Raw genomic sequence first — 72089 nt, forward strand, 5'->3', positions numbered from 1 at the left:
ATGAACTTAAATACTGAAACAAAGAGTAAATGAAGATAGGAAGAAAAACTGGATAAAAGCAAGACGTATTTACCAAAGGAAGCCCATGGTACCTTTTGTAGAAGGAAAATGCAAAATGTAGAAGACCTTTTAGAGAAGGAAAATGCAAAATATCTAATTCTGTAATTGTTAGCAAAACATTAAGCCCCAGTGGCAAATGGAGAATTATCCATTAAATTTCAGGAAATGAAGACTGCTACATGAGCTGGACTTTTGAATGAAGAGTCATCCCGGTTGGCAGATAAGTAGCTAAAAAACTGCCTTGGCCAGGACTTTTTCTGAAGGTTGATATTGAGCTGGTTTCTGGATGGTTTTTGGATGGATTTTTATAAATATGCAAGTGGTTAGATCTGTGAGTGGGGGCAGAAAAATGAGGAATAACAGTAAGCACAATTCAAATTAAATGAATAATTGGCTTGTTTGCTATTTTATTTTTAAGAAAAATGTATTAAATTCAAATTAAAGGCAAATTAAAGGTTTTCTGCTGTATTTGAACAAAGGGTGCTGATGACAGGATTAACGCATAGAATATATTTAACCAAAACAAAGAGAAGTAAAGCTACATATTTTTACCCAAGCTGGGGCTGAACTTCAGTGGCTTCAATCTAGCATAACACAGGCAGTTTACAGGGATAATGCAACGAAGGACTCACCTTTGAGCAGTCACATACTTACGCTTTCACAAAAGCAGTAACAGAACACCATGCAAACCTCACCAACATGTTGGATTCCACCACCAGCGACATGCACACAGGCTCATCCCCACCCCTGCAAAAACATTCATACAATTGCAAAAATGCCACAATCATCAGCTCCTTTTCTTTTCCTTAATGTTATGAACCACGTAAATTGCCGTGCAAATTTAAAATGTAGTATGTGGTTAGTTGAGAGAAAAATTAGAAGCTTTATGCTCAGCAGAGCTTTTCTTGAACTAAAACCAGCTTTGTTCTTTGTGGTTTCATAGAAGTGAACATTATCACAACATAAAATACTAAAATACTAAATAACTAAATAAATGCAAGACAATAATGAATACTAATGTCTCTCTTCATTTGGCTGAGTATCAGTCCATTCCCTTGTGCCTGTGTCCAACACATCATACAAGCATTCATGGAAAGGAAAGTGATGTAATTTTAAGAAAGTAGTGTTGCAGGAGAAATGCAGTTAATTCCTGTCAGGTAAGTAAACAAGTAAAAATACTAAAATCAGTAAACCATGCATAGGTTGAATTTTATCACTCTTGTTTAGCTTGTCATTTTTTGTTACCAGAGAAAAAACATAAAAAGAGGAATAAATGTCTTGAAGGGGAGTAAACTGCAGTTTTCTTATAGTCTAGTCACTGATGTGAAGCCAATTACTTCTTGAATAGAGGAAAACATAGAGCTAATTACAAATTAATGAATAAATTAAAGGCAAGAAGTAGCAAGTCACTGTGTGGAGATAAATGGCTTTGTTTCTGGTGCATGCTGTAATAAATATTTTTCCAGCATTTCATTATATGACTTTACCAAATTGAGTAGTCTACGGTTATCATCAGGGCAAATTTCTCTCTTTTCACTTTGCAAGAGAACTAGTGGAACAGAGAATATAGCAGCAAAACTGATTTTCCTCACCTTTGAACTATGTCAGAGGAGAGGTTGAAATTACTTAGTTCTATGTGAATGATGTCTTACAGAGCCATTTCAGAGCAAAATGGATGCTTATAAGCACAAGTACCATAAAAGGCCCCACTTTTAATACATATGGCCAAATATTTGTTTGGAAGTGATGGTGTGCTAACTGTGGAGCTGAAATGGTGCCATCTGAGTCCTCTGAGCATTCATAGATAAGCAAGATGATTTGGATTTTAAATGTTCATCAACAATGCAAGTAATAGTTATATGAGCACACCCAAATAATTAATGTGCTAGGAGAAGCTGTGGTCTGAGTGTGGATGTTCTTATGAGGGGAAAAAGAGACAAAACATATATTAAATTTAAAAAAAATAATATAGGAATTATTTGTTCAGCTTTATTCTTCATAATTATTATCAGGCCACAGCTCAGTGACACTCCTTCTCCCAGTGAGAGACACATAGCCAGCTGTAGTAGTTTCATGAATTGCCTTTTTTCATCTCTTCACTTCATCCTGTGGGACTCATGACTCCATCTGTGGGAGTTTTGAACATATGGAGAGATATCAAACCCCCAGACTGTTCTCTCTGGCCTTTCAAGTTTTTGCAATCAATTTCAATTCTTTTGAGTTTGTTTTTTTCTTGGCCTGTTGGAACCTTCATTCATTCAGTTTCTCTGCCCAGTTGTGCCTCCTGATCTCTTCAAACTCCATGAATCCCACATTTCAGAGACACATTACCTGGTGAGTCCATACTTTGCTGTCAGCTAGAGACCCTGCTGTACCTACAGAAAAATGGGGGTCAAGGTGAAGGGTTCAGATGCCCAGGGCCCTTGCTGGGAGGGGGGAAGAAAGCATAGCAAAGGCATCACTGTCACGCATGGGACTGCATGTCAGCCAAGGAAAGGGACTCCTGTCCTGTGTTTGCACCTAAAGTCTCATCAGAATGGGCCCCCTCAGCAGTAAACACATGCAACAGTGGAAATAACCCACATTTCACATGTCAGTTGTTCAGGGAAGGCAGGGACCCATCATGATACTGGTGAAACAAAAATGAGGGTCTCATTGCAATAAAAAAATTCTTTTTTAGGCTGAAATCATTCAAACATTTGGTATAACTTGTTAAGCTCTCAGTAAGCATTTACTACTTTATTTCACCTGACTAAATAAAACCAAATTAGGCCCAAGCCTTAAAAAGTAGTTTGGCTCTACCTTCTTCTGAAATGAATGGTATCTTGTACCCTGAACAACTTTTAGAATCCAGCAGGATTACTCAAGTTACAATTTTAGTTGTATTCATTTGCACCTCTGCTAAAAACACCATCTATTTCAGTATATTTTCCTTGTAAATAAGGATTGAATCCCATTCATCTAAAAGCTTTGAGATTTGAGTTGCCTTTGAACATATATAAATACAACCGACCAAATCCCATTTGACAGACAAAAAGCACAGTACTGCAAATAAATAAAAATTACAGTATTACAGCCTCAACAATAAGGATAGCCTTTGTTATTTAAAAGTCAGCGCTGTATTCTTTTATAAGTGAAAATATCAATACTTCTGTAATAGAATGTGAAACGATGTAAAAATGTCATTATAAAAGCAGGTCTTTGGGTAATAAATCTGTTCTGAATCTGGTAAAAGGGTTTTTTTGGAATCCAGAGCAACAATGTGGGATTTACTGAACATTTTCAGTGCTCATTTGCATTGCACTTGGTAGGGGAATGTTCCTTTTTGGAGGCTGAAACTACTTGGCAGTCCTAATATATTCAGCAGCTCACATGTGGGGAAAAAATACAAAAATTCTATAAAATGGTTAAGGACAAAGTCAACTCTTTGTAGATGGATATTTGCTTTGTCATATGTACTGTAAGAACAGGGAACAAAAGTTTCCAGATTAAAGTTTCCAGCCATGAGTTGGAAGCCTTGAGTTCCAACTTAGGGCTCTTTCCATGAGTTACTGTGTGACACCAGTTAAATCATGTAGGAACCAATTTACCAAAACACTTAAACATGCCCTTACCTTTAAATTCAATGTTGTCCTGCTGAAACCACTGCACAAGCTTTTGTACACAGCACTTTGTTGAGTAAAGATGAAGTTTGTAAATGGGTGGTAGCAAGACTTCCCTCTTTGACAAGTTTGTTGCAAAAGTACAGCAATTGTGCTTGTGCAGCCTGTGGCCATTTGTTCTGATAGAATGTGTTGGCATTTTGGATATATTTTATACCTGGGATCTGGATATATTTTATACACGGAAATTACTTTAGGAAGGTTTAAAAAAACCCCAACAAACCAAAGTACTTCTCCCTCTGAATCAAAGAGCAGAAAACTAAGTACCTGATTATGATGCACATTTTTAACTAGCACCAGAACTTAAACTAAAGCATACATAAAGCTTTGTCAAAAATAATTTTCTTCTTTATCATAGATGAATTCACTCTCTCTTGTGTATTCTATACCAGGACTTAAAATCTGCATTTAGCTGGAGTACTTACAACATGATGTCTGAGGAAACACCCAGCTCTCTCCCTGTCCCTACTAGCTCATTCAAAAAAACTGAATGACTGGGTCACGTGCTCATCTCAAGTCATCGGTTTCAGTTTTGGATCCTCGCTATAGTGAATTATGAGAATCAAACTTCACCACAGGAAGAAGAAAATGAAAAAGTCTTCAGGACTATGGGACGGCATTTCAGAAAGAATGTTTATCAGCATCAGGTGAACATCCAGGACTGAAGGATAAAACCTGATGGACTCCTCATCATGTTCATGCAATTAGATCCATTTCAATTAGTAGGGATACTTTTGTGGGAAAAAAGAAAAAAAAAATTGATAAGAATTTCACTCAGGTAAAGTCACTGTCTTTTGGATCGTGCCAAAAGCATGAAGCTTCAATTTTATCAGAAAAGCAGTAAAACAAAATTTTTAGCATGTATAGCATATTCGACTTTATTGGAATTTCTTCTAATGCAGGAGAGTTCAAGCCTTGCCTGAAGTCAAGCTAAGTCAGAATGTCAGTGATAACTCCTAGGCAAAACTATGGAATATTTCGTGGAGATCCATCAAATCGCAGTTCTTTCTGAGATAGTGCCATACCAGAGTCATGACATTCCCCATACTGATTTTCAGTAATGCATGTCACCTCGCATGATGCTCACCTGATCCAACACGGAGGGCCCCTAGGGCTGGTGCAGAAGGAAAATAGTAGAATGAAAAAGGCAAAGGGAGGTGCATGAAGAAATGAGAACTTAAGGAACTCTGCTCATGCCTGATGTGCCAGTCTGAAGCAAAATACAATGGAAGGTAAAACACTACAGAAAAACATTACTATGAGATCTACTGTTACCTCAATTGTGTTCCTAGGTGTTAGTATATCTGACTTTATAAAAATCTCTCTAATTATCATTGTTCGCTTTCACCTTGTACTGAAAAATCAGGTAGACTGAGAAATGTGAACGTAATTCCAATGTTTGCATGTGCACATTGGCTAGCTGAGGAAAGCAAAGTGCATATTTGTTTCCTTGAGACTTTCCATCAGGAATCTTGGAAAGAAGATTATTACCTCTTCTGAGGTGGCCAGAGGAAAGTGAGCAGTGAGCATTTTCACAGTCGTGGAAAGAACACAACCAAATCTGTCCTCTCAAAAGGTCATTGTCCTATACATAAGCAACTAAGCTTGAAACAATATGCTATCAATCCTTCATTCCTGTAACACCCACAGAGATGGAAACAAGAGTTTTGCTATGAGGTAGCTGGTTAAAAGCAGTCACAATAAAATGTCTCTTTATTGTCATTTTACTGACTTAAAAATGTAAAAATGCTTCACATATGCATGTACAAATAATGCACCACATTATCTCAAAGATACTTTCCTGGTCTCTTAAACACTTTGCTGCACTCTCTTCTCCAACTATAATCCCAGAGCAGCTTCCTGATGAGAGTTGTGGCAGTGCTGTTCAAAGTCTTGTGGAAAACAAACCATACAGCTACATATATAGCTATAAAGACTCTTACTATAGCAGGGAGAATGAGCGAACTTAGTAGAATTTGAGGTTTTGTGAACATCATTAGCTATTTTTTAAAATTCTTGAGGTTTTGCAAAACTGAAAACCAAATGTCTTGGGAAGACAAAATGCCCTCTCCCTCCTAGCTTGGCTCATTCCCCTGGACCTTGTGAGAAAGGGGAAGGCTCCTTGGCTCTTGCTCCCCTGCAGGGCCAAGGCCAGCCAAGTTGGAAGGAGATTCCATGGCAAAAGGAAAGGGAGCAGTGCTTGCGTTGGCATTTTCTGCTCCAGTGACAGATTGAAACTTTTGAAGTCTTCTGAGTTTTGAAACTTCAACAACTTTTCCTACTGGAATTTCAAATTGTGATGAGCAAAGTTAGTGACTTCCTATGCTCTTTCTTCTTTCCTTTTTTTTTTTTTGTGTCAACATTAGTGAAATTTGTGCACCTATACATTTGGCAGGGCTCCATTTCTTGGATTCTGAGGGCAAATGAGCCAAATTTTAAATTGGCTGAAGGATCCTTCCATGGATATTCTGCAATCCCAGTTCAGGACTCAGCAGATGGGATCCTGGTCTTCTCGTTCGACTTCTGAAATGTTTCCACATGTCAGGGCAGGTTCTGTGGACCCATGACAGGGATCCATTCTCCTGTTCCACGCAGAGCATAGTGCTGACAGCTGTGCTGGCTACTCCTCAGTATGGTGACCATTTAATTCAAGAGTTGTTACTGAAGTCCTTGCCTTTGGAGATACTTCCAGTCCTCCCAATGTAAGTGGGATCAGCCTAACAGTGAGGTTTCTTGTGTGCCACTTGCATTACACCAAAGCAAGATTCCCTCCAAGAGGAGCATGCTTCAGTAAGCCCAGAACACCTTCCTCGGAATCAAAGGCTTCTTGTGGAGAATAGCAGGACCAAGGTGCTGGGCTCACTTGAGGAGCTGCTGATTGACCTCCACTGAGCACTTTACCAATGGAGTGGGGGGGCTGACTGGGGCAAGTCTCGCCTTTCACAGAATCATAGAATCAGCCAGGTTGGAAAAGACCTCTGAGATCATCAAGTCCAACCCTTGATCCACTACCACCGTGGTTGCTAGACCATGGCACTAAGTGCCACATCCAGTCTCATCTTAAAAATCTCCAGGGACAGAGAATCCACCACTTCCCTGGACAGCCCATTCCAATACCTGATTACCCTTTCTGCAAGGAATTTCTTCTTAATATCTAACCTAGATGACCCCTGGCACAGCTTAAGACCATGTCCTCTTGTCTTACTGATAGCAGCCTGGGAGAAGAGACCAACCCCCACTTGGTGACAGCCTTCTTTCAGGGAGTTGCAGAGAGTGATGAGGTCTCCCCTGAGCCTCCTCTTCTCCAGGCTGAACAACCCCAGCTCCCTCAGCCTCTCCTCATAGGACTTGTGCTCAAGTCCCTTCACCAGCCTCGTTGCTCTTCTCTGGACTTGCTCCAGCACCTCAATATCCTTCCTGAGCTGAGGGGCCCAGAACTGGACACAGTACTCGAGGTGTAGCCTCACCAGCACTGAGTACAGGGGCAGAATCACTTCCCTGGACCTGTTGGCCACACTGTTCCTGATCCAGGCCAGGATGCCATTGGCCTTCTTGGCCACCTGGGCACACTGCTGGCTCATGTTCAGCTTCCTGTCAATTCAAACTCCCAGGTCCTTTCTGCCTGGCTGCTCTCCAGCCACTCTGTGCCCAGCCTGTAGTGCTGCATGGGGTTGTGTTTATTCCAGCAGCCGTGCAATTTACAAATAAAAAGGATAAAAGTGATAGGGAATTGAGCCCTCGGGAAGGCTGGGTTATGTTGCGGTGGCGGCAGGAGCACTGAGCTCTCAGCCGTCAGGGTGCCGCTAAGTCCCAGGGGGAGCCAGGACAGACGAGAGGGGCCGAGGACGCGCTTCCCGCCCGCGGGAACCGGGATCGGACGCTCCGACGGCGGGTCCCGGCCGCGCTCAAGTCCCCGCTGCCGGGGCCTGGCGCCGCCTCCCGGGGGCTGCTCCGCGCCGGGGCGGCCGCGCTCGGGCCCCCGCCACACCGACTCGGGCCACTCCCGCCCCTCCGCGCCGCTCCGCTCCCCGGGGGGAGGCCACGGCCGCTCTGCCGGCCTCCCGCACCGCCCCTGCACCGCCCGCCGAGGGCGGGCCCGGGCCCGCGATGGCCCCGCAGGTAGCCGAGGTGGGGAGGGGGCGGTGGGGGGTTATGTCACCGCCGCGGAGGGGCGAGCCTGGGGCGCGCCCCGGCGCCGCTGATTGACAGCGGGGCCCAGCCCGCAGCCCATAAAGGCAGCGGCGCGGGGCGCGGGGCCGCGGAGGGACTTGCGAGGGCGGCAGCGGTAGCATCAGCATCGCATCGCGCTCCACTCCCCAGCGGCCTCACCCCGGCAGAGCCCCAGCGCACCGTCGGCTCCCCCATGCCAGGTGAGGCGCAAGGCGGGGAGGTCCCGTGCCCCGCCGCGAAGGTCCCGGGGAGGGCCAGGGAAGGCGGCGGGGACTGCTCCGCCCGCCGCCCGGTCGGAGCTCGCCGTGGGCTGCCGCCCGCGCTGCCGCCCCCGCGGGTGTTTGGGGAGCGGGATGAAGGGAGCGGCCGCGGGCAAGGGGCCGGGGGGCGGTGTGCGGCACCCTCGCTGCCCGCAGCAGCCCTGCCCGCCTCCGTGCCCCCCGTCCGGGCAGGGACCGACGGGGAGCCGCTGAGTGCGAGAGGGGAGGCAGGCGTCCTGGCGCCTGACGGTAGTTGGGTGTAGCGGTGGTACCCTGGGGATGACAGGTAATAAGGATTCCCCGTGGGACAAAGAGAATGCAGACAGTAAGAGGTGGCGGTATCCCTCAGTCCTTATAAAAATTTGTGGAGTTGGCAGTGCTGAAGTGATTTGGCTGTATCTGGAGGACTAGATGCCTGTGCATTCCGGGGAATGCTTCTGCTCCATTCATTGCGAGTGCAGACACATATGGAAATGCAATTATGTGGCTTATAACTGCATAGTGCCAGACGGCAAAACCAGCATCACATTAAAAGTCACTTTATGGATGGGTATGGAGAATTGCATGAATGAATAAGTTATATATAGACATATATACACACACACACAAGAAAGAAAAGTTTTTATGCTGGTACTGAAAAGTACCCCTATTACTCAGAACCAACGTCTAGTGAGATCCCATTATCCTACAAGGATTTTTACCTGAATGTTGTGCTCCAAAGTAAAGGTATAGCTAGCAATATGCTGTATCTCCTGTAGTATCATCTGGTCTCTGCCAGCTACTGAAATTTTGTGGAGAAAATAATAATGTGTATTTCTGTACTTCTTTCCTTTTTTTTAATTAAAGGCATTTAGATAAAATGGAGCTTTACCATCTATAATTCCTCTTCACTTGATGTCGTTTTATTTCTAACATCAAAAATAGTCCCAAAATTAGTATTAAAAGAATCAGACAAGATAAAAATTATGACTTTATATGTATAGTTGCTGTTTATGGCATTTCATGAGGTAAATTAAAATATTTGAAGTTGATAAATATTATTTCTCTAATGCGTACTACATTTTGGTTTATTCATAGGAGTAATGCTGCAGAGGAGAGGGCTGTTGTGGCTTGCTGTCTTGATAACCCTGTGGGTTTCCTCAAATGCTCAGGGTAAGTTCTGACACTTCTTAACTAGATATAGAGTAACTTTCAAAGCTAAAAGTTGGTGTAAAATGTTGGCTTACCTGAGCTAGAATGGGCAAAGTAATCATAAAAGATTTTTTTAGAAGTGCCTGGATTAGTTTTGGTAGGCGTATCCTACCAGTGAAGGTTCTGCAATAAATATCCAAAAATTGCTGTCTTTAAAAATTATTGATCAAAATATATATAATCTCAGAAATAATTGCTATTATACTTTTCTGTGCAGTGGAACTGTATGGTGAAAGCAACATAAACAGAATCACTGAGTAGGATGGACATTTTAAAAAGACAAAGGTAGAGAAATAGACGTCTACAGACCAAATATAAGTAGAATGCAAATTGGCAGAGTGCCAGACCCTCATTTATGTCTGACTTCTTGGTTGGAATCTTTAAAAAACAAATTCCTTGCTTCCTGTTGTCACATAGCCACATGGATTCCCATAATTTGATTTTTATTAGCTGATAGGCAAAACATAGAAATTGCCTCAGCTTCCTTATCCATTCATATATATTAAAAATATTTAATGAATAAGTTGCTGCACACATCCATGTGTAGGCATATACATGGTATGCAGCATATATATACATATATCTACAAGTGTGTACTATATAGTGCTATAAAATATAAAGCCACGTTTGATTATATAATCAAAAGTATTTTTATCTGTACTTATAGAAGGAGAGAATTGTCATGTAGATGAAAATGACAGATAGAAAATATGATTCACTTGCATGCTAGTAGAAAAAGTTCTGTTTGTGGAAGTAGGAAAGTACTGTGTTTACTCTGCTGGTCCTTTCATCTGTCATATGATTGCAGTTACTGAGTATAATGTGCAGAGTTGTTTCTTGTAAAACTTTTTGTAGCCACATTGTCACATGCTGTTAACTTTTTTCAGATGGTGACAAGGAAGAGGAGACTACCTTTGATTTACTTCAAGTCAGTAACATAAACCGAAAGACAGTCGGAGCAAAAGTGTTTCGGGGTCCCGACCCCACTGTCCCAGCATATCGTTTCATTCGGTTTGACCATATACCTCCATGTAAACCAGAGAAATTAAAAAAGATTGTCAGACTAATACGACAGAATGAGGGCTTTATCCTCTCAGCCACCCTGAGGCAGGACAGGCAATCCAGAGGCACTATCCTTGCTTTAGAGGGTCCTGGCATCAGTGAGAGGCAATTTGAGATAATTTCCAATGGCCGGGCCAACACCCTGGACCTTATCTATTGGGTGGATGGCTTCCAGAATGTGATTTCCCTGGAAGACGTGGACCTTGCTGACTCACAGTGGAAGAACCTCACCATGCAAATAACAGGGGAGAACTACAACCTCTATGTTGGCTGTGACCTTATTGACAGCTTCATCCTGGAGGAGCCTTTCTATGAACAGCTGAAAGCAGAGAACAGCAGACTGTACGTGGCAAAAGGATCCATTCGGGAGAATCATTTCAGGGTAGGTGACCTGCAGAAGCTTAGGTCTCTAGTGAGGTAAGAAGGTAACTGCAAGTAGTTTGAGAAGATGCAATAGGCGCAGTTTTTTTCCAGCACCTCTTGGATTTGGTGGGGTCACAGGTGTTCTCAAGCAGACTTTCTTCAGAGTGTGTTTTCATTAGTTCCTGGGTCTGTATTCTGCGAATTTGGGGTTCCTGAAAGCAAAGGACTGGTAAAGCAAAGTCAAAGTCCAGGAAAAGTGTACAAAACCAATTTTTGGGCTTTCCTATGCAACCTTCCATTTTCTTTTCCAGATGTAAGACTCCTAGACATATTGCATTTTTGTGATGATTTATAGAATTCTTTGGAAATTTTTTGAAGAATTGTTTTTCCATTGAAATCTATCTATTCTAATCATAAAAGCACATCAATATTTTTATGTCTTATTTGAAAGAAGAAGAAAAAAATGAATTTTTAATGGAGCTGAAGTATGTGGTGTTGGTCCATTCCCTAACAGAACATCCTGGTTTGCCATTTTGAACATTTAATTTCAATTTAAATTGAAAAAAAAATTTAAAAGAAGACAAAATAAATAGAATAAAATGTTTTGATCAGCCCTGTGAATGAGGATGTTTTTCCTTTTGTGGAAAGCATTTAAAATGAAGCAATTATAAACTTTCTGGTTTTCCTGTCAAATGAAAGTTACCTTCTGCCTCATATAGTGATGTGATCTGGTGCAAGTGCTTTAAGGATGACATCTTTTTGCTGACAGCTGAAATCAAACTTGAACTCATGGCTTCAAAAATGTCAAAAAGGCTTTCTTTCTCATCATGTTGTGCCCTCTAGTTTTCAGCCAGAGCATGACATGCTGAAGTGGTTCCATGGGGTGACCAGTTCTGGCAAGGACATCAGAAGTTGTTGCCACAGCTTCTGTGACTAAATTTCTCCATCAGTTGTGCTTATAGAGTTGATTCTGAAGCTGTACTGTTAAGTTGGTTGCTGAAACAATCTGTTTTTCAGTTGTGTTTTTTTTTTGAGTTTTTTTTAAGTGAAATGGATACAGTCTGGTTTTATAGTGTTGTCTCCAGGCAGTGTCAGCACAATTGAGGAAGCAGTGAACTATGGTGCCTGGGAATAACTGGCTAAGGATGGAAGTGCAGTGGTGAAGGAAAGTTGGCTCTGACCTTATGATTAATGTCTTGTAGAACTACAGTCTAAAATTCACTGTGAAAATGGAGATTTGAGCTCATAGCAGATGATTACTTTTATAAGAACTTATTTCAGAACATACCTAGTTTTGTTGCTTTTAGTTCTGAAATTGTATATAACAGAACCATAAACACTTTTTTCTGTGTGTGTGAGGTTTAATGCCTTGTAGACTGTTAATATATTTACTTATAACTGAATCCAGTTAGTAGCATGGGAGTGAGACAGGTCAGTTATCAGTTACTCCCAAATTGATCCTACTGTTTTTAATTGATTTTTAAATTATTATTACAGGGTCTTTTGCAAAATATTCAGTTAATCTTTGATACTTCAATAGAGGATGTTCTGCATAAAAGAGGATGCCAGAGAAGCCAGTCAAGTAAGGCTTTTTTTTATCTTATTATACTGTTCAGTTGACTGAAAATTTGAAATGTCAGTGATGATGTATTATCCTAAAACAGATCCCTTTGAAATGAAAAAGAGAATGAATTGCTTTGTGGCGGTAATAGAAGCATATTTTTAGCTATCTTGAGATACCATTTCTACTCTCTAGACTACTGTTTTAGTTCATGTTGCTTAGGTTTACAACTTTGAGCCTCTTGTTTTTGAGAGAAAAGCTGTCGAACAAGAAATTAACAGAAATAGAAGGAAAAAAAGTGTATGTGTAAAAATATCTACATTCTTCAATGAGTTTTCAGTGATTCTTTGAGCACGAGACAAGTAATGTTGCTTCTGAATTCTGCTTCTGACTGTCAGTGGGCACATGAACTAGTCTGTCAGTTTTAGAGACACTGAATTCCTTGGCAGTAACTTCATTGACTGGAAAAGGCTTTGGGTTTGAATCCCAAAGTATTGTTAATCAAAACAACCTCAGGAAAATAAGAAATAAAAGGAAGAGATATAGGAAGCATGTATATGACAAGCTGACATGTTCTTTTTAGTCCAATTCATGCTGACCTCGCCAGGAGGGGAGGAGTGTATTGGAGTGTACACTCCTCTGTGTGTAGGAGTGTTTGGATTCCTCATGAAAGAATTGTGATTAATTGTCAAGTATGCGCTAAGTTTTGTACTGGAGCTCATGGAAGGTTCTGTCTGTTTTACTTCCCATTATCTGTAACTGACAAGAATCAGAGCTAACTCAATCTATCAGAGGAATGTGGTGGGTGCACAAGCCACTCAGGACTTCAGGGTTTTGTTTGAAGCTCTTGCCATCTGAAATGCCATGATTTTTGTCACTTTGCTAAAACATGTGACATAAAGCCAATCAGTTAAGCAGACTGAGCTCAATTTTTTTCATTGTTTGTGCAAAACCCAGAAATTAATCCATAGCAGGTCTTGACTCCTTTAAAGGGGGACAGAGTATTGAGATTTTGTAATAAAAACACTCTAGAAGGTATATAAATGTGTGTATGTGTGTATATATATATATATATATGTATGTATCTATAGGAGTGTGTATGCCTAGAAAAATTAACTGAGCTCTCTAGTCAGTTTTTAAATGTTGATAAAGAATCTTGATTATTTCGTGTGTTTCAGAGGTGTGTCCTGGTGCAGGATCTTAGTCACAAGTGTGATGGTGTGTTAGAAATGAGTCAAGTGGGCTAGAATGGAAGTGGCCTTAAATGGCACAGGCAAGAAGACGTGGCCTGATATTGGTGGCTGTCATCTTTCTCAGCCAAGCTGCTTTCTGTACTCAGAAATTACTTGGAACTACTGATTACTAGTTTTCAACTTTGTTAGTGGAAGTAAATGCTTAAGAAGCAGAACTGCTGTGGGAAAATTTAGGTCTAATTGTAGTCTGAATAAAAGGGTGGTTTCACAAAGGATACAGTTAGATAAGATATCCTTTGACATTTATCAGAGGAAACAAAAATCCTAGAAGTCAAGGCAGAACTTTGAGGACACATCCAGCAGTCAGAGGCAGAACAGTCTCATAAGTGGATGGGATCCCTAAGTGTAGGTGGATTGCAACAGGAAAGCCAGTGAAAGTCAATGTCTGGAAATCTTTTATATTATTATTGGTTGATTACCGCAAAGGGAAACAGTGTGACCAATGTTTTGAAATATCACTAAGCAGAAATGAGATATCACTATACTTCTACTATGAAGAGGAAGACTATGGGAGCCTAAAAGAATAATTTGAGTTCTGATACATACCTTAGGAGGAATTCTTATACTATTTAGCTGTTGCAGCTATAACCAACAGATAATATTTTCTTAATGTACTTTTTATCACATTTGTCAACTACCGAATTTTCAGACCCTATAAATGATACAGATTTGGATTTTTTGTTTTATCCTTCCTTGAAAGTATTTAGCAAATAGTTCAATTCACAGTATTTTTATTTTTGCTTTGCAACACGAAGAGAACATTACAAGATGGAAATTTCTTGTGCAGCAACAAAAAGAAAGCACACTGGCTTGAGGCCATCAAAATTACTTGAGAGGATTGTTATGTGCTTGTCTGATTTTCTGACATTTCCTATCCAGCTTAATTACGGAATCAAGAATGGGTAAGTTTGGAAGGCACCACAGTGGGTCTTCTGGTCCAATGTCCTTGCTCCATCAGAGTCATTCTAAAGCACATGGAGTATCTCCAGTGAGGGAGACACCACAACCTCTCTGGGCAATCTATTCCAGTTCACAGTCACCCGCACAGTAAAGTTCTTCCTCATATCCCAGTGGAACTTCCTGTGCATCCGTTTCTGCCTGCTGCCTCTTGTCCTATTGCTTGGCACTGCCGAGAAGAGCCTGGCTCCATCCTATTGACACTCACCTTTTAGATATTGACACTCACCTTTTAGATACTTACAGACTTTGGTGAGATCCCTCTCAGCCATGTCTTCACAAGATGGACAGGCTCAGATCCCTCAGCCTGTCCTTGTAAGGGAGATGCTTGAGTCCCTTAATTATCTTTGTAGCCCTCTGCTGGAACTGCTCCAGGAGCTCCGTGTCTCTCTTGTACTGAGGAGCCCAGAACTGGACACAGCACTCCAGATGTGGCCTCACCATGGCTGGGTAGGTGGGCAGAACAGTTCTTGTCTGTCCATCTCTCCAACCTGTTGATGTCCCTCTGAAGGGCTGCACAACTCTCTGGGGTATCAACCGCTTGTCCCAGCTTTGTGTCATCAGCACACTTGGTGAGGAGGCATCTACCTCTTCATCCAAGTCATTGATGAATGAGTTAAATGATACTGTGCCCAGTTTTGAACCTTGGGGGACACTGCTTGTGACAATTAGCACAGGTGAAAAACCATGGGTGCTGTGTTATTGACCACAAGGTACATATTTCCCCATTTTGATGGCCCACTCGTTGAGCTGAGGTATGGGCACAAAGATGCCATATTTATGTGTGAATGTCCTGTAACAGCAAGGCAGATGTTACCAATGAAGTGCTCTCAGCTTCGAGGACACAAAAAAGGGACAGGACTGTGTTTTTCCAATGTATCTTTCATCCTAATATGAGAATGTGAGGTATGGTGAAATGGTAGCTTGGGATTGCTGTTGGGTTGAGGGTAGGAAAGTATGTCTGTAGTGTGGTGGCAGCAAATCCTTTAGGCAGGATTTGTGTGCAGCACTGGATAGGAGAGATGACAAAAACATGCCTAAAAACATCAATAAAATCCCTTCTTGAGCTATATCAACAGAATGTCATTTGCATATGTGAAAGGATTCACATTTTGCTCTTCTGGTTTCTCATTTTAAAGATAATCATGTGGTCCTTAGGAAATTAGCAGGAAGCCAGCAGCAGAGAACTGATTTCCCAGTGTTCCTCAGGCATCTTATTTCAGTCACTGCCAAGTACCAGTAGGAAGTGTGGATTTAGTTCTTCTAACATAGTTTTGGTTTATGTTTCCTGCTGAGATTGCAGCTTTATTAATGTCCTCAGAATGTTCCGGTCAAGGCACACTCCATGTTGGCTTGAAAAATATGAAACTAATGACCTGAGAAGTGCTATGGGAGGATCTGAGAAATCTAGTGTTTCAATGTGGTAGGAAAATTACATTCTTTCCAGGGAATCAAAAAGCAGCTGAAGTAAACTGTTATGACACAGAATTCTGGTCTGCTGTGTGGTTTTCTCCCATCCTGTAAATGAAGCTGGACAATTATTTCAACTTTGGAAAACTGTGAATAATTTTTTGTAGACCTTGGCTAGTGGTAGATGCTTCATAGCTAGTTTAAAAGCACATCAAGCCAATAATTTTAACTATGGTTGAGAAGTAATCATTTAATGTCATATTATGGGTTAGTCCTTTGTTCTTTTATTTCTAGCCTTCTAAATGGATGAAGAGTACTTTGCTCCCATTTTCATTTCCTTTTGTATTTAAATATACACTTTACATTGCATGGTAAAGCGCCAAATCAAGCCCTTAAAATTTTGAAGCCTTGCCACCTTCTGTGACTTGTCAACACAGAATGGTATTGGGGTGTTTTGAATCATGTGCTTTATGACACACATTCCTATGCTGATTCTTTCTTTTTAAATTGCTATATCTTTGCTTGCCTTTTCTAGTTGGTAACCTCGAGCCATTCCAACATCACTAAATCTGGTAAATGTCTTTACTGAGAGACAGAGCAGTGTGGATTTCAGTATAGCTGATACCAAATTTGAGTGTACAACAGAGCACAGACTGTTTTATTTAGTTATCTATGTGATTTTTTTATTAATTAAAAATTATGCTTTCTGTTATACTATTTTTCAGAAATTTGCTGTAGACAAGGATGTCTTCTAAAATAGTATTAGAATATGTCCAGTTCTCCCTATATAATGCATGCAAGGTCCTGTTTTAATTACAGTTTGCCTGTTGGAAGACTGTTTGGAGTGACAGATCAAATATTCTGTCTGATTATTATAAGAGCACCAAGGCAGTGCAATATAGAGCAGCCCAAAGTCTGGTATAAATTGGACAGTGGCCCAAATGTCATCCGGGCCACTATGGAGTTTATGGACGGAACAAGGACAATACCTTTCTGCAAGAAGACTTTCTCCTGTGTTTTTGCATCAAGAAAATGTGATAGGTCATGAAAAAGTCCGAAACCTTTCACGTCTCTTGAGTAGATAAAATGGTTTTGCTTTTTTGATACTGTGTTCTTTCGTTAGCCTTCTTCTTAAATGAATGTGTTGCAGTGCCAACAGTTTTAAAGTGAAGGCCATGTGAGACACAGCTTGGCTCTTAATTTTGAAAAGAGAAAGCCTGTAATTGGAACCAGCTGACATCTAACCCCTCTCTTTTATTCATGGGTATAATAAGCATGAAGCTGTGCCAAAATAGATGTGTTTAAATCCTACCCATGGGTGCCAATCTGTGATTTCAGCAGGAATCTATAATCTGTGGAAGAACTTTGTATATGCTGCTCTTCCCTTTCCTTCTCTTGCTACCAGCTGAAGTGAACACCATCAATGAGAGCACTGAAATCCTTCACTTGAGCCCTGAGATCACAACGGAGTATGTGGGTGAGAAACCAGGAAAGGCTGAGTTCTGTGACCGCTCTTGTGAGGAGCTGGGATCAATGTTCACGGAGCTCACTGGCCTGCGCATTGTGGTGAACAACTTAGCTGATAATCTCCAAAAAGTGGTAGGTACCTGTAAGTCTGAAAAACTGAAAGAAGCCTGCTGTGAAGTGCTCTTTCCTCTTGCTTTTATGCCAGAGACAGTTAATAGAGATCTCTGTATTACGTGTTGGTATACCTACATGATGTAGAGGAGTCCTGTTTTCATTGTGACTAGTTATGCAGTTCTTGAGTATAGCACTTTAATGAAGGCTTGGTTTTCGTGGACTGGATTTAAAAGAGCACACACACATGCACTCGTACACAGGGGAAATCAATCCTCTTAAAGGTTACTGCAGGTTTGGAAATTGAAAGCTAGCAATCCCAGCCTTGCCTTTGTAGTGTTAAGGCATTGTTACCATGCTTATACCATTTATGATTACATCAGTAAGTGGCTACACAGGGTACTTAAACTGTAAGTAAATGCATGGGATTTTCATAGTTGAAGTAGATGGCAACATTTTACATAAGTCCACCCCTCTTCTTATTCTGAATCGGTTAATTATTTCTGAAGGAATTTTATTACTGTGCCATATGTCTCAGGACTAAAATCTTCTCATCTAAAAATGAGATATACTAGAGGAAAGCAAAACTTCTAAGAACAGATTTCCCTTAATATTGTGTGACTGTGTTTGTACCATTACTAGAGGAATTGCTATGCAGTATTATGATACTTGAGATCACCTTCTTCATGTACAGAAATATGTGAAAATATACATTTTTAATGGAAGAATTAAATCCAGTGGTGTCTCAATTTGTTTAGTTAAAACAATTTACTTACAAAATACTCAATTTGTTTTCATTTACTTCATCTTCTAGTCTGAAGAGAACCAAATTATGTGGGAATTGATTGGGCCTAACAAAACACTGAAGAACCAGTCAGTTTGCTGGCAAGATGGTCGTGTCTTTGCAGATAATGAAAGCTGGATTGTAGATAGCTGCACCAAGTGTACCTGCCAGGTAAGGTTTTGGAAACAGTCATCTTCTCTGTAGAAATGGATAGCAGATTTAATCCAGCTCAGCTGTGCAGGTCAGGTCATATTTACTCAGATCTTGTCCTGGACTTACTGATATTTATAAGAAGTAGTCTCCATGTCCACGACAGTTAAAACAAATCAAAGAATTTCCACACATGAAACTTTCCCAGATGCCACTTTCATTTGCCTCTTTATGTAAGCATAAGTCAGTAAGTTGATTTCTTTACCTGTAGGATTCTAAAATTGTGTGCCATCAAATCACCTGCCCAGCAGTCTCCTGTGCTGATCCATCTTTTGTTGAAGGTGAATGCTGCCCAGTCTGCTCTCACTGTGAGTATTTAGCCAAAGACAAAAAAAGTCTTTGACAATATTTAAAATCATTACTAGTGTTTTGGAAAAGTCAAAACGAGAAAGAGGCCAAGGCAGGTAAGATCAAATATAAAACATTTATATAAACAAAGATCAGATGAAGTAACCTGGCTTCCTGAAGTTACCTTCTGGAAGAGTTACTCTCTCTTCAGTGATTATATTGGTTGCTTAGAATTAAGCTGATAGCCTGCTTAGCTACTTTGGACACAAAACAGTAAAAGCATCCTTCTCCCCATTTGTGTTTTCCAAGGCTGGACATTCTGGTTTTTGTTGGTTTGTAGTAGCACTGTCTCCTACTGTTTCTTTTCCATACTACCTAATGAAAACAGACTAACATGTTAGGATGTCTTCTTAACTCCTTATGGAGGATGTTTAAGTTTCAGACCAGAAGTTTTATGCAGTTTGATGCAATATTTATTGAGTGCAAATTATTTTTTCTCTCTACTGTCATTCTGTTACTCTGTTTTATTTCTTCTCTGTCATATATTCTCTTTTTGGTGTATTGCTTTATGTATAAATCTAGACTACCTGGACAGTGTGCTCCACATTTGTGACAGCATCACAGACCATGAATTAGACTTTGGACTGACAGTAGTTTTAAGAACTTCACTAATTAATTGACTTCAGTGTGGGTTTATTATGTTTCACTTTGTGCCAGACAGGTCTGTTACAGAAGAAAATGGTTACTTAGAAGTTCTAAATAAAAATGCATCGTAATATACTTGGAAGGTTTTTTCCCCATTCAGAGCATAAGGTATATTCTTACAATGAGCTCTTAATCATGTTCACTGTTATCTAGTGTTCAAAGGTGAGACCACATCTGATCATACTGACCTATCTTCTGAAGTCAAAGGCAGCTGGGATTCGAGTTTTTGGCTCAGTCCATTCTAGAGATCAAATATTCTTCCTCTGGAGATCAGTGCCTTGTGCAAACAAACTGCATGCAAGTTCATAAAGATTCAGGATTCTTATCTGAACTAACCTCTCATATTAAATCATAGTTCCCTAACTTCAGTGGCAACTTGGGAAAACAAAAGTGGAAAAGGAGAGATCTAAATGATAAAGTCCATATTCTACAGAAAAAGAGAAGTGAAAATCTTCTGAATAGAGCAACTTTTGAAACTAGGCACTTTTTCTTACCTTTTGCTCTGCAGCTGATGACAGTGAGGAAGGCTGGTCACCGTGGTCAGATTGGACAAAGTGCTCGGTTACCTGTGGCTCTGGGACTCAGATGCGAGGAAGGTCATGTGATGTCACCAGGAGTGCATGTACAGGTCCGCACATCCAGACAAGGATGTGCAGCTTTAAGAAATGTGACCATCGAAGTAAGTAATAAAATTTCTCCCTTTTTAAAAGCTTTTTTGGACAAGCAAAACCAAGCTTAGACAGGACAGTACGTACTTAAACACTCATATATGCATAAAGTAGCTATGCTTAGATTCTGTGTCATCTTCCCCCTTTCATATAATCATCCTTTTTCCTGACAATTTAATGGGTATGTTCATTTTGGGCTCAACTCTGTTAAACAAAAAGATGGTGAGTGATCCTTTCTTCAGCATTATGAACTGGAGTCTCTTGTTCAAATTCAGTTTAGAAACAAAAATCATGATATACGGGGCCACATTTAGATCTGCCATTCATTCATGGTTATTGGCCCATTCCATTAGCTTAGTTGTGTTTAGGAATGCAATAATCATGGAAAAGTTTTGCAAAATATCAAACTGCTTTTATATTTAAGGCACTTAGAGGGATCATACTCCAGAAGTGTAGTTAATGCTGTTGCAGGTACCTGCTATATTGAGGCTAATATAGTATCCATGACAGTATCTAACAGCTGAAGCTGCTAGATGTCCAAATGTGCATTTTAAACAAGTATTTGTTTCATTGAAATGAGTTATTTTTTAAGTTAAATATCTAACATCAATTTTAGTCATATGTTGGTCACTGAAATTCCTAAGAAAGCTTTACTTGAATGCCTGAGCTGGCATGCTGGGCTTTGTAAATGACAGTGATGGAAAAGGGATTGGACATACATCAAATGTAGTGAGAGGCTCATTAGAAGGTTAACTTCACAAGTGAGTTTTTATTAGAGCTGCAAGTGGGCTATTTCCTTGAGTTTTGCACTTTTCTCTGACAGTACGTCAAGATGGTGGCTGGAGTCACTGGTCTCCCTGGTCTTCCTGTTCAGTTACCTGTGGAGTAGGAAATATCACCCGCATCCGCCTCTGCAATTCTCCTATTCCCCAGATGGGTGGGAAAAACTGTGTAGGAAATGGGCGTGAAACAGAGAAGTGTGAGAAGGTTCCGTGTCCAGGTATGTCTGTGGTCTTGAATCAAAAATGATACAATAATATTCCAGCTGAATTTCTTCTTTATTCAGATCTAAATTACAGTGATTTTCTGTAGCAGAAAATTTAATTCTGGCTTATGAGTTAAATAGTACAAAAAGGTGCTTTGAAAATGAAGACAACAGTGCAGTCAGAGATTTTGTAAATGTTCCAAGCTATAATTTGGCTTTAAATAGTAAGAGTTTGAGAAATTTTCATTTTAGCAATTTATCTCTGCATATCCAAAAAACCCCCACTTTCTATCTAAAAGGAAGCTGTCACTGTACTTGTTAAGAACAGATACAGAGTCCCCCAGTAGTCAGGCTTCTTTGGAAGTATGCATACATAATTTACACATAGTCACCACATTCAGTTGTTATTATAATTCTTTCTTACTCATCTACACTTTTAAACCTTTTTAGAGACCATTCATTCCACTCACTGTCGCTTTCCTTTCATGTCATTTTCCCTCACTTTTTTCTCTTTGTATATCTACCTTCAGTCCTTCCTTTCTTCAGCCTTTCCTTTCTACTAACAGGGTATGAGCTTGAAACTGATGTCAGGCTTCAAACCCAATAGTACTTGGGTTTTTGAATAGCTAAAGTACAAGTGTTTTTGAATAGCTAAAAACACTTCATCTATTTTTTGATCTATCTATGCATGTGAAGTTAGTGAAAGTTTGTTTAGTTAAGGACGCATACCATTGTCTTTATGTTTGGATTTTTTTTCAGTACCAAGCACAAACAATTTGATTCAAAGATGTTTGTATTTCAAGAAAATTCAGAATTGATGACAACAGGATCAGTAGAATTTTACCAATATAAAACATGCAGAAGCATCATTGAAATTAATTATTTATACTGAACCAAGAAGTACTATTGAAGATATACTGACGACTGTATTACAAAACAAGAATAATAGTTGCAACCTTACTGAGCAAAACCCTATTGTTGCCTTAAAAAAAAAAGCCATAGATCTCATATTTGACTTGGAAGAAGTTTTATCCTGTGGTCACACCTTGCTTTCTGTACAAAGTGAAAACTTAGCAGGGAGCTTTGAAGGCATCATACTGGTTCTGATCAACTTAAATAGAAATACACCATGCCAGTTGGCATGGCATGCTGTCTTTATTTATTGGCCAAAAAATGCCTATAAAGCAGTTGGGTATTTTTCATTTGTTTGTTTGTTTCTGAAATACTGCTATCTCAGTGCAAAGCTCTGCCAGCATCTTTCTATGTACATGGTGAGAAACTGTCTCCAGTTTCTCCAGGGATCTGAAGAAAGAGTTGTTGTCATTGGCACCAAATGTTGTCCCTGCTGTACTGCCTGTGATGCTCTTCTCTTCTGCATCTCTTAGTGAATGGCCAGTGGGGTCCTTGGTCTCCGTGGTCTGCCTGCACTGTTACCTGTGGAGGAGGAATTCGGGAGAGGTCTCGCCTCTGTAACAGTCCAGAGCCACAGTATGGAGGAAAACCATGTGTGGGAGATACCAAGCAACATGATATGTGCAATAAGAAGGATTGCCCAATTGGTTGGTATTTAGTCATTCGTTATTCAGTCTGAATAGTTATTGATGCTGTTATTTCTATAACAGGCAATTATGAACTGACACTACAGAAATCCACTAATTATACCTTTGTTTCAGTAAAGGATATTTAACTATTTTGGGTGCTGTTTAGTGGAATTTTATATATATTCTTGATACTGACTTTTCCTGAACAAGTGTTCATTTCTGAAATAGGAATTCAATATGCTCTAATGTATTCAGCTGGATGTAGCAATCTGTAGTCTTTTCATATTAAATCAATAGTATATTAAATGCACTTAATAACCCTAATTCTAAGGGTTTTTGTAAGAGTCTGTTGCATCAGGTGTCATTTAAGCTAGTGAACAGAGAATATCTGTTTCTTAAATGAAGTTTTAAATGCCTTCTATGCTCCTTACTTAATTTACACTTTTGTGTGTCTTTGCCAGATGGGTGTTTGTCAAATCCTTGTTTTCCTGGAGCAGAATGCAGCAGTTACCCAGATGGGTCTTGGTCATGTGGGCCATGCCCAGCAGGATACCTTGGCAATGGTACTGTCTGTGAGGATCTTGATGAGGTATGGACTTGTTTCCATTAACATTAGGAAATCACCGTGAAATTTTCATTATCTAGGAATTACGCAGACATCTAATTGTTTTCCTCTTTGTTTCTTTACCTGCAGTGTATAGCTGTGTCAGATGTCTGCTTTAAAGTGAATCAGGTCCATCGCTGTGTTAACACAAATCCAGGTTTCCACTGTTTGCCATGTCCTCCACGCTATAAAGGAAGTCAGCCTTATGGAGTAGGGCTGGAAGTTGCCAAGACGGAGAAGCAAGTAAGTGATGTTGAAGAGAATTTAATGGCTTTGAAACTGAGTAATTCTCAACTGAATATATCTGTTAATGACAGCATATGATAGACTTGAATACCAGACAAAAAGAACCTGAGATAGATAACTGCTGTTCCAGAGTATTTTTGATTTGAGTAACAAAACACTGAATTTGGGGTTGGACTTTGTAAGGATTTTGTTTTCTCTAGACATCTGCGCAGTTTCACCAAATGAGTTTAAAATTCCAGGAGCAAACATTTCCCTGCTTTCACTGGGGTGTGTATACCTATTCTGGAGATTGGAAACTGAAGAATTGGGATTGTCTTCATAACTGTACCACTGTTAATGTCGATGTCATCAGACCTATATGTCTGACATTCTTGATCCCTCAATTCCATTGGGCCAAAGCCTGTCAGTGGTGAAAGACAGTAAGAAGAGGAAGTGACACTGAAGACTGCAGTTAGATAGACAAAACAAAAACATTAAAATGGATATGATGGGATGCCTTCTCTTTGTTGCTGTTGAATCAGTCTGTGGTTCGCTCAACGTATGAAGTCTACATGTGAAACATCTGCGTAAGATTCACAGATACTGTCAAGAAAATAAGCAAAGTGATAGGAAAGAGGTAACAAAAACTTAGTGGAGGTGAACATGAGAATTCCTTAGGGTCTCTTTGATTTAAGAAAAATAAGAGTCCTTGCATACTGTCAGGCAGAACACTGAAGGAAAGAGGTGAGAACTGTCTACTTTCTGTTGCAGTTCATTTCTGGGGATTAACAACATCTGGAAGAAGGCAGATAGAGTTCTGAAAGTGTTAATCACTTTAATTGCTTTTTTAATAATGTCCACATTTTCCTGTGGTTTTTTTTAAATTATTTTCATTGTACACATTTGCTGGAGTTGTGAACTGACAGAACAGTATGATTTACTAATCACAATTAAAACAAAATTGCTGTCATCAGGCCTCTAAATAACTGGCTTGATTTTGATGAAGGTGAGGCACACACAGCTGGCTGTGAATATCAAACTTCAGTGAATATGCTCTATCTTTTATAGGTCTGTGAACCTGAGAATCCATGCAAGGACGAGACACACAGCTGCCATAAGTCTGCTGAGTGCATCTATCTGGGCCATTTCAGTGATCCAATGTACAAATGTGAATGTAGGACAGGTTATGCTGGCGATGGACGCATCTGTGGTGAGGATTCGGATTTGGATGGCTGGCCTAATAATAACTTGGTCTGTGCTGCTAATGCAACATACCACTGTGTGAAGGTAAGTGAAAAAGGTTGATAAAATGCCATGTGATAACAATATTTTCTTTTTCCTAAACAATTGTGAGTAATGCTTTTAATTCATGAAGCCGGTGGTTGCTTTCGTTGACTTTTGACTGTTACAGCATGCTCATTTTCTAGGAGATGCTGTGAAATGTGTATTCACTTAATCCAGTGAGATCTAGTAAGGGATTCTCAGAATTAAATCCAGAGTCCTCTGCTTTGGATTTCTTCCTACTCAGAATACACGGAAGACTGGGATCCTTGTGAATAGAGTTAGCACACCCAGCAGGAGCTGCCTAAAGCATGGGCGTGGAGCACACAGCTAGTGAACACCAAACAGGAATCTCTGGGCCCCAGGTTGTTGTGAAATCCCACCTGCAAGGCTTTTAACAAGACACAGCCACGTAAGGGCTACACTTCAAAATACTTTCTTGAACTACCCCTTCCTTTTAAAAGAGTTAAGCAGACCACACTCTGTGAAAACTGGATTCAGAGCGTGAGGTAATTTTTGACAATAGGACCCTAAGAGAGGAATGAATATGAATAGTTGGACAGAAGAGTTCTCCTTATTGCAAAAGCTCAGGGGGAGAGGATGGGAGATTCAGCCTCTTTCACCCTTCAGAGATGTGAAGTCCTAACTCTCACCCTCCCCTAGAGAATGACCTGCCTGACACCACTGGCTCTACACCTAGATCTTGTTGTGCAGCTGTGCAACTGTAGTGAAAAATGAAATATTACTACACCAAGGAGAAAATAAGCAGCAGGGAGCCTAAAAATGGTGGCATGTAGGTTTAGCAATGCGTGCCCATTGTGGTACGTTCCCTGGTTCCTCTTTCTCCATGTTAAAGTGATCTATCTCTAAACCCTCACGGAGTTCTAGCACAATAACTTTTGCTTTGAAAATGAGGAAAGGAATGCAAAATGAATGTGTTCTAGCCCACTACAGTGGTTAAAACAAATACAGATCAAGAGACTAGGAAATTTTGAAATTGGGATGTTTGAGAGAATATGTTACTCGTGTAATCCACTTGAAGGTGTGAATCTGGACTTTATCAACCGAAGAGTTTCAGATATGGATGGAAATTTGAGCCCAAAATGTTGATCTTCCGCACTGTAACTGGTGTCTGTTTATTGTGGATTCAGCCAATTTGGCTATTGCAGTTCATATATCCTTTTTTGGTTCCTGTCATCAGAATCTGCAACATGTTGACCCATGATGTAACACAAAGGATTAGCTTTTATTAAATCCAGCATGCTGAACCCATTCAGAAAAAAACCTGTTTCCAAATATTGATTCATGTTTTCTATATTATGTGTGTTGATCTCATAGACACAAGTACTTCATTTAAGGGGACACCTCCAACCTCCCCAAAAATACCACATATTTTCAGGTTCTTATATATCCTTAAATATAAGGATATATAAATATCCTAGTTGAGTACTTTGATTTTAAAAAAGCTATTTTCCTTTAGCTGATGATGATTGAAAATTAACTTACCATCTTGATTAATTTGTTTCATAATTTCAGATTTTTTTTTTCACTGGTAAGCAGTGTTGAGCTGAACAGTTAAGACTGTTCACAGATATTTGGTAAAAATTTTTGGGTTTTGGTAATTATCACAGATTTTCCAGTTCTCTTTTTCTTAAATTATCTATTCTTCTAGAACCACTGAGACTGAAAACAGGACTAGCAATCTTCCTATAATATTCATTTTTTAGAGTATGTGTTACAAAGAAGATATTTCTGCAATTTATTGGCAGATTCAATTTTGGGCTGAGGTATATCTGGAATGTGAGTAAAAATGAGAATAATGGTGTGTTTTTCTAAGTGTATTTATTCATAGCAAGCGGTAGAATTGCAATCCATTTTAACTGATTTCATTATTTTAAAAAGAAATGCGTTTTAAAAGTTGAGCAAGCTATTTTACTTAGTTTTTTCAGTATATCATAAGACTTGCTCATTTAAAATAGTCATTCTTTACAAAGCTGATAAAAATAAAGAGATTTTGGTTTCAAAGCCATGGGAGTGCAAAGTTACTGTTTTGCAGAACAGTATAAAGACACTTTTTTCAAAACCCTTTCTTATAGTGTTCCCCTTCATTGCTGTGTACTACTCCATTCCAGTAACTTTCCATATGAACAGCTATTTCTGAAGACCTTCTCCTGGCTTTTATCTTTATTTTTCTGGCAACCAAACCTGCACATTTTTTATGTAATCTTCAAGCATATTTCAGGAATTATCTATAAATAGTTGATGTAAGAGTGCATGTCTCTGCATGCAGTGTGTATGTTCTCTGTTAGTTTCTTTGAAAATTTACTGGAAACATCATTTTAATAGGAGCTGAGAAATAGAATGATTTGCAGATGTATATCAATTACTTTACAATATGAAAACAGCAAATGAACTACTATCTCTGGCAGCAAACAAACAGGCACTTTAAAAAGTGTTTGTGACTGATTACTTTTGTTTTATAGTCTCTAGTGTACCATATCTACTCTTCTGCCCAGGCAAGTTATTCTGACATAATGTAAACATAATTTATTGATTATTTATCTGGCTAGGATAACTGCCCCCTTCTGCCTAACTCTGGCCAAGAAGACTTTGATAAAGATGGTAAAGGAGATGCCTGTGATGAGGATGACGACAATGATGGTGTTGAAGATGACAAAGTAAGATGTGTGTCTGTCTGTAATACATTTGACCTAAACATCTGGTTTTAAGGAAAACCATTACAATAGATGTGAACTTTACTGTTCAGAGCTTCAGCTGAGTTATTCTGCACTGAAAGATATGTAGTGCAGAGTAAATCTGTGTTCTGTCAAAGGAGAGGAGCATTGCGCAGGGCAAAGCAGCCTGGGGAACCTAGGGATGAATTATGTTCTCTGTATCAGATTTGAGTTCAGTTATGTACATGAAAACAGTTTAATGGAAAGTGGCATTGAATTTTTTATGTTGTAATGGGAGAATGACAGATCTATTGTATTTGAAAAGCTGATGAGTGTTATATATGAGATGTGTTAGAAACATGTTATGATGAATAAAAATAAACACAGCCAGCATCAAGGGGAAATGACAGGAGGAAAATACCTAGCCTGGTTCATACTTTCCTTCAGATTTTCCCAGAAGACTAAAATTCAGTTTCCTACAGAGCCTAAAAGATAACCAGTTAATCTAAAACTGTTGTTCTTGTATATCCAGTAAAAAGAAAGAGGCGCTTCCAGAGTGGGCTTCACTCCGACTTTTCTGAGTGAAAATGACTCATCCTCTGAGTGAGGATGAGTGAATTGGTTTTAGAATTTTACTGTTCCTCTTTGTTCCCTTCAGAGGGGGCCTAGATGCTCTAGAGTTTCAGATGGTTAAAGCTGGCTTAGAGTTATCCTCATGGGTTCTCTATTTGGAATATTAAAAAAAAAAATCCAAAGAATAATTCGATAAAGTGATATGATTTAGTATGTATTTTTTTAAAAATTGTAGCCAGAACTTCTTTTGTGAGCAGTATAAAATTTTGATTTGCCTCTATATCTTTTCATTGATTATATAAAATGTATTCCTGGGGAATTTTAAATATTGTACTAAAAAAATTATTTCCTAGTAATTTTTTTTTTTGTGTTAGCAGAGAAAAAATAATTTAAGACTTATTCTTTATGACCTCTCTCAAATTTGATGATGCTGATGTAGCCCTCATTCCCACTGCTTTGATTTGATTTTGTTCTTTGCTTTTCACACTGAGTAGTTTCTTGTGCCTGTGCAAAAGAGCATCTGTAATTTGGGGTTTTGTGAAACATGAGCATTCTTCTTCTGGCAGAGTTTGAAATTATAGACTAAACTGATAGGAAATTTTCACAAGTCCATTTAAAAGGAATGGTCTCAGGAAAAAAATATTTTTGGTAAATGAGAGTATTTAATTTTAATTTTTATAAAGCTTTTAAAATTTTATTATCATGTGCAGAAGAACACAACCAACAAAAAAGTCAATCCTTGTTTAAATGGAAAAATCAAAATATGTGATACGAAATTGAAAATACTGACACTACTTTGTTCCAAAAAAAGTCAGAATAACAGTTCTAGTTGTCTTTTTTGTGTTCCAAAAATTATAAAATGCAGCTAAATTTGGCCTCATTTTGCAACATATTCTGATTTTTATTTTTTTTTTAAAGACATGTACCAGTGATGCACCTTTATTTAAGTATCTGAGTACAGATCCAGTTTAAAATCCCTGTTGCTCTCCTTGTGAGATATGGAGCACAATTCACATGCTTTGTACAAAACCACAAAACCAGGCAGTGAGCCAGGCTGTCCACATGCCATTCTGTTACCACCAAGATCTTCAGTGTAGGTACAGCTTGTCCACTGAAAAAATAATGAGATAATATTCTGATTCTTGACCTCTGTCGAAGATGAACAGGAGAGTTACCACTTCATCGTATTCTCTCATGAGTTGTGATTTATATTGTGGAATCTTCTTTCTTTTTACTAGGACAATTGCCCTCTTCTGTTCAACCCTCGTCAGTTTGATTATGACAAGGATGAAGTTGGTGACCGTTGTGATAACTGCCCCTATGTGCACAACCCCGCTCAGATTGACACAGATAATAATGGGGAGGGTGACTCATGTGCTGTGGATATTGACGGAGATGGTATGCTTTCAGTTTTGAGAACTGAGTACTGTTCCAAAAGTGCACTTTGCTTTATGTCCAGTAAGATTGGCTACCTGCTTTTATACATGGAATAAAACTGTGTCTAGCAGCTCAAAAATGCGGGGGGAAAAAAGAGAAGACTGAGGTTCATCTGTCCTGTGTAGTATATTTGCCTATATAGTCCCTAAATGACTATAAAGGATATTGTTGAAGAATAAATCACAGCAAGTCTTTTATCAGTGTAGTCTTAAAAAACCCCATATCTTTCATTTATCTGTGTTCCAAAGTAATCAGGGTCTAATATAACACTTCTGTTGACTTTTCATTTTCCTTTGAGGGAGGGATAAGAACATCAGAACATTCATGTGGTTAAGACAATATCCATTGGGAAGTAATCAGCTTTTCTATGAATGTATGCAAGGCTCACAGGAATCCAAATACACATGTTTTAAAATATTATTAAAGGTATTTATTTCATTTACCAGTACATGCCTATATGACCCTGATTTGATGAGAATTAAAAAGGGGGAAAACCACTTAAACCACTCAAAAATCATATCCCTGCAGCGTTTAAAGTGTATGAGAATCCAGAAATACTAAAAGTTGAAGAAATCTAGTTTTGAGTTTCCTTCAGTAATGTTTTAAACTTTTGGATGCCTATCTGACTTCAGCTTCTGAACATTTTCTTCTTCTGATCATCAGGGTCATAATAGTACTGATGGTAGTTCTGCATTTGAATTAAAATGTAATCATATTGTTATTGGCTGAAAGGTTACACAAATATCCAGGGACCATATAAAATACAAAGGGGTCCTTGTATCTTTTTCAGACAGATATACCAATATGTGTTCATTTCTTTTAATCTTACTGTAATTCTGAAGGAGATTGTTAGTTTTTTAATAAAGTTTCCTGAGGAAACGCAGTTTCTTTTGAAACTTTGGCATGCTATGCAATAAATGATGAACATGTTCTCGTAAAATTATTTAATGCTGAGACAGCTGAACATTAATACAGTTGTTACTATACAAAACTTCAGATATTCAAACCTGCTATAGCTATGCATTCTATGCCATTTCTTAGAGTGTGGGCAAAAAATCCAATACAAATTATTTAAAATTTTTATCTGTCGTTCTTTAAAAAAGGAGTAAATTCTTAAGACATAATGAGCCCTTACTCTAGCAAAATTCATTAGAAAAATACATATAGAAGACTTTATCATAGCAATAAAAATGGAATTAATACCATAATTTTTCTTTATAATACGTCCTAACTGTTTGGTGTTGTAGTAATGATGTAGCAATCAGAAAGCCTATGAACCCCTTAAGAGCCTTACTTCTTTACTGGTGAGTCCTATAGTTTATGACTGTCTGTGTTGGATGTTACATAATTCTGATTTCTTCAATTTTTTGTTGTTTTTTTTTTCCTCATAGACATTTTTAATGAACGAGATAATTGTCCTTACGTCTATAACACAGACCAGAGTGATACAGATGGTGACGGAGTTGGTGATCAGTGTGATAATTGTCCATTGATGCATAATCCAGACCAGGTAAATGATGAAAACAGTTTCCTTAATGGTAACGTTAGAAAAAGGGCAGAGAAAAGAGCACAGGAATTGCTATCAGTCCTTGTTTACTGGACAGCTGAAGAGATGGATCTATATTGCTCACTTTAACATTTCAGGCTGTGAGATCTCTTAGTATCAGATGAAAGGGAAGTAGAGTGATGATGCCTTCATTCCATCTGCAACACTTTGGTGAACTGTTTTCTTCCCCTACAGCAAGTGAGTACAGTTTCAGGGCTGCATTTGTCATGCCTGAGTGTTTTGGTCCATGTGCAGATAAGTAACATCACATACACAGAAGCAGTCAGAAAATGTGCTGCCCATACTGACACAACCCTGTCATCTCTAGAATGACAACAGTGAAAACTGTCAAAGCCCTGCCCTGGAAATATCTTGGGGACCAGATCTTGTCTTGTCTAGAAGAATTAAGTAGCCACACTAGTTTGAAATTATGTTCGTGCTTTAGGCATGGTCGTCATTGTGGTATCACTTGTCTACAGAAGTCCTTGAAGAGAAGTGCTGAGCAGTTAAGTATCAGGCTGTACTTCTGTGTTTAATAAAAATAATAAAATTACTCTTTACAATTTTTTTGGGGTAGACTGATGCAGACAATGACCTTGTTGGTGACCAGTGTGACAATAATGAGGACATAGATGAAGATGGTCACCAGAACAACCAGGATAACTGCCCTTACATCCCCAATGCTAACCAGGCTGACCATGATCAAGATGGTAAAGGTGATGCCTGTGATCCTGATGATGACAATGATGGTGTCCCAGATGACAGGGACAACTGTCGCCTCAGATACAACCCTGAGCAGGAGGACTCCGATGGTAAGAACAAGATCATATGAATTTCATTTAGTTCTTAGTATCCAATTTTGGTCTTGGAATATTAATATCTGGTGAAGATAAAAACTTCAGATCAAACTGAGCTGCTTTTGCTATTTTAGACACCACAGACTTCAATGGAACTGAACTGGCCAGCTTGGTCCAGGGTTAGGGCATTAGGAATCGTCTTTGACAGGAGATAAAATATGCACAAATTATAGAAGAACACCTTTAACAAAGTCATGTTAATTTTTAACTATTTTTGTAAAAAAGACTCCTGAGCAGCTTTTCTCAAATTTCCCACATAGGTTGCTTTAAGTTACTTGATGGATGGATGTGTCAGTGTTAAAAAAATGGATACATAATTGTTCTTTTTTCCAGTTCGGTGGTAAAGTGTTGCTGGTTACTCTCAAACAGTCCTTCTCTATGCTTGGCATTATTTAAATGATGAAACAGTGACAGTTTCACTCTCATGAATTTAATTTAGAAAACAGTTATTATCCTTTGAAAACTACAAAATATGTTTACAAGTAATGACCCTTGCAATAAATACAGGTGAACAGTTTCTCTTCGAAGTTATACAACTTGCTGGAGTCATTTCATGGTTACGCTGTTGAAAGTGAAAGCAGAATTTAGTATCTGCACACCATGGTTTTAGATACATTTAGAAAGATAAAATACTGAGCCCTGACTGATTTCCTGGTAAGACAGCTGCTGGCAGTAGGTAGTTTCTCATTGGTAGTCAGTAGTAGTTCTTAAATTATTTAACCTTTCAGTCCTGTAATATATATCTGGAATATCTTCGTACTTGCCAGACTCTGGAATAACCCCTTTATTTCATAAATCCAGAATAAGGGTGACCCCAAGCTGAGATAGTTTGTTATAGTCATCTGTCACCTGGATCTTGTAAGGAAGACTACATTTATGTATGGATTAACGATTCACAAAAAGCATATATTTAATTGGTTTAGCCAGCTCATCACTGTCATTAGTGGCAGGTCCAACAAGTCTTGGAAAAGGAAAAGTAAAGCCAAAAATTGCTCCCACGCTCTTGAAGATGTGAGTTGTAGCATATGAAGATGAGACTGTGGAGAGAGCTGTTCAATGTGACTGGGTAAACAAACACTTTATAACTTTCCTTGACGGGGAATCAATGTTGTCAGCAGCAGCTCACTACCAAATGAACATCAGCTGGACTTTCAGTGAATAATTAGATTCTTCTGTGAATTAGCTCTGTGATTTGGCAAAGGAAACAAGATAGGAAATTCATTCCCTTTTCTTCAATAAGTGCTAAGACAAACAGGTGGAGGAGCACACAGCTGGTCAGGATTTGGAGTTCTCCATGGCAGATATCCAGGGTGGAAAATGGGACCATTTTATCACGTATCTGAACTGCAGAAAGTCTTTGAGATATTAGATGCTTCAGCTGTCTCTAACTGCTCTTTTCTTTTTGGCTCTTGCCTAAAACTCATTCTGCTTTCTCTCTGAAAGCTCCATACTTGGGTAATGCTGTGTTAGTTAGTCACGGTAATGGAGCTTTCTGTTTTTCTGTGAAGCATCTAGTAGTAGGCCATTATGGAATGAGCTCCATCATTGCTATTTCCCATTGTGTTAATTCCCATGTTCTTAGAGCAATAATAAATGCTCAGCTACATGCGGATAGAAACAGAATTAGCTGACAGTACCACTTTTACGTTACTACCCAGTGGAATATCCAGTGGTTTCTGTTGTAAAAGTTGGAGCCATTTGTGGATTTGTTTCCATCCTTGTCTAGCCACGTTTTTCTGCTTTATTTTCTAGTCTTTGTACTTTTGTATGCCTTGCAATAACAGTGGTATTGGCAATGAGATATTTTTTTATAGATGCCTCCTTTCACTGCCTGCTGTTTGAGGCAAGTCACATCTCCTGGTTTCCATCAATAGTATGGGTAAATTAAGAAAGGAAATAATTTGTAGGTTTTTTAAAATATTGAGTGTAGTAAAAGCGTTGAGCAGGAGCACAACTGTAGATTAGCTGTATGGATGTATTTTTTGGTTCTCTAAAAAACTTGTTGCAATTCATGTTACAAAACTTAATTTTTTCATTCCTCCAAGGTTAGTCTTATTGGATATAGTGCTGCGTTCTTTTCTCATACATTTTTCTGAAGCATTGTATTTTTTATAAGTCAAATTGTTTTACCTGTGAGTGAAAGAGCAACCAAGCATCTATGCATATTTTACTGCAACATTCTCCCCACTTTCTTTTGAAATAAAGGTGACACTTTTGCAATCTGAAGCACCTTAGATGGTTTGTTGCAGAAAGAATCTTGAGACAGTGATAAGAGTCTGAAAAAAATTTAATATGATCAACAATATATAAAGATGTAGTAATGTGTGGTAAGATAAAGATTTTAATGCTATTGTTTGAATTAATTTGCACAGCATATATTAAATGTGGGTTTGTATCCACATCCAGGACAAATAAAACTGAAAATGCAATGCAAACATTAGTGAACTACATTGACATAGCAAATATCCAACTTTTCCCACCCTAATTCCAAAGTGGTGTACAGACTAGGCTGGATAAATTGCTAAAAGTTGCATTTGCTTATTCACATTGCTTACAGGTGATGGCAGAGGTGATATTTGCAAAGATGACTTTGACAATGACAATGTTCCAGATATTTATGATGTATGCCCTGAAAACAATGCCATCAGTGAAACTGATTTCAGAAAGTTCCAGATGGTCCCCCTGGACCCCAAGGGAACAGCTCAGATTGATCCCAACTGGGTTATTCGCCACCAAGGGAAGGAACTGGTGCAGACTGCCAACTCTGATCCTGGAATAGCTGTAGGTGAGTATCAGATGTCAGTCATCATCTTTGGAAAAGTAACGAGTGATCTTGTGATAAGGAAAGGGAAAAAAAGGTAGATAAATACATTTCTTGCAAACTTTGGACTAAGCACAAAGACAGTGTATATGCCCAAAGTAAAAACAGCTCAATACTGTTTGCGTTTATTGTCCACTCATCTCATCACTGACTGTAACATTCATAATATACACAGCTGAAAAAATTATTTCTCTCCAGAAGTCTCCCTGTGATAGGTGGCCAAGTGTAATTACCTCTTCTTCTATAGGTAGGGAAACTGAGAAAGGCTGTTTACCACTCCTGCCAAAATTCAGGATGTAGCTGGGACTCTTGGGTGTGGACAACTGGATACAGGATTGTAACTCAGTGGTTTGTCTCTTTTGTACTCTCCCAGGCTACGATGAGTTCAGCTCTGTTGACTTCAGCGGGACATTCTATGTTAACACAGACCGCGATGATGACTATGCTGGCTTTGTGTTTGGTTACCAGTCCAGCAGTCGGTTTTATGTTCTGATGTGGAAGCAAGTCACTCAGACCTACTGGGAGGACAAACCCACCAGGGCTTATGGCTATTCTGGTGTGTCACTCAAAGTAGTGAATTCAACAACTGGTACTGGTGAACACTTACGAAATGCTCTCTGGCACACAGGAAACACCCCTGGACAGGTGAGAGATTTAAAACCTCAGGCCAACAGTGCATGACTAATATTTGAAAAATAAGGGAGATATCTTCAATTCCCATATTAGTAGTGTCAATAATAACAAAGAATACTGCATGTATAAAAGGAAGATGAGGTGATCAAAAGGAAAGGAGTGAGAGGTCTCAGTTATCCACAAATCCTTTCTTACTTCTGTATTGGCACTTGCTTCTTTGGTGTTCCAGCTTGTTTGACTTATACATGGTTTAGAGTACAGTAACCAGTGACAGAAAAAGAGAAAAAAAAGTTAAAGAGAGAAAAACTGCTGCTGTTCCAAATGGTGTCAAACCGTGGAAGGAACTTGTGCCATTTGGAAATGAAATTAGTGGGGATTCACATATGGATAGGAATTGATCGTGGACCATGACTGAGTGTGAGTCACAGGCAGTAACATCTGTGCAAGCTGCAGTCCCTCTCCCTCATTGAAGACACTTGTACAGATAGAAAAAATAGAATCAAGTCTGTCAGCATGGGTGTGTATTTGCAAACCTGAAGGACTTCATAAGGGAAGTCAGGTTCAATGCTGTAGTGGTCTTCAGTGGTCTTCAGTGGTCTTAGCTATGGAACTGCAGATGAGTAAATGACCACCAGTTTAAGGCAGAACTTTCCATTACTCTGACTCTAAAAAGAAGTCTTCTGATCATACTGTCAAATATTAAACTCTATTTTCAGTTTCATGCTCTGCAGAAAATAAGCTTTGGCTGCTGGAGCATGGTGTGTTTCTACTAAGGCATTTCTATTCCTACTGTAGGTGCGTACTTTGTGGCATGATCCCAAGAACATTGGCTGGAAAGATTATACGGCTTACAGGTGGCATTTGATTCATAGGCCTAAAACAGGACTAATAAAGTAAGAAATATTTCTGCATCTCTATATTTTCTAGTAGCAAAACTTTTGTCTCTGTTGATATAAAAACTATGTTATCAGTTTCTTTGTTAGTTCTGATAATTGTGATACTTGTGACAGTTTGGGGGACATTTTGTTGTCTTCAGAATAAGTTATTTTACTTTTCATATATATTTAATTTAGTCTGGATTGTTCAATATTTACATCAGCTAAATACTCTTAAGTTAAAAAGCTTTCTCAATAGCTTTTCTGTACAGATACCAAAAATTCCCCAGCAAAACTCAAAGCAAGATTAGAACATGAGATTACTCTCCAGCCTCTGGAATTTCAGTGAATGAAATTAATTAGAAACATTAGCATCGCCACAGGGAAGAAGGCCAGCAGCCTGTCTACTTCAGCATCCTGTCTCCTGTAGTGTCTTATACAAGACACTGCAGAAGTGGCCATGAGCACATCTGTAATGCACACAACAAGGAGCTATGGCATGTGACTTTCCTTAGAGCCCAGCTGTTTATCTGATGTTGCAAAGATTAAGCATTAACTGTCCATGTCAATTTTATCTTCTACTAACTACTGGAACTGTAAAGAACATTTTTCATGGGACAGAGTCGGACCTTACTTCTAAAGGTTTCTTTGTGCTTATGAGCAGGGGATTTTCATTTGTCTGTGAAAGACAAAGTGTAGACAAATTTGGATAGACTGCTACCTGTTTACTGGAAAGAGCTTCTTTATGCATCAAATTATTGCAGTCCAAAGCATTGACTGATACAGGTCAAAAGGAAACTTGATTCATGTGACTGTTACCCGTAACTTCCTTTGCAGAATCTACGTAGTGTCAGACAAAGCATGATTCCATTGGTATCTCATTAGATTAATCTAGCATGACAAATTCTGTGGTCCAGGGCATTAAATTCCTTCATTTAACTTCAGGGTGTTGTTATAGAAAATAAATTAATTATTTTCCTAATGGTCATGAAACAATTTTATTTATACAGAAATATCAATTTCATATGAACATGATTAGAGCTATGTAATTTTTTTGGTGGGATGAATATTAAACTCTTCCCATTAAACTGTTCGGGTTTTTGATATTTTGAGAAGTATATTAAACCCATCATTCCTTTTTGCTGTTCTTTTTACCATCCTTTAAATACTGATTTCAGGGAGCAGTTTCATACTTGTCTTTGTGCACCTTTCAGGAAATAAAACACTTCAAGACAGAGCAAGTGCTGGGAATATATTTTTGCCTAAGCAGAAATATATTCCTAACCCCTGAGTTATAAGAAGCTGCTCAAGTGTTTTCATCCTTATGCGAAGGCATTTTGCTGTGTATACCTAATGTACTGTTGACTGAAGCAGGATCATAATCCCTCCCTCCAGAGACTGCTCTAATTAACAAACTACAGAGTAACTCATTTGGCCCAAGAGGTTGAGAGCCTAAGAAACTTGACAGTTTCAAGGTGTCCCATGAAAAGTGGAGAATCCAAGTTCAAAGAAATGCAGTCTCTCTGATAGAGAAGGAAATGAAGAGATGTCTTTAGAGGTCTTTTGTCTCTAGGGAGGATGCCTGAAATGCTAAAAAGAAAAAGAGAGAGAGAGGAAAAAAAATCAAATTCTCCTTCTTTTCCAATTTATTATTAGTCTAACTATTTGTATCCAAATCCATCCAGCTTTCATTAAGCTCTTAAAATGTCTGAAATTGAGATTCAGCATGTCGCCAATTAATGGTTTTTTTGACTCTAAAGGAATGGTTCTTCCAATTTCTGATGTTGGCCCTTGCACTAAAGATAAATAAATCAGGCATTCACACAGCTGTAAAGACAGCTTTGCTCAGTGATGTGACAAGGCCGTGTGCTAACCTCTGAGTTCACAGGGGCTTATCAGTGATTTCTAGTACATGACATAGTTCATTCCAGGGGACACGAATGTTCTAAATAAAGAACTGGGAAATATTTTGCAGATGGTGTGCATAAAATTACTTCTGGAACAGCCCACTCTTTCTGATAAATGTGTTATGGCTGCCAGCCAGGTGGGTGTGTGAGAGAGATAAGAAGTGATTTCTACAATTAAGTTGGGTTTTCTGGTGCTTTGTTAAAATTAATTCTGTTTCAGTTCTTACACTAGACACTGCATTATCCTCCTTGTCTAATTTAAAATATGTTCTTTACAGAGTTTTAGTGTATGAAGGGAAACAAGTCATGGTGGATTCTGGACCGATCTATGACACAACCTTTGCTGGTGGACGATTAGGTCTTTTTGTCTTCTCTCAAGAGATGGTCTATTTCTCTGACCTCAAGTATGAATGCAGAGGTTAGTTACAGAAAATGTCTGGAAAATGCTGAAGCCTCTAATAACTTGATGAGCAAACACAAAATGTGGAAATGAAAAGTATCCTCCAGTTACTGAAAGCAGTCTGTAATATCATAGCATGGCGTAAACCTTGATTTGTTGAAATGGCATGAATACCCCTTGCCCTTATAGTAAACTCAATTTGAATAGTAAAACCCAGATGTTTAATACTATCCACATGGAAAAAATGAGGTAAAAATCTCTGAGAGAGAACGGTGCTTAGAATTCTCTCTGCATATGCACTGTCCTCTGTATTCTATTTCAGTGTGTTCTGCAGGCAGAGCGCTACTTCTGGATTACCCCTTTTTCAAGAGGCATAAAGGAGAGAGCAGATATCTTTAATGAGCACGTCTATCTCTAGTGCCTTGTCTGAAATGTTTTGGAATTCAGAAAATGCTTTCCCAGGTTTTCTTATATATTATTTTTATATACATTTAGATGCACAGCTGCACATACGTGTTTGTGTCTCTCTTTCTATATATATAGGCATATATGTATTTTTATATAAATGTCCTCCCATTTGTAGGAAAATTCAGAACAGAAAGTATTGTGCTGCATCTCTATAGCGTACCATGGTGGAGCTCTGTTCTTGTGTGAATGACTTCCTAACAAAAAAAAAGCCCAACCACAATTAATATTTTTTTTCCCATTTCTTTCAGATGCTTGAGCAATGGTTGCTGCATTACCAGCAAAGTACTGTAGATGCTATGCAACCTAGACACCTCAGTACATCCTTGTACTCCCAGTTTCTACTTGTGTACCTTCTGCCCTCTGTCCTCATGCTCCACTCACCAGGTACCTCCCTGCTGCCAGGAGTGCTTCAGCCATCCCTCCACCCAAGTGCCTTCTCACAGCCAGGACTAATGAAACCTAAACGTGAACGTCCAACCCACCACTGAAGCAAAAGCAGATTGATACATTAGAACACTTTTGTAGAGCGAAAACTTAGCAAAACCTGTTTGTTTGTTTATGTGTCTTTTTTAAAGAATGACGTTTACATATAAAAATGTAATTACTTAATGTATTTATATATATGGAGAAAAAGAGGGGGGGTGATAATTATCAGTCATTGTGTTTAAGTGAGGAAAAATGTGTTTGAATTTTTTGGGTGTATGGTTGACACTTCCTTGCTCTACTCTGGACTGGACTTTAGTAACACAAAGCCTCTGGGTGTAATTTTAGCAAAGTAATGGCGGGCCACACCAACAGTGAAAATTGCTTTGGATGTTACAGTAAAGATCAATTTTAAACATTTCTTGATTTAAAAAGGGGTTTAACTGATGAGGATGCTCTTAATAACATCCATTAAAATTACAGGTGGTAGAATTGTCAAATTTGTAACTCAGAGCATTCTCTAGTAGAGGCTTAATTCAGGCCAAATGGAATTGAACTAGAAACTCTCATGTGAAAGGGAAGAGTGATTCATTTAAACATCCAAACCTATCACTATTGTTTGACTTTCAAAAAATTACTTTCAGTTGCTCTGTTTTCATTATATTCTGCATTGCCTTGTAATAAAGAACATACCATGACTATGTGGAGCAAAATGAACCAGAACCACTTTTCCACCTCTGCTGCAAAAAGCACTTTGACATCCTGAATCCTGATGTGGGTTTTTGAAAAGGTGGCAACGCCACTATTACTTAATTTGGTAACATGAATTTAAGGTTCCATTTATAAATATTTTGTTAGTATTTATTATGATTATCACATGGAGCTACCTTCTCTGATAATTTATTTTAAAGCATGTCATATAATGCATCAATAATACATTCACAAATAATGATATTTTAAAGCTATTTTTGAAAGCATATCACAATATGTAGATATTGTCAAAGCATGGCCTACATTTAAGTATAGTTTCATGGTTTATAGTCATGTATACTTTAAAGTTAAATGAATAATAAGGAATTTACAAATGGAACCTTAATAGATATCCAGTTACCCTGATTTTAATATTTTTGTATTGTTACCTATGTCTGCTGTATATAGAACTTCTTAAATAATGCTGAAGGGATACCAGTGTTTATTCTAAACAGATACAACATTTACTCAGATATACAATAGTATAGACATGTTTAACATTTTTGTTTTGTTTTGTTTAAGTTGTACAAGCTTTGTTCACCAAAAAAAATGCACGCTGGTGTAATTTTATTCATAGATGAGTTAAGTAATGGAAGAATACAGTACCTCTGCCTTCTTCTACGGCACAGTGAGCTAAATGTTGAATCAACTTTTTCTCCCTTGAAATAGATTTTGTTGCTGCATTCATTAGAAAGGAATCAACAGTTGCTGGCTTTATTGCACATTTTGTAGTATTCATGTTATCAATTTTTTTTTAATTTTATATTTGGTTTTGGTTGAGTTGGGCTTTTTTTCCCCAAATCTTCTTCATGAGGTTTTTAAATATTTCAGTTTCTTTTGGTGTTTCAAGTGGCATCCCCAAGTTCCAAGCAGAAGGTAGGGTGACTTCATTAAATGTAATGAGTAATAGCTGTGTAGGGTTTTTTGTTTTGTCAGAGAAAGACATCAGTGTGGGGATGAAGATGTTAATATTTGGACTGTATCATAATTTTCCTATTCTATGTAAATTATTTATGATTTTTTTTATTTCTTTTTTTTCCTTGCGAGTGTGTCAGAGAGTGAGAGTGATGAAATTTCCTTTTGTTTTACCAAAGATTGTAAATAATTATTTATTTGTTTACATGGACGGAACTTTATCAATTAACGTCCTGATTCATTTAGTCAGATCCTCATTTTTTATATATATATATATATATATATTAAGAAATTAATAATAGGAAATAAACTGTAAAAAGGTTTTATAAACCAAAATCTCTTTACCTTTTTTATAGTTAAAATGTTTCTTTAAAGAAAATATACCATTCTCCAAAGCCCTCACTTAAGCCTCTTGCCTTGCTATAAGCCAGTTCATTTGAAGCAAACCAGTAAATCTGTTGCTTTGTTACAAATCACCAGTGTCTTCTAAGTTGTAAGCAGCAGGTTTCTCAGTATCTCTGACAAGACATCATTCCCCATGAAGTCTTTATCTGGCAAACTATCACAAATTTTATTTATAGCATTGTTACTGAGAAATATTGATCCTGCTTCTCTGTATTTGTCTTGGCCAATGTGTTTGAACAAATATATCTCCTTCTGTAATTGCTGCTTCTGAGGGTCCCATCTGAGTCATTGGGATTCATTGATGTGAGTGGGGATTGCCTTCCTGCTGGAGATTTTCAGGAATGAGTGAGTCATTATAAACCAAACAGAATAAAATATAAGAAAAAAATCTTAGCACGAGAGATCTTTCCTACATGTATAAACTGCTGGCAGGGAGGGGAATTTGAATGCAATTAGGAAAATTAAGGATGCCCAGCATGTCAAAATGCAAATTTTGAGGTATGGACACAAGTTCTAACTTTTCTTGGCCTTACAAATATCCCAGCTATTTGGTTTCCTTGGCTTTTTGTTCCTTTATGAGTACTTGGAACATTATACAAGAAAGCCATGTAGTCTTCAGTACAATTTTTTATGAATCCTTTAAACCAAAACAAATGTTCATTCGTGTAAAGAGGTGCAAGATCATCAATGATTGATGTTATTCACAGAGTGATCAAGAACTTGTTATCCACCTTCTCAACAGCTTTTTTAAAACTCTGGTATAAATCTGCAAGAGAGTTATGAGCATGGACACTTAATTATGATTCTAAGGGAAAATATCTCTTGATGGCAACCAAACAAAACACTACAAAACTAAACACAGGGACATAAAATGACTGGAAATGTGTGGAAATATAACAGCAACACTTCAGTACTAGTACAGGGTCTCTCAGAAAAACAGGGAGGGACGGACCTAAGAAAATATGCTGTGAATGAGTAGGTTCACTATAGCAGTGGCATCCTCTGACTTATGTCAGTTCTTCTAACTACTTTTTTTAAGTCTTTTGAAGATACTTAGGAGTATTTGCATAATCTGGGAAAAATACGTATTTAAACATTTTGCAACGTCTGCACTTCTGGTTACCAGAGAGATACGGATATGGAAGAAGAAGGTCTGAAATTTCTGAGGAGAGGCTGTTTTTTCTCACAGGGGGAAACTGAATAGGGCAGGTGTGGATTCTGCCACTCAGTCATGAGTGACACTAGGCAAAACTTTTTTCATTTTTTTCATTTCCCTGAGCATCAGGCTCCCATCTACTAAATGTCAGTGGTAAATTTCTTCCCCTGTAAAATGCTCTTGATATGTTTTACGTATCTTACTGTTTCTGGACCAGCCATAAAACCAGGAAATACTGAAATCCTGAAATCCCCCGGAAGTTAAGTTCTGATGAGACTTCTTGACAATTTTTAAAATATGGGTGTTTTGGATAAACTTTGAATAAATCACTGACTTCTGAAAAGTTAAGCTGAACTCACAGCATTTAAGGATTTGTACATTATAAGAGTAATGCATCTGCCATAATTTCTTCCAGAAAGGAAGGAAAAAATTCTACCCAAGCATTGTATCTGATATCTGTGTCTGCTGCTTGCTAGCTACACAATGGGGGCAGGAGCTGAACAGACTGTCACAGTCAGTGGACCAAACCTTCATCTTGGTCAGCTCACTGGGAGTTTTACTATGGAGTTGAGTGATAGCTGGATGAGATTCAGGGTTTGGCTTGTCCTGCGGACTTCCATAGAGGAAGAGCTATAATGTTTGTATGAGAACATCTGCTCTCTAAAGCCATTTGAAGAAAATATAAAACTATGTAATAACTTGGCACCACACTGTTTCCATTGTGGAGAAGACCACCCCTGTAGATCAGGAAGGGAGACTTCGAAGAAAAAGAAACCTGGAGCTGATGAAAACAAAGGTTCTTCTAATCCATTATCCTTCTTCTTGAAATCTGCCAGTACCAAATTCACAAGAGGAAGGTGTCAAATATTTATCATTAAAAATGATACATTAGCACTCCTAGAAGGGAAACATCATTCTTAGCCCCAGCAGTTAATGGGTGGGTTCTGCCTTTGTGCCTGCGTGACCTTTTTTACACTCATATAACTGCAAATATTTTTATTCATATAAATATCTCAGATATTTAATCCCACTTCTCCAGCTATTGAGGACTCTGGAGATTGATTATATACTACACACGGCACAAATTTCCTTTTACTGATTTCAGATCTGTTACTGTTTAATTTCATTGACAGGCTTTATTTCTCACAGACTTTGGAAAGGAATGAATAGTATATATTTCATTATAAAACTGTATGTTAGAAAAATAATATTCTACTTTGCTTTTACTGCTCGTGTGCATATGTCTACAACGGGTTCATGCAGCACATTAAAGGTAGAAGAATTTACTCTGCTTGATAAAAAGATCAGCTGCTATGTTGTTGAAATTCTGTTCTGATACAGGCCATGTTTATGGCCTTTTCCAAGTCTCAGTCTAGCTCTTGTGCAGATGAGTTGGACAGATCTTTCACAACCTTTTCTCCTGTCAATTGTTGTTGATCATTATCTGTTCTTCTTGATATTTTTAGAGCTAAATGTGAATATGTTTGGTGTTGCTCCTTTAGAAGCGAGTCATCACAGTCTACAACTTCCTTGTGAGGGGAAGAGGAGAGGCAGGCACTGATCTCTTCTCTGTGGTGCACTGATCTCTTCTCTGTGGTGACCAGTGAAAGAACGCAAGGGACACAACCCACAGTTGTGTCAGGGGATATTTAGGTTGGATATTAGAAAGAGGTTCTCCATTCAGAGGGTGGTTGAGGGCTGAAACAGGCTCCCCAGGGAAGTGGTCACAGCACTGTGACTCTGTCAAGCCTAACAGAGTTCAAGAAGTGTTTGGATGATTCTGTCAGTGACATGATGTGACTCTTAGGGATGATCCTGTGCAGGGCTAAGGGTTGGACTCAATCCTTGTGGGTCCCTTCCAACTCGGCATATTCTTTGATTCTGTGAATTTCTTTTCAGACACCTGCTTACATTCCTGGACTCTTTTCAGCATTGCTAAATGCACCAGTCTATGGAAGCTGGAGGCCTGCATTGCAAATCACACTTCAAATCTTAGGAACAGCTGTAATAAGGTATCTTGTAATTTACAGATTGTTTTTAGTCGTTGAGATTACCTAGTCTTTTGGTAACTTCTAGCAGATATAGTTTTGACACCCCCTTTGTAAGCTGATTTTCTCTCTTTAAATAATGATGACAGAAAAAAGAAGGGAGAGGATGGCAAGCTACAGGCACTGTCAGCAGCTGCAATGGATATTTTTTGACCAATGCTTTTTTATACATGTGAAGGAAATGAAACTTAATGTTTTCAATTTCGTGCAAGGCAGATTTCTCTCAGATACTCTTCTGATTGATCATTCAATCTAGTTTTCTTCCTGGAGTTGCTCTGCTCCCTTCTTGTAAGTAGCAACAACCTCCAGTAGAAAGACGTTGTTAAGACATTCCTTGGTGGTGAAACTGGAGTACTTAAGAGTTGGAACATGAAGCCCAAGCAAATTAGTCTGTCCTGATTTATGAAGATTCGGCTGCAGTGTCTAGAATTTTGCAGTCAGAAGTGAAGGACCACCCAGCTGGCTGTGGATGTAATCCAGTGGGTTTTACTACAGTAAAGGCAGTAGCTCAGCCTGAAGAAATGGCAACAGTGTCTCAAGCTGAAACCAGTGACACTTGGAAGATCACTTGCTTTCTCAAGTGAGATTAAGTTCCAAAGATATTGGCAATTACTGTTCTAGAGAACAGCAGTTCTCCATTTAAAGAGAAAAGTTCCAATGTTTGTAAAGGAACAGGAAGAAACCCAGAACACTGTTAAGATTTGCACAATTTTCAGTTAAATGGAGCATACACAAGCAGTAAAATGGCAAGAAACCGCATTCTTTTTTTGTTCTTTTTCTTCTTTGAAAGTCTTCTTTTTAAGTCATTAAAAGAAAGACAGAAATAAAGAGTCACTTCTCTTCCAGATTTTTCATTAATATGTCAATATAAAGCTCCCACTTATTTGAGAAGGAAGCACACTCAGTTGTACATGGAGGGGACTGAAATGGTTGGTATTTACATAGTTCCAAATCAATCTATAGGATCTAATTTCTTGGTTTGGTTGAAGATTTTATAGTTTTCTTGGTTTAATCAACAATATTAAAATGGTCAACAGTGATAAATTACTTTATTGGATCAGCTTACTTGATACCTCCACCAAAGACTGGTATCTGAGCTTGAAATAGACCTAAAATCAGTATTATTCATTAAATGGAAAGAAATTAAACCATTCATGATTATAGATAGGAATATTGCCCAACCTTGCATAGAAAATGTATTGTCATCACTGGACAATGAAGAAACCTATTGTTCTTCATGTCTAGCATCAGCCATCCCTGTGGTGTGAGAAGATAATATGCTCCCACTCTTAAACATGAGGGAAAGGGAAGCTGTGGCTTCTGAACACTTGGTCAATGTCTTTATCACAAAACCATCCATTTTGAAACAGGCACAAGTCATTATGGCAGCAATATGAAAAAAAATCAGCTCTTGTTATTTCCTGTTTGGAATTTCCTCTAAAAATTATTTAATCTCCCTTTAAGAATAATTAAGACAGGCAGTCTTATTTGAATGCTTTCGTATTCCCTTGTTTACCTCTGAAAGTTCTAATTATTCATCCAACCATGGGGTATTGTGCTGGAGAGGTAGATCAAAAGAATGCTCTTCTGCTAACTTGAATGAGACCTATACACTGGAAGGCACAGAATTTCAAACATATCTTCTTTTGAGTACAGAAAAATGTTTCAAAACTAATGCCTACTTTAACAAATGATCCTGATATTTAATATATTATCTGAGTTTAATAAGACAAATAATATTTATGGAATATTTTCAAAGAGGGAAAATATTTAATATATTACATTTGAATACATGTGGAAAATATCCACTTTTTTGTAGTGATTGAAGGGTCTTTCATATAAAATCTTTTCAGTTATTAGGGTTTTTTTCTGTTTCCATCTATGGTAACTTTTCGTGAATAAAAATGATAAGATGATTTTTGTTATTAGCAATCATTCTAATTACATGGAAGACCTGAAGTCTGGTTAACTTTTTATGGAAATTACATGTTCTGGGAAGGAAGGTTCTATTCAGAACCATTTCACTTTTCTGCAGAGAGGAAGATCTGTTTTCTTCCAGTTCTCTTCCAGAAGGCATCGACTGCCTTCTGGTGAGAGAGATAGTACAACTGAGTTATTGAAACAGAACCTCACACCTGTGACATGAATCCACTCAATGTATTGTGACAGCCAAAGAAATCCTGCCTGCAGCTACCTTGTGTGCAGTCACCTACAGAGAAGAGGGGGAATATATGCTAAGCCCCTGAGCACTGGGGTTTGGAGATTGGCTCCATGGCTGCTGTGTTGCGTATACTAAAAATATTTTCCCCTATCCTTATGCCAATGCATCTGTGTACAATATAGTTCCAGATTTAACACCTGAATACTGCACTTAAGTTTCATTTTTTTTCTTAATGATGTATATATACTAAAATTAAACAGTCTTACTTATTTCTGGAATATTCTGGAAAAAGCCAGTGTGGCTTTTTTCTTCTATGAACTGGGGTTTAATAATGCTCCTGTATGTCCTAGAGCATGAAATAATGATTAGAAAGCGTTCTTAAAAAACTCCAGTGCAAAACATTGTAGTGTTGTAACACTGGAAGGATAGTTGTGCATTTTCATTCCTGTGCAGAACGAGTTCATAATGTGATGGCTACTATTTCTCAAAAAGTGTGCATTGTTTAGCTCCATAATTACATACATACTTTCCTCCCTGTGTTGTTTCTCCCAAGAGAGCATGAAATATTGCAATTTAACACTGCTTTTGGTAAATCGCAACCTATTTCATATCAGCTGTTACTTCACATCAACTTCTTAGATCATGCTCACATCCCAAAACAGAGGAGAGCCACTATAGATTTTGCAGTACTTTCAGAAATAAAAGATTATTGAAAAACTACTGAAGTAATTTCTGTATTTTCAAAATAAATGAATGCTGTGTTTTCACATTGTTGAAAAGTTTTAACACTGAAAATTGGCTTAGAAAACCTTTGGGCTGTGATGGCAAAACAATTCAAGATCCTGAACTTGTATTTCTCAAGAAGAAGGATTAATTTTTGCAAGGAACTGTAAATATTTCACTGTGAATAATAAGTAAGAAATGGAAGTATCTGAGACATCCTTACCTTTTCTAGTGCTCATTAAACACTGCATAGATATGTCCATGTGGGATAAGCTAATGTTGTCAATTTGCCTTATTAGGACTACTAGTTTTTCATACACTGCTTCATAATTTAGAAGTACATAAATAATCTTTTAGCAAAAAGCCCGACACTTCGTATGTTGAAAGTGTTTTGCATTTGAAATGTCAAATAAAACTGAAGTTGTGGAAAGAGTTATTAATTCAAAAGGAAATGCTCTCAGAGCATTTTAATTTCCTGATATAACCAGGGATAACCTACAGGAAAAGTAGAATATCCTCCCTATTTTACCTGCCACAGCACTCAGAAGAGCACAGCAATGCCAAGGTTGTGGGAGTCAGTCTCCCACCATCACAGTCCAACAGGTACTGAGAATGAAACCAGAGAAAAACAAAGACAAAAAGGCTGATGGGAGGAATCTGTACAGTATTTGCCGGGTCCGACAACATCAAATAGCAGTTCCTGATGGGGGCTCTTAGGGATTTCTAAATTTTCTTCAGGTTAAATATTAATTTCCTGAAGTGTATTAAACCAAAGGGATTGTTTTTAAAAACTTGTCTTGTACATAACTTTGAATGCCAAATGTATCTGTCACCTGATTCATCTAAAGTTTGTTTTCATTCTCTTCCATCGATGATACTTCAATTCAGGGGGCACATTGCAAAAATTAATCCTCCTTCTTTTCATACTAAATGAAACACATTTTGTATACTATAAAGAGAACCATTCAACTGTCAAAGAGAGCTCTTTTCTTATTCGGAAAGTGTTACGGAGGCTCATGTGTGCCAGAGATACTGCCAGGGGAGGAAGGGAAAAATCTGACCCTTGTGATGAGACAGAGATATTGTGTGGTGAGGAGGAGAGGGGAGTGCATCTGAATTTGTGTGGTTCAACTGTGAGACACAAAACTTTTGGACACTCTATTAATAAAGTTTATTAATAGAGGCTTTCTGCTAGTTAATGGGTCAAGGATATTAATTTTACTCACCCTGGGTCAGTCAAAATGCACCTGTGCCTGTATCAATTTGTAAGTACACTTTCGTATAGACAAACCTCTATATAGACAAAGTAAATGCTCATGTGCACAGGGCTTTGAATGCAAATCACAATGAAAAATGAAGTTCTGTCACAATTCCTGTTAACAAAAGCATAGCTGCTAACTCAAAATAGTCTTGGACAAAAATATCAGTACTATACTTAAAGGCTCAGTGGCAGATGGAGACATATTGTGATGATTTGTGCTGCAAAGGGGCCTCCACTTTTTTACAGTATCTATGCCAATATCACTTTACTGAAGCTATTGAAAAGCCAGTAGAAATCTGTCAGAGGGAGACATGTAACATTCCAGATGTGGCTTAGAGAAATGAGTGCAGGGAAAGCAGCAACAATAAAATCACACAAAATTTTGTAGGGACTGACAAACCATACGAAAAAGGTAGGCAGGGGAAGAAAAACACTCTGCTCAAGTCATAGTCAGTACTTGCAGAAATGTAGGGTTTAGTCTGCACAGACCATCAGCCACTATCTGAACCACCTAAGATGCCTGGCAGGATACCCTGGGGAACTGCAGTACGGTGTGCATCAGAAGCCAGCTGCTAGGCTTTCTTCATAACTGTGTATTTTTTATTAAATAATTGTAAAACCAGAGAGCCAAATTCTTGCTTCACTTGTGCAAAGGGAGGCTGAAGAGTTTGATGTATGCATAAAATACAGATCTTCCTCAGACTGAGTTTACAGAGGTGACATTTTTCACTTACATTCCTTTTGCTGGGGAGATTTTTCTCTTTTTCTGTTTTCTTAATATTTTCAGGAGATTGAAGGCCACTGACTCATGTTCATAACTAAGAAATACCAAAGGTTTTTCAAGATCAAAACAGAAAGTTTTTGAGATTGTTAATGGTGAGCCAAGGGCAACTGTTAAATTATATTTCCCAAAGGAATACTGGCCATAAAGGATTGGCCATTCCATTTGGTCTATGCATCAAAATGCCCCATTTGCAGATATAACTGTAATAAAAGGTCTATTTCTACATGTGTGAGACAGAGGATATTATGCTAAATAAATGGGAGAAAAAAAAAAGCAAGAATACTATCCACCAAACCCAACCAGAAATGGTATTTAACCATCTGAGTAGATATCTACACCTAGCTTAACAGGTGTCAACAGGCTTAACAGGATATCTACACCTATGCTTCGTTCTCAGTTAGTAAAGAAAAACAGGCATTCTTAGAACAAAATTTTTATTTTAATTTAGATCTATAAAATAAGACAAGTAAAGCTAAAAAGTTCAAGTCCAAGACAAAAGCAGTATGCATTTATAAAACCTATTCTTCAGGATGCAGAAGGAAATCATCATTCCTGTTTCACTCATAAGTGAATATAACACTATAGATATTCTATATTTTTCAGGTATGGCCTTTAAGTGAGAACATTTCTCTTACACACTCTTAGTGGCATATAACAAAAATCATTCCATAAAGATTTTTCAAGGCGCACTTAATTTTATCCAGGCAAATGGGAGCAAGTGTTTGATTGAACATGCTGATTCAGAAGCATTCATTACCTGTGTTCACTGGACTGACTTCATCCAAGGTGACCTTTGCTTTAATCACATCGCTGCACTGGCGCATTTAAATAGAATTACTCAATAATGACCTATTTCTGAGCTTAAGCAAAAAGACTCTGACCAGACAGAAGGACCCAAATGACTGTGATTTTGGATCATAGCAGCTGCATTCACTTGAGATTGCTACTTTTAGAGATGTTAACAATATTGGAATAGATACAAGTCCTCTCCTAAACATTAAGTAATGGTGCTGTGATATATAGGTCATTGCTTGGATATGAGAAACCTCATCACTAAACCAAAAATCAGTTTTGAGCAACTGTTCCAGCTGGCTCTGCTTGGAGAAGGGGGTTTGGGCTAGATGTTTTCCAGCAGTCCATTCCCACCTCAGCCACTACATGATTTTATAGCAAATGATGGAAAAATAAATGAACTCTTATATAGACTGCTAGAAGCACAGGATTCAGGTGCTTCCTTGTTAGTGGCAAAGCTTCAACAGCAAATTAGACTGAATAAGAATATCTGTAAGTAGGTTGGGATTTCAGTTTTGGACTTAGATCTGACTTTGAAACAGGGATATGTGTGAGGCTGTACAGTTATCTTATATTTAACCTGTATTTGGTATCACATGCAGACTATCAAATTACATAGATCCTGAAGGAAGATAAGGTACTGACAGTGAAAAATTAACTAGTACTCAAAGTAGGGTTTTTACTAATCTTGGTTTCTCAAAGAAATGAAGCTGGTACAACCATCTGTCTATCATCTGCTAGTGAATGACTAACAGAAGTTTTACGTTCGTTGACCAGTTTTAATTGACTTGACAGAGCTGAATTTGACAGACATTTCAAAGTTTTTTAAGTACATAAGATTTACTCCAATACGATTGATTAAGATTTCCATGTGGATTCTCATTTTAATAGTAAGTCACAAAAACACTGAAATCTTTTCTTATAATTAGCAGATCTCTAATCTCTTTCGTGTATTAGAAGTATAAATCTCACGGAGCAAAATTCAGTTACAAAACATAAATGGACTAGAAGTGAGTCACTAGTTCCAGTGCCCGTGGACTTGCTTGTGTCCCTGGAGACCCCTCATGAGTGGCCCATTTACATGAATTTGAAACAAACAAAACCAAGTTTTCGTTATTTGTTCTGTATCAGTACTGAAAGCTCTAATCAAGCTTCATAGATAACTTGCTAGGTACTGCACAAGCACAGTTTAAGATGCATTTTGTTGTCCTGGAAAACCTGTTAAGTGGCCTGTGTGGTACACAGGTGCAAGCCTGTATGGAAGCCATAAGTGGAGGGAAGGACAGATGGAGAATGATGTAATAGGCTGGGAAGGGGGTTTCTCCAGATTTCCGCAGAAGGTCATTGAGGAACTGAGAACAAAACACAGTTTTCAAAAATGCCAGTTTTTGTTTTTTCTCATTAGCATCTAATGTGAAGTCTTAGTCAGGATTTGAAAAGGCAAGAGAAATGAGTTTAGTTTGTCCTCTAGCAGGTAAGATCTTTTAGACTAATTGTCTTCCTCAATGTTGTTGGACACAGACATTGTTGTCTATGGTAAAATGGATAAAAGTAACAGGTATGCATCTAGGAAAGACTTAGGGGAAAAAAAAATCATGCCATTCAATGCCCTGCTACTTATATTTCAATAAAAATAGTTTGAAATAGTAAAACAGTATGGTAGTTCCCTGGCAGACTTTATAACGTCTTTCATGCCACTTTTGCTCTTCATAGCCTCTTAGAAGATCATGGTATTTTTATCTTCCTTCTTGACATACAGAAGAAAACATGTACACTACACTCCAACCAATGAATCAAACAACCATAAATATATGGAATTGCGTAATTGTTGACTGATTTTTGCATCCCCAGAACCTTCAAATATTTTGATCAATTCAACTTTGGTTCATGCCTTGACAAAGCATTTTAATCCAGAACTAAGGAAACTAATCCTGTTCAACTCTGTGTCTATTCCAGTATTTACATGCATTTAAACTTAGATAATTTAGTTGGATAAGAAACTTTTCCATCCCAGATTAGCACTTATTTTGCCTGAATGTCCTAGCTGAGTTTTTCCACTTCTCACTGGTACATGAATTGTTGAAGCACAGAATGACTCTTCATTTCATTCTACAAATGAAATAAGCACAAAGGAGCTGAACATATTTCCTAATTTCTCATTTTATATACCTCTGTTAATATTCCCCTGACTGACCTTTTACTGTAATTATAGTTGGCAGTGAAATAATGTCCTAGATTTTTGGCTTCTAATACATTGTCTGTGATTTTTCCTACTATAAGTAAAAGGTAAGTCAGAAATATGGTTTATGAAAGCTAACCTATTTTTTTTCTAAATCTCTTCCTCCCAAGCAAGCCAGTATCAATCTCTTCTCATAAGTTACACATTATAGGGCTCAAAATACTTTTCTTGTTTTTCACTGTTTTCAGGTGTTCTGTATTTCTAACATGCATGGGACTCAAATCTGATTACAAGCAGAGCAGAAGGATTGCATCATGTGTCTTGCAAAACCACGCTCCAGTTTATAAATATCCACTATGAAGTTTTTATTTTTTTCAAAAGTTTAGTTTGTGATCATCTCTCATGTAAGGTGCTTTTCTCTACAATTCTGCCCAAATTTTGTGCAACCTACTTTCTGTTTAGACAGTTGGTTGCTTTTCCACTTGTCTGTATCAGGCTGTCTGTCCGCTGTTACATGTGTACTAGAGGAATGGTCAACCCATTTGAGAGCAGGAGTAGCTTGTTTTTTCAAAATCTGGATGTCCTTTGCCACTGTGAACTTAGTGCTGTGCATTTCATTCTGGACCAGCACGGACATAGGTTAAAGAAACAAAAGCATATAGTGTTAATGAACTTAACAAAGCCACTGATCTCTGTAAGCAATGCTAGCAGTTATTCTAGTCTCCACGTGGATAATTAGGTAAGGACATGGCTACAGATGCTGACTAAGTCTCTTGCATTTCCTGAAGTCCATACTTCCGTGTTCAGAGGCCCTTTGGGACAAGATTGAATAAAACAATTAGATTTCTTTAGCAAAAGTTGATTGAAGAGACCTCTTTCATCTAGATTGCATATTCAGTTACCATTATCCTAAAAACACACCCTTCAAGAGTGATAATTCCTTCAGGATAGAAATGATAAGGGTGAGCAGAGCCTCCTGGACCAGGGGGAGTGAGTATGAATCCTGGGAACACAGAACTGTGGAGGAACTGTTACTCTAAACTCTGAGATTTCAGGTGGGGTTAGTTGGACTGAATAGGGAAGGGTGTGGGAAAATTAAAAAAGAAAGAAAAAAAGAAAGGAAAAAAGCATCTTTAAATACTTGTTGCAGTTTCTGAGGCCCTTCTTGGTAAAATACTGCATTCTTCAAGCAAGAAGTGATTCTGTCTTAAAAGATGGGCATTGTTTCAATCCAGCAATCCCAACATAGAACAGCTTATCCCAAAGGAGGAATCTCATTTGATTTCTGACTACAAACTAAATCTGATTAAAGAACTTCCAGGGAACAGCTACCTAATTATCACTGTTAAGCTAAGATTATTGCACCTACTAACTATAATACCAGTGATTATCCGGGGACAACATGAATGCTGAGAAGAAACTGCTATTATACCTGAACTGCCCTTGACACTTTTGGCATCACAGGAGATGGACATATGAGAAATAGGAATGTCCCCAGCAGATCCTGCTTGCCAAAGATTTCAAATTGCAACCCCACACTGTGTCCTCATACCCGTAGTGGAGAACACATATGGACAAATACTGGAAGTGGAAATAAATGTTTCAATAGTCACACTTCATAACAGTAGTGAGAATCAGAACCTCATGTTTGCAACTCTTCATCACTTCTGTGTGGGAATATCTGAAAGCCTTAATTGTCCATGGACCTAATCACGAGGTGATGATCACTGCCAACAAAGCGCTGAGAGCTCTCAGCTTCCACTGCAGTCAGAGTAGGGAGATGAGGATACCCCGTACTTTGCAACAGCAACAGCATTGTCCTGCCTCTCCAAACACATACTGTTTTCTGAAGTTTCTAACTGAGAAAAATTGTTGTTACTAAGCAGACAACAGCAACTCAGCTGGAGTCCCAGCTGCACGCAGGCCAATGGCCTCAAATCCCTTGCACCACTTCGAAGAGAACTGTTTCTGACTCTGGAGAAGAAACAAGCCATTTGATCAGTGACTCGCAGAAGACCATCCCTTCCCCATCCTCCTGTGCCTTTCAAATCTCCTTGAATTGTGTCTCCTACCCCCAGTATGCAAGGGAAGCCAATTCCAGTGATGTCAATAGGCCTCCTCCAAGCAGACTACGTGTCATCAAAGAGCTACTCCTCAGAGAAAACCTGGAGCAGTGCCAAGAGTGAGCACAGGCTGCCAGCCTCAGAGAAACATTTCTGTTCTTGAGTGGGGTCAAAGGTCACTGGCAGCTCAGTGATTCATCAAATCAATCAAGCACATGAAGACTGATTCCAGAAAAAGAGTCCAAAGTAAACACTATGATTCAGAGAAGGATAAATGACACAAGAATCCAAAGGAGTCCTTGAAGAAATGGAGTGGTAATATTTCATTAGACCTCCTATTGCCACATTTAAACAGCTCCATTATGTACAAGCGTAACGTGATGAGACCTTGAAAAATAGGAAAGTCCTGCAGGAAAGATGGGGTGCGTTCTCACTTTAAAAGTGGACTGAAAAAGAGCTTCAGAAATCCTAGTCCTGAAGCTTGTAAAGTAAATGATGAGGCAGTTTTGCCCATAAGAATGCTTTAAGGTTGTTGTTCTTTCTGAATGCATATTGATATTAGTTGTTCTGGGTTCTTTCTGGTGTGCAACAAATGTTTACTGAGGCCAGGGCTATAATAATGGGATTACTTTTAGTATTTTAAATCCCGTAGCCAATGACAGTGCGTACAGGATATTATTTTCATTTTTACTGGTAGCTCAGGTATTGTGCAACTTGATAAAAGGGACATGTTTTTTTAATACTACTCTCCTCAAAATTTGTTAGGCTAGATTTCTTCATAAAAGTGAGACTCTTCAAAAGCTAAATCCCATCTTAAAAAATTCATGGTTATCTTGCAGTCCTAATGCTTGTGGTCCAAATTTTTGTCAGGAGCTGAAGGCTGGGTCCTGTGCTCAGGGCCAGGGCTCACAGATTTGGGAATGAGTGCAGGGCTAGGAATTGCCCTTGATGATCCTTGTGGGTCCCTTCCAACTCGGCGTATTCTGTGATTCTGCGGTCCTTGAGGGATGTGGGCCTGACGATGGGGGGCCATTGGGGCATGACTAAGAAGCCAGGGTCCATCCTATCCCCCAGCAAGGAGCAGGGCAGCTGGGAACACCATGCATCAAGTCACCTCCCTAGAGATGGTGATGGGCTGAGAATGGGTCAGAACATGAGCCGGCAGGTGGGGGTCAGGATATGGGCCTGGTGGGGGGAGCCAGGGTCAGACATGACTGCAGGAAAACGTGGTGAGACTGAGAGTAGGAGCCTCATCTGAGGCAACCTCCAAATAAAGGTTATACAGCCCTGGCCAGGGCATTTTCCAGTTCTTCCCTCGCAGCAGCTTTTGCTGTGGGCAACAGCCCTGCCTGCAGTCAGCTAAACCTCTAGGAGAGAGGGAGGGAGACAGAGGAAGGGAAGGAAGGAGGTAGGCCACACAGGGTCCTGAGAAACTGATATTCAGATGCACACAAATGTTATTCTGAATTTCTCTAGTCTGAAAGTCTTGGCAGGGCTGCATCTTTTGTAAAATTTGAGATAATTTGTGGTTCATACCAGGTTTGGTGGTCTTTTAGTGAAGCAAAAAAGCAGTCCTGCCTGCCAGACCAGGTGGTTCAGAGCTGTAGACTGTGTGAAAGGTTTCTTTAAACCATACAGATCAGTTACAATTGCATTCATGCTGTCTTTGTCAGAAACCAGAACATAAAATGCTTAATTCCCCATAGGAATTAGAGCCAGAATGTGTTCCCTAGAGCTATTTCCCCGCCTCCTCCCTCCACTCCCTCTGCTTTTTCAATACCAAGTTTTACCTTCCAGCAGGACAGCAGTCATCCCACTGTATGAATTTCTACTGCTTCTTCACTAGGGAATTAACTGGGATGCTGTATTGAAATGGAACTTCATCTTTGCTGGCATCCCACTGGAAATGACCTTCAGCTTTTTCAGAGAAGTTATGATATTGATTCATGCTGTGCTGGTAGAGGAGGCTTCATCTTTCTCTTTCAAGTTCTGTAATGGAGAAACACCAGTGTTTTGTTTAAAAAATCATAAAATTGTTTCCTCATTTTCATGACACTCATCTCTACTCTTAGTGGTGCACACTCCGAAATGAAACTTCAGCCCAGCAACACTGTTTAAATGGACAGAGGAACCACTCTGTATCCCACACAGTTTCTGAAAGGGTTGAGCATGAACCAAGGACTCCACAGCAACCAGGTGCAGCTGCACATCAGTGGTCTAACTGTGTTTTTAAGAGTGCAAAAAGTCTTTGTAATAGCCTCTTCCCACTGTAAAATATGTCTAATTTTGTAGCTGTATATATTTACATTGTTAGTAAGTACTGAATATATGATTCTATGAACTTGTGGCCTAGGACAGTTCTGTCATGCTTAATTGCTGTGAGATAGTTCCTACCTATCAGTGACACTCATGGTTTCACAAGGTGTCTCAACATTTGATATGGCAAGAGAAGTGCTTAATATGAGCACTGGCAGATAAATCACCGGGCCTCAGGTTATGGACCTGTAACCAAAGAACTCTGCAGGTGGGATTGGGGATGTAGGGAATTGGGTAATATAAAAATCTGTTAGAAAAAAGTGTCATAGAATACCTAGTGTTTGATATTATTTAGACATAAATGGATAATAGTAATCAGGAAACATTTAACATATTTTATTAGATGCCCAAAGACAAAGATGCAGACAATGTATTAATTTTTTTTTGCAAATATAATTAATTTAAATGATTATGTGGAGTATGTACTTCTACTCATTAACCTCCCAAGTTGCTTCATAAGCACACAAACACATCATATTTTGAGGGGATTGCAGAACACTAGCTATTAATTCATGTTAACTGTAGTCTCAATCTTCACAATCTTTGGAAATCTACCCAAGGGGTATAACCCTTGTAAGACCCCAGAACTCTTTTCTCATGACTAGAGAAGGTTAGATAAACCATAGAGGGGTTCTGTTATGTATCTATCTTTTATTTGTTTTATTTATTATTTTTTTTATTCACTCCCCTTAAACCTTTTAGAATGAAATAGTATTGCTTAAGCAGAGGAAAATGAAATACAAGCCAAGGTTAAAGAAAGAAACAGGAATATTTATAGTTCAGACAATTCTGTAATTGTTTTGTCTGGGTCAAAATGATCTACCAAAGCTTTCTTGGCAATGAAAACTTGAATGAAAAATTTTGGTCATATCTGATTAAATTTATGCAATAGAGATAGAAGAACTAAATAATTCTGTCTGATAGACACATTCTTCTCTTTTGTGCATTACTGTTTTGCTTATTGTTTAAAATGTGGTAGTCCTTGGAGGTTCCAGTGACCATAAGGGCTGATTCTGTAAATAGAGGGTAAGAGATAGTCTTCTCTTAAAAGGTCCTGCAGTGGAAAAAAACAGGCTCAGGAAAGGATAGAAGTGCATAAGGCACACGATGATTTGCAAATCTGTTGTTTCAAAATTATTTTTTTTAGTTATTCCAGCTTTTATCCACTGATGTATTGGCTAGAATTTTATTTACTGTATCTCAGACAGTATATCAAATGTAAGCTAGAGCAATGGTGGGTATGAAAGGAAAAAGAAAAGACATGAGGGATGATGGTGAACTGAATGAACTTTCTCTTCAGTCAGACAGGTGAGCTTGCTCAGGAACAGAAGGAAAAAGTTAACAAGGTAGAGAGCATATTTTCCAACCATGTCAATTCCTGAAGATCCCTGAGAAAATATTTAGTGCTAGAACCAATCCTCAGTACAGTTGTAACACAGGTTTTTCTTTCTATTGTGCAACTCCGTGAGACGGGAAGAGTAGAATAATGCCTAATTCTATTGTTAGCCTTCTCTGTACAGCTTCAGTGAGTGAAGGGGAGAGAGACTATTGTTTTAGATCATTTTATTCCCTCCTGACCATATCTGTGGAATTTTCCAAGGTCTAATTGAAAACCCTAGGAAATGAACTCAGATGGATTTTAGTGTTGTAGACGTGTGTGCTTTTGATGGGAATCTCCAGATCACTCTCACTATTCACGTTGTGGTTCTTGCTGCAGAGTCATCCTGGAGTGCATGAGCCTGATGTTTTTTGAATGAAATGAAACCAGCAGATGCACTCCAGAAGCAAGCCCCATGACTTGCTGCTGCCAATGAGATGTCAGACCACAGGACAGCCAAAAACTAGAGCATCCTGTCTACCATCCTTGAAAACAACAGAGTAATGTGTCCCTCCCTGAAGTGGCAAATCTGCCTGCCCTTCTTCCACTTTTTTTGCTGCCTTTAACATTCCAAACAGAGGTGTTTCTCTGAAGGTCCACTGGGACTGAACTCAATTCTTGCTTTGGTTTCATGCTGTGAGCTAACTCCTGGTCACCTGGGGGTTCGAGTCGGGTAGTCTGAAGCGCCCAGATGACAGCCCATTGTTACTCCTGATTGCTACTGGCTAAAATGTTTGTGTGTCTCACACCAAACCAATATAACTGTTTGATACTTAGAGGAAATGAAAGTAAAAATACAGAAAAGTGCAGAGCTGATAAAATAGTGCCCACATCATCTTTCTGGTTTAGCTGTAACATGATGCTGAAAAGTGTCATGGCAGTTTCCAAGTCCATCCATCAGAAAAACCGCAAAAGCTTAAATAAACTTCAATGAATGAATAAGTTATCATTGGAATACAGTTCAAAATTCTAGCTGACATGAAATTTACTAAAAAAAACTAATTATTCTCCCCTGAGAAGTTCCTCTATAGAGTTTAAGCTGTACGGAGACAAGATTTTGCATATTTTTTTCTCCTCTCCTGTCTTGGTTACTGCAATGAATTATCTTTCTCTTTTACAGTAAAACTTATGAATGACCTGGAAAAAATGTAAGCTTACTCAGTTATACAAGGCAGCATCCAAACGATCCAGGTAAGTTTTGAAAAACGTGTGAAAAACAAACAAACAGAAATTGTATTAGTCATATCTCTGCTTCTCTGTGAGTCTATATTTCAAACTATTTCACTACAAATATGCAATTTAGTAAAGGAGTCACGTGATTCTTTTATGTGCATAAGGAGATTTTAAAAAAGGACCTCAAACAACTACAAGCAAAACTGTAGCAACTGCAAAATGGGTTTTAGCCCTAGCCTATTTTTCCAGAAGCATTTGGACTTGACTCTTGGAGCAGGGCTCATCTGGTAAGTATTCAACAAATGCAGGTTTTTTCCAGACTCTTTTCTTTCTCTAGTGCATATATTTATGCTCTGGTTTTCCACTGAATCTTAGCCCTATGGTATATTTTTGTGCACTCCTTGAAGTTTGTCAGAAAAATTTCTGTTTATGCTTAGGTCAAGCCGCCGAAAACATTCGGTCATTTTAACTTTTTAAAAAATTATCAAAATAAGCTAATTGATATCTTTACTGGATCACACTGTACTTGATCTGCGAAATGGGTAACCCAGTAGAAATTCACTAGGGATACATTGTATCTTGGTTATACAGTCTGCGCTGCTAAGTTACGTGATCAAATCAGATAAACTGTGAGAAAATTTCAATTCTATTAATTTTAAAGTAGGTTTCCAGCTTTCAACTTTCAAGATTGGTATTAGCCAAATGAATTTTACCAGCACTGGCTGCCCTACTGCATTTATATGGAGTGGGGACAATTTGTAAGCCTGGTGGAAGTGAGGAAGGAGGAGGAAGGAGAAGGAGTTTTGCTGAAGCCTGAAATAACGTGATGTACTTGGGTCAGACATAAGGAGGAGCCACAAATTTCAGGAGAGGAAAAAACCCCTCAGTACATATTCTGTGAATTTTTGCCTGTATTAGGACAGAGATCACTATCTATGATCTCTAACCACTGCTTACTTCTGGTGGGCTGCACAAGGCATGTGCAAAAACTGAGTCACTTATGTTCCTAAACACAAGTCGGACTTACGCAGAACTAAGTAGCATGTAAACCGAATATATATATCCCATTCCAACAGGGTGGATTTCACCTTAGGAAGATTAAGAAGTGAATGACCTGCTCAAGAAAAAGAACAAGTCACCTGGCTTTTGTTTGTTGTTGTTCTAAAGAAAGGATGAAGCATCAGGAGCTGTGTGAGTGGCTTTACAGTGGACGGCGTATTGTTTTCTTCAGTTGCCATAGATCTATCAACAGAGTATTATCTCCTTGGTAAGAAATGTTTTTGCACTTCTGCACTTAAGATCAAGAATTATCAATTTTGTAGCAAGAAAGCCATGTAAATGAGGCCTCCTAAGGAATAAAAAAAAAAATCAGATTCCACTGTCAATATATAGGCATTTTTAAAATAGCTTGGACTTGAACATTAGAACTGGTTAGAAGACAAGCCTGGGGAGGTCTTAATAGAGATTTACTAGCAATTTTGGAAATATTTAGGTATGCTGCATTAGCTCTACTGAACTATAATCTGAATGACCAGGTTTGTACAGACACTACCAATATTCCAAAGAGGAACATTTTGCCATCTTCCATCCGTCTCTCTGCACTGATGCTAAGATCACAGAGATAATTGTATGAATAGTACCAGCTACTCTGTAGCCTCCCAACATTACAAGTGTCATTTTGACTAAGAGAAGTATAAGCTCATTGCATGATTCAGCCCATTTTATATTCATTTCACAAAACCTCCTGTAACTTAAGTTCTGACAAAAGTTCTACCTGGATATTAAAGATGAAAGACCAGTAGTGTCCTTTTGGAAAGTTTAATAATTTTATGTCAGTAGAACTTTAGAATGGTTTGAATATTCTGTCTGAGCATGTCTTTAGTGTGTATGTATATATTGTCTTTCAGGAGTTCCATATAAAATCTACTCAGATTATGACTAAAAGATTGTGTCTTAACTGACTAAGAACCTTGAAAAATTCATCATAAAATTGAAAAGTCTATCTGAGCTCTTTCTAGCTCCAGAGTTAGCAATAAAGGTTCTGGAATCACAATTTATGTAAAATCATACTAAAGAGATTGTACAGTGCGGCCTGGAATAGCGAAGAGAAAATGCTTTTTTAATCACTGAATTTAGAAGTTTGGAAGCTGTTAGAGGGAAAGAGCAGGTATCCTGAGTAGAACAGTGTCAATTCTGCATAGCTGAACTTCAGAGTAAAAGATGAATTGAGAGAAAAAATTAAAATATTTTCTCAACCGAGTCGGCGTAGAAAGAAAGTGTGTTACAGTGCCCAGAAACTCATTTATGTGCCGTGTTAAATCATCCAGGGCAAAATTGTTTCTGTGTGTTCCCTGGTCTGTTATGTCTTATTTTGTCTTGTAGGGGAAAAAAATCCTGACTTTAAGGAATAGATTATTCTTAATCTTGTAAAGTGTAAATGTATCTGTTGTTTCATAATATCTGCATCAGCCCTTAAAACAATTAAAAACACTCCAATCCCAACTCTGTTAAAAAATCTTCTGTCCTGATGTGTGTGAAATGATCAGAAATAAAAACTTCATTTCAGTCAACAGAGAAAGATTTCATGGCTGGTCACAAAAATAATTTCATGATTTTCAGCCATGTGAAAGAACTAAGGAGGTCTGTTTGAAACTACCCCCCTTCTGATTCACAACAGCATTTTCTATATTCAGAGTTGCACCACATTTTGCTGTGTAGTTCCTTTTGCTGTTTCCAATTTCTATAAAAGAGTCATTCAAGGACACATCATGTGGTTTTTTAAATTGTTTGGTTTTGTAGGTTAAAAATATGCTATTTGTGATACAACTTCTGTTCTCTCAACACTGCAAAAATTCTGTCGTGTCCACTATAACTTTTTCTCTGTGCTTCCTATTTGTCTTGGATTGCAATATGTTTTCAAGTCCCTGACAATGGCTAAAGCCACTGGTGATTTTAAATGTTGCTTGTATAGTGTAGGTTTATCTCGCAAGTAGCTGGCAAAAACCCACATGTGAGTACATATCTTCTCTAGTGAAATATTCAATTAAAAAAAAAAAGGTTCTTTGGAAAATGGTGTTTATACCAAGTGTTTGTATAGTAAGTTTAATATTTATCCACGTATTGCCCTGAAATATATTCTACTTTAGGTAACTATGCATTACACAAGTTTGAAGTCAGATCCTTTGGACAAATTTTATCTGTGGATTCTGTTCTGTGTGAAGGATGCTATGAAGGAGATGATGCCCATAGATCCTTCATTCAGATGTGATTTCATCACAAGTTTCAGGTCACTGCCTGTCTGCCTGCTCACCTGTGTTTATCAGCACCTCTCAAAGAACTAGAATAAAGTGAAGTACCTTAGACTACTTTGTTCATGCATACATGTCACTTTGGGGGATTTAGGAACAGTTAGTTCATCCAAGGCAAACAAAGCCTGAAATCTAAGTAAGATGAGACTGCTGCACACCTCTTCCAATTGAATGATCTATCTTGATGCTTCTCTGTAAAGCTATGCATTTGATTCCCAACTGTTTGCATTATCAATGTCTAACAGGGAGATTTTTAAACAATGGTGCAGAAATGGCCTGTGGCAAGGGAGTGTAAGACTGTCTAAACTAAATGTGTGATCCACAGCTGAGGAAAGCACACTTTGGAAGAACATGGACTGAGTCATGGACCAGGAACACCAAAATCTGGGAAGGTGGTCTTGCCTAGTCACAAAATAAAAATGTGTATAATTGATGTTTCCTTGTCTTGATAATTTCTTTGAGAAAGATTTGAATCTGGTACAGTTGCCCAGAATATGGGAATCTCTAAAGAAAGGCTAACATGTTTTGCTGTCTGTTACACAGAAACAAAACAAAGCAAAGCAAAACAAAAAAAGAAGGGAAAAAACAAAGTTTTTTTGGCAGGGGGGTTAATGAGTCATTGGGTAAAAATCCTGCAGCTGGATAACACTGTAGCTGAGACAGTTAATTACATACAAGGAGATGTCAGGATATAGCTCAGACAGCAAGAGGGAAGGGAGCAGAGGTTTGGTCATGGCAGTCAGCTTTCTCTTGGCCAGGAAGTGCTGAGCTTGCATACACAGCCTGGGCACGTCCTGGCCAGAGGAATCCAGCCTGTGGCATGTGGATATGGAGGCTGAAGCCCATGTATGGACAAATGCTCAAAGAAATTGTGGCTATTTAGAGATCTGGATTTTCCCAAATTTAAAGAGGTCAAACATGCCAATTAAAATTAGGCTAGCTCTGCTTCTAGACATTCTAAGGTAAAAACAAATTCTTAGATACTTAATACCTTAGTGATAAAAAGCACAGAGAACTGAAAAATTGAGATCTTACCTCTGTTTTCTAAGTAGGAAAGAGAATCCTTGTCTCCATTGCAATAAAGCAGGGTTAAGATCAAAAAAGGTCTGAATAAACCATTCCAGACTATGCTCAGTGAGGGTGGGATTCAGCTCCAGCTTTATTCAGGCTTCTGTACCTGAACTAAAATCTGAACACTCACTGGCAGTCCAGTCAATAAAAGCAATCGAACCTATATGGAATAATTAACCTGACCCTATGGCAGATACTTGGCAACAGTTAGCTAAATATGTTTCTAGATTTCATCAACACCCATACAGCTACTTGCACATGGGCATTTAATGCCCCAAGGCACCCATCTAACCCCCAGCAAGTCACTGATCTCCCGCAGGTCCTATACATATTTTCCAGCCCCATGTGGATCCCTTGGACACCCAGCACATTTCCAATGAAGCAGCCTGTGTAGGGGCAGCAGAATAAAGCTTTCTTGATTATATAGACTAAACACTGTTGACCATAACACCTAAGAATCAGTAAGGTGCCTTTAAGTAGGCATAGCAGATGCTAGGCAGCTGTTGACCAAAACTTTCTGGTACCGTGTCTTTGGATGCTGAATGGCTAGGTTAGCCTCTACCTCACTTCAGAAAGCACTACACTGAATAGTATGTATTAGGAAAGCGCTTAGGTAAGGGCTAAATGTTAAATACTATGATTCACTCAGGCTCCTGAGGCCCAGCAGACTCTTTCCTTAGTAGCTGGCTTCTGTAATGAAAGACATTTTTAAAAAATTCACTGCGTTTTCTCCTTCCTGTGCCTTGAGGCACATTAGATCAGTCTCCTCCCCTCCCTTAAATCCACTTCTGAACTTCAAGGTAGATAAAAATATTATTTAGCGTAAAACAAAGCTGCAGCAACAAACAGATGACAAGCATATACCTAAGCATTTTAACCTTAGCTAAACACTGTGAATTTGTTATGAGGCAAGGAATAAATGTTTGTGTTTGCTTCTGCTGCTTGTTCTCATGGCATTTGGTAGATGGCATGGGACATGGTACAGCAGTAGCAAGAATGAGTTGTGGTGCAGTTTGGTTGGAGCAGGTCTCATTAAAGAAAGGAAAAGGTCCAACTGCCTGTCCTATCAAGCCAGCCACTGAAGTTTGGTCATCATTTGCTTTACCAGAACCCTGCTGCCAGACCCATTTGAGGTCCATAGTCAAAAGTCCATGATAGAAATGCCAAAATATAAATTACTACTCCAGTCCAATACCTAAAGATTTTATTTCCTTTTACACAGGTATTTTTGCACCTCTTAATCATAAATACTCTTCTCCTCATACATTTTCGAGCTTGGATACCACTACCCTTGACCTTGTCTTTGTCCAGTTTTGTATTTGCATTTTAAATTAATTTTAAATGCATTTAAAATACATGTCTTAGGGAAACCTAGAAAGAGTAAAGCGACAGGACATGAAGAGACTCCTGAACTAATAGCAACCTCAACTAAGATTTCCAGACAAAAAATAATAGCCTGGTGTCAATTTACCAGTTCATGGTTGGTTGCTAATGGAAGTTTTACTAGGGAAATCAGAGTTATTTTGATTTGAATTATGTTTATAATGTTTTTACAGCATTTACCTAAAAAACCTTTAAATTTGACAATAAGGACACAGAGTTAAATCCTGCCATCACTGAACCTAATATCAACCTCTTCTTGACTTTTCCTAGAGCTCAAATTTCACTCGTAATGAGTATGCTTTTTTCCAGTCTTGGAAACAGAAATGTTAACCCCCTATGACTCCATTGGCATATTTTCCCATCTCCAGGTCAGACCATGTCCCCCTGAGGTTGTTCTGGGAGGAGTCATTCTGGGAACAGTTCTCCCTTCTGTCTGGAATGGGGACTCAGGATGCTCATGTGGTACTATCAATCTGATAAACCCTTATGTGTGGTCCAGATCCAGACTGTGGAGTGAATAAAGGGAAGACACATGCCAGACAGAGGAGTAAGTGGGCCATGTGCCACATCTGATGCTGTTTTCTCTTCATGGAAATCAGTGTGAAAAAGCTACATACATAACTGCCCTGAATAACCAGATCACACTTTTATTTCTCTTTCTGTTCTAGTGTTAAACACTCATTGCTACCTTGTTTTTAAAGTGAAAAACCTCCACATCAAACTTTGATGATATTATGGACCTTTCTTCTGCCATGCACTGTGCAGGACTTGGCAAGCAAGTCCAAATCTCCTGTCTACTGGCTTATATCCCACAGCTGGAGGAAGTTTCAAATTTTTTACACAGAAAGAATTTCTGACTCCAAAATTATTTCCAGGAGCTCTCCAGTATGGGAACTGTCTAAAAGACAGAAAACAAAGTGGGAACAGTTAAAAGAGGAAAAGAGCTGCACTGCATATGGTCACAATCTATGTTCTAAGAAAAAAAAATTCTTTACTGTACCAGATATGGTAATTCTGAGGGCAGAAATTTTACCCTTAATACACATATTTTACCAGCATGATCTCTGATAAAAAAAATATCTGAAAGGCCCAACTATGTCATGTATATGAACAAAGCAGAGAGCGGCTCATGGTATCACTTTCCTGGGGATTTGAAACAGAAAAGTGGTCTAAAAGACCATGACATGTTCAGAGAATATTAGCTACTCATACTTACAACCCGAATTTTTTTTTTCAGGGAAGATTGTTCTTTTGCATGTGCACCATGATGATTGATTTTAGGATCTGAGTTCAAAGTTTAGCAACTGATACGCAGCTATCACTACTAATCACTACTAACATAGTACTCACTCACTGCTCCATTTGCACCCCTCATAGGGATAGTTTTGAGATTATCACTCTGAAATGTTACTGATGAGCACCAAAGGCACAGCAGGAACCTTCAGGGTAAATAAATTTTTTAATCTTTTTTCCTACTCATCAGTCATTTTTGTGTGAGGGGTTTTATTCCTTTTTTTTTTTTTAAGTTCAGCATATCCCCTATGTTCTTCTTATTCATGCACTTTCAATCCAAACAGTCAGTTGTGATAGCTAAGAGACATTCTTGTGCAGTCTGAGGAGATTGTATTATCTTCCATGCTCAGCACTGAGTTTTTAACACAGGTGTGTCGCAAAACCTGAAGAGCAAAGAAAGAGACGTAAGAGGGAAAGAAGAGCTCTCAGAGTATGGAAATAATTTTTTCCTCCTAATTTTCCGTTCATACTGTTTCATGTCTAAAAGTCAAAAAATGTAGTAAGAAGAAAAAACACAAAACAAAATCCTAATGCTATCTGTCCCAAACAAACAAGCCACTGACCAAATACAAATGAATTCCAAAATATTCCATACTATGCACTCTCCAATATCCAAAAATAATATTTTACCTCACACTTCCATTGCTTTTCTTTGCAACTCAGAAGAGTGCTTGGCAACACACCTCTTCCTATTGTTCCAGTCATAACATTAATAAAATTACTGTCTGCACACTACAGTCAATACTGTGTTTGAGCCTTGTGTAGACAAACCTCTCTAAGATTTCAGCAGGCTGACGGGTAACGCTAGCAAGAGAGCTGTGATACCACAGAAGCCAATGTGGGAATGCCTACCACGTGTCTGGGATTTCCTGGGCATATTTATTTCTCACCTTGAATCTCTTTTTGAAGTAGAAAAATAGGATGTGCCTAGGCTGACTGGTGGCCTTTGCAGGGCAGATGGTTTTATTAGACTTTTCATCTGCAGACCCTAGGCATTCTCTCAGTCATATGTCCCAGGATTCCAGACTGCTGCGTGCCTTGGTTGGAAGTGCTGTTCCTGCATGCTGCAGTGGATTACCACATGCAGTCAGCCCAGCCATGTGCAACTGCACAAGTTCTGGGAAGCATTGGCTGAACTTGAACCTGCCCTTCTCATGTGGGCTGCACATGCAGCAGAAGTTAAATGCCTCATGCACATGTCAAATTTATTACTCATGCTCAGAAAAAATGCCCAGCAGTTCTGATTCTCATAGATGGGCTGTTTCATTTGTTTGCTCACATCTTACTGCACACAGCATATTATACTTTCCAAAAATGACATGGCCTTGGACTAGCATAGAAGACTATGTTTACAACAGAGGTTCAGGAATAACTAACCAGGCAAATGAGGCAATTGCCCCTTTTCTGACAACAAACACAGACCTGAGGAAGGATATCTGAAATCCAAGCTACCAGAGCCTTCCACAGCAGGCAGTAACCCTGCAGCACTGCCAGAGTCCACAGGGTTACCTGGGGAAGCTACATGCCAGCCTGCATCAGGGAGCCCACCCATAACCCCAGAAGAGCTTCTGCAATAGGTGTGGCTATGGAGGAAGTTATGGAAAGTGTTTGGACTGAAGAACGAAGCTGGAAGGAAGGATTAATGTTGAGAAAATATGCTGGGTTAGAGGAGGGTTTTGTTTTCAAACATTTGATTTTGATCTGGTTTAATCTGGCCGTTTTGGTACATCAACCTTACAAGAAAGGTAGGACAGTTCTCCCTGGAGTTGTGGCCTCAGCCTTTCCTCCAAGAAACACAGATTATGTATTAAGGCACATATGTATTACTGTGTGCATATTTCTGTGTGGGCAATCTAAAGCTAGGGATCCAAAACCTGCCTGTGTAGTGAAGCAGATACATAATAGTTTGCCCATGCCAACTCTAGGCTTGTCCTCTGGCTTCACTACTGTCAGTGCCTGAGGTACTTTCTAAGTTCCTTCTTCAGTCAGTGGGAGGAAAGGGACTGACAAAGACAGCAAGTCAGCCCTTGGAATTGCTGTCTGAGCTAAGGAAGTTCAGTCCTTACCTGTACCTCTCAATGGATTATAGAAGGAGCTGAGAAGAAGTGCTTCAGTTAGCTTTGCTATCTGAACCATAACTGTTGGTAGCTGAAGTCAGATGGGGTGAAAATTTTAAGGGTCTGCTATAGATTAACGCTAGTAGGCAGCTAAGCACCATTCAACCACCTACTCCCTCTCTCCTTCTCCAGTGGGACAGGAGAAATTACAGGAAGAACAAAACTAAGAATACTAAGAGGTTGAGATAGAGGTAGAAAGTTAAGTAATCAAAGGAAATAGGAAGAAGAAAGAAAACAAAACAAGTAATGCAAATGCAAATCATTCATCACCTCCCTCAAGTAAATTGATGCCCAGACAATGTCTAAGCATGGTCTATAATCCCAGAATCTCCCCATTTTGTTTTATTACTGAGCAATTGCTGAGCATGATGTTATATGGCATGGAATATGCCTTTTGTCAGTTAGGGTCATCTGTCCTGCTTGCATTACCTCTCAACTTCTTGTGCATCCCAAACCTACTCATTGAGGTGCTGAGTTAGAAAAAGGCAAAACCATGATGTTGTGCAAGAACTGCTCAGCAATAGTCAAAATGCTGCTGTGTCATCAATGCTGTTTTAGTCACAAATTTAGAACACACTACCATGCTTTTAAGAAAATTAACTCCATCCCAGACAGATCCAACACAGGATTAAATTAAGAGAAATACTGTCTGTGGTGAATTGTACGATACAGTCAAAACGAAATGTAAAGGTGTGTTTCAGATTTAAATAATTGATCTTACAGTGTTTGAAATTCCTGCTTTGAAAATGCAACACAGAGAGAAGTAAATGGGGAATTAATTTTCAAAAATTATACTAAATGTTTGTAACTGTAATTGTACTATGAATACATTCCACTGCTCCAGAAGAACATGTTTACTCTTCCTAATGATTGGAGAACTTACTGTAGTACCCTTATTAGTCCTCTATCCCGCCAATGCTGAGCCACTTCTAGGCAAGCACACTCAGTTCCTTCATAAATTACTCCTTTCCTAGTGCTTTGGGATGGTATCAGTGTCAAGGCAGTGCCAGTTGATAAATAGATAGGAGAAAATTCTTTTAGTCTTGACTACATTGTGGATTTACAGGGCTTACATTAAAGTGAACAAAGGACAGAAGGGTAGACCTGTTTGAACAGATACATCTTTGTACAGAAGCTGAGCTAGGCCCCTCTTCTCCATTTACTATCTAGTAGTAACATAATTTAGGAAGTGGAAGAATGGCCAGAGTGATTATACGAGAGCAGATGATATGATTAAAGGGAATTTCTGTTTCAACAAGTCTGTACATATTGTCATGGTCCCCAGCAGTGCCAGGGACAATACACTTTAGGCTACCATGTGCTCAGTTGAAATCTGTTGCATGCAAGAATGAACCAGTTAACCCCTGGAGAAAAAGTTCAATCACAACTGAGGAGAGGAAGCAAAAAAATGGGAGGAGAGTTTTATTAATGTTATTTTTAGAAGCAAATATAATTCTATAGAATCAAATTGCTTTCATTATTCCTTTTTTGATTATTGTGCAGGTAGGATACCATTACCATTTAAATAATATATGATAAGAGAAACAAAACAAGCCTAAATAAGGACATGTTCACTTATTAATTTGGTAAATTGCTTAGATAAATGTCAGCTTTTCTGGACTGGTGTCATTTGTGCACAATTTCATCATCTGTTAAATTCTCGAAATTTCATAGATGGTTCTGTGGTTCAAAAAACATAACATTCACCATAAAGTTTGTCCTCTGTGGAGTTCTGAAGCATTTTAGCCTGATCTTATTCCTTTGTCTCATAGCTGTCCATTTTTCAGACAGTTGCATTCATGTGTTTCATGTCTCTCTTTACACTCATATAGCAATAGCTTCTTAGATACTTTTCTGATGCTCTGATATTACCATTACCTACATCTTAACACAGGTTAGTCAGTTATTTAGTGAAATGAATTTTCACCTCATCCCAGTATTCCAGGTTAATGAGAAGTTATGGTTTCTGATCCCTTAGGAAATGTAATACAAAAGTTCCTGATGGTAAGTTATAATGTTGAAAAACAGAAAAACTCAAATTGATACCCGGATTTGGAAACCTAATAATTATGGCATTTCAGACCTAGAGTAAATCTGAACTTCATTGGCTCTTTACAATGAGATAAACCAGGACTGGACTACTGTACTTTCCTATTTTATGATATGAGATTCTAATGTAAGGTTTTGATAATCAGTAATTCTAGCAAATTATCTTACAATTTATGTCAATTAGTAGACATGCTTCACATTTTTACTCAGTTTTAACACTATAAAGTAATGCTTTCCGGGGAAAGCAACAACCATACATTTAAGTCTCATATATTGTGTGATGTGCAAATGTGGAAAATCATTTCCCATTTAATAGAAAATTTTAAGTATGACAGACAGATTACATCTACGCCAGTGCCTTAGTTTTTTGTTGTCAGGACACATTTAAGAGTGAAACTTTCACTTGTCCTTGTAAGCTGTAGTCATGCCACTTACAGAGAATGAGTAAAATGTCTCATTCTATATGTTTTTATTTTAGAAGGACATATTTTGTGCAATAAAGTGAAATAAAACTGTAGAAAATGGACTAGAAACAAAAAGAAAGGAAAGCGATCCATTGCAATAGAGCTTTACTTTTCAGTGTGGCTGCTTACAAAACCTCTTCTTACTGTTGAGAGAACGCTGGACCATATCAGATGCAGGGATTACAAAAAAAATATTGAATAGCATCACTGCTAGCTGTTGACATGATCTGTAGTAGTCACTAATTGCTACAGTCATGGTTTACACAGGCAGACTTGATTCAGCTGTTCTTGGCTGGGAAGTCCTCTGCTGAAACCAGGGTGTCGTTTTTGTCCTTCTCCATTCAGTTATGTTTGTCCAGAACACATACAGAACAGCTATATTTTTTCACTAGATGAAGATGCAACCTACTCTCTGTTTCATAAATTGTATCTTTCTAGGAAGTCCTCTTGAGCTAAATATAAAAGGGTTTTTAACCTATTTTTTTCCCAAATATTCTGATATTTTTGCTCTGTGATATCCCATAAAGCTCTTGTTTTATTAATCTCACTGTATTTTACTGTATTTTTTTGTCCGAGTTAACCTTGCATGATTAAGATTTGAAATTTGTTCATTCTCTAGTTAGTAATTTGGAATTTGAAACTGTTTGGAAGTACTTGAAAACTTGACATTTCATGTAGGGAAAAACACTCTAAGAAAACCTGGGCAAATCCTGCAAAGACTCTGTAGTGATCAGAAAGGAACATTTTACATGCTTGAGATAAATACATGTGGGAATTATTTCTAGATATTTAGCCAATTTCTTAAAGGTGAACTAAATGAAAACAGTTTTCTTGCATTGTTTTTGCTCCTTGTTGCTCTTTTCTTGG

At 38.5% G+C, this 72089-nt stretch overlaps 1 protein-coding gene and 1 long non-coding RNA gene across 4 annotated transcripts; both read left to right on the forward strand.

The window, feature by feature from the left end:
* The first annotated feature begins 7911 nt into the window (after positions 1-7911).
* On the forward strand, positions 7912-41920 carry THBS2 (thrombospondin 2). Of its 3 annotated transcripts, none has more exons than XM_051811129.1 (22): positions 7912-8092; positions 9230-9304; positions 10231-10787; positions 12266-12350; positions 17355-17548; positions 18342-18482; positions 18733-18829; positions 20023-20193; positions 21006-21182; positions 22553-22726; positions 23170-23297; positions 23403-23555; positions 24606-24824; positions 27389-27496; positions 29305-29464; positions 30895-31013; positions 31627-31861; positions 34464-34691; positions 35101-35372; positions 36156-36253; positions 38421-38560; positions 39259-41915. In XM_051811129.1, exons 1-22 carry the CDS (start codon positions 8086-8088, stop codon positions 39264-39266), a joined length of 3546 nt encoding a protein of 1181 aa, XP_051667089.1. In that variant the 5' UTR covers positions 7912-8085; the 3' UTR covers positions 39267-41915. The 3 variants fall into 3 exon arrangements, with proteins under 3 accessions (XP_051667089.1, XP_051667091.1, XP_051667090.1); XM_051811130.1 differs by lacking the exon at positions 7912-8092 and adding an exon at positions 8380-8438; XM_051811131.1 differs by lacking the exons at positions 27389-27496; positions 29305-29464; positions 30895-31013 and having other exon boundaries at positions 31708-31861; positions 39259-41920.
* A 12967-nt stretch (positions 41921-54887) lies between these two features.
* On the forward strand, positions 54888-59543 carry LOC127481668 (uncharacterized). Its single transcript, XR_007908285.1, has 3 exons — positions 54888-54985; positions 58704-58864; positions 59485-59543. It is a non-coding gene; the product is annotated as an uncharacterized LOC127481668 (long non-coding RNA).
* Positions 59544-72089: the final 12546 nt, after the last annotated feature.

This window comes from Manacus candei, unplaced genomic scaffold, assembly GCF_025592945.1.
Source record: "Manacus candei isolate 608988 ecotype Guabito, Panama unplaced genomic scaffold, ASM2559294v1 h1tg000081l, whole genome shotgun sequence".
Classification (NCBI taxonomy): domain Eukaryota; kingdom Metazoa; phylum Chordata; class Aves; order Passeriformes; family Pipridae; genus Manacus; species Manacus candei.

What these genes read in the sequence shown, in the direction of transcription:
- THBS2 (XM_051811129.1), top strand. An exon ending in TCTGTGAGGATCTTGATGAG is followed by an intron (nt 23,298 to 23,402) that starts GTATGGACTTGT and finishes CTTTACCTGCAG; the next exon opens with TGTATAGCTGTGTCAGATGT. An exon ending in TGAGCAGGAGGACTCCGATG is followed by an intron (nt 31,862 to 34,463) that starts GTAAGAACAAGA and finishes CATTGCTTACAG; the next exon opens with GTGATGGCAGAGGTGATATT.